We start from the raw sequence: 72,089 nt of genomic DNA, 5'->3' as shown, positions 1-72,089 counted from the left end.
TGTGCTCGTTTTGTAATCAAAGAAAAAAATAAACCTACATGAAGACATTTTTCCCAATATTTTTTTAAAAAAATTTCCGATATATTGTGGAATAGTATTGCTTTTTTTAGTTGAATCTTGAAATTAAAGATATATTTATATACTAACAATATATAATCGGTGTTAAAAAAAGAAACATATTTAGAGAACTGCACTTTGTCTGTTTCGAAATATTAGGGATTGTATATGTGTATTATAATACGTGAATATTATGTATTGCAAATAATTTGTTATCTAAGTTCTTGATTTAATTATAATATGCTACAAATTAAATTAGCAGCTCGAGTTAATTTCTTGATCAAACTACATGTTTTGAGCAACAAAAAAAGTTTTAAAGTGCGAAAACAACTCGACACACTTAGTGAACTAGTTATACATAAAATCCAAAAGTAAGTTAATAGGTAGCAAAAAGTAAAATGAGTCGAGAGTTTGTTTATGAAAGTTCGAAAACAAGTTTTCTATTTCTCTCATTCTTCTATTTCCAGAAGAGTTCTATTAGTATAACAACCTTTTGTACAAAGACAATTCAGCTCGGTTCAACAACCTTATTGATATGAAACTCTTAGCAAATACACATCAAATTTTATCTGTTCATAAATACGTTTATGACAGTTACAAACTTCTCACTACATAAATCAGCTCGAATATACAAAGACTTAGTGAGATTGAAATAGCGCACAAATGATCCTTAATGGATCTGATGGGATTCTAGCTTGTGCAAATCATCTTAATATAATAGCTCTTTTGGATGTTGATAGAACTTCAAGAAATGTTCTTGAGTATGCAGGGATTCAAAAATTTCGATCCTTCACATTCTGATGCATTCTTTCTTTTATAAATAATGACTCTACGTTAATAAATTTGAACGGTACTCACGGTTATACTAGATAGCCAACGAAACCATAGAGAATGTCACGTGTCCTTTTCATCTTTCCAAATATAATACTAAAAAATCAATTTCCTTGCACACTAACTAGATATGGTAACCAACGGTTCTTTATTTCTATCATAGAGAGAAATAGATTTGTCTTTTCTCATCATGTTCAAATTAAACTCTAAGAAGATTGGTTGTTGTACACATAATGTCTTCGTATCAGTCAGTATACAACTCGATTGATCTTGAATAGAAATAATCTAACTGATTTATAAATCTGGATCGAATATCAATACTTTTCTTTAGGCTCATCAGTCCAAACCAAACCAGTTTAGTTGACTTATATAAAATTTTTTAAATGATTTATTAACTCTTTTATCATATCAGTTCAATACTGACGTCGATCTATGTTCCTCAGTTTAGTTTGTTATCATAAAAAAATAAGTCAACTTTTATCTTAACAGGACGACATCGACGGGGCTAAGGTAGTCGGCCACAAAATGTTGGAGAAGTATCCCTTAACTTCTTGCATTTTTTCTAGCAATTTTATTCAGTATTACTTTCAAAATCAATTTCAACAATTGAAGAAAATTAGCTAGATATAATTAAGAACCTTCATTTTTTTTTAAAAAAAATCTCATATATATCATCAACTTCTTTACATTTCTCTATTAGTTTTCTACCACGCCTAAGCTAATTTTGTAAAATAACTTAACTAAATAAAATACTTTAAAATGAATACTCATGGCACATATAAGTTCCATAATGTTTACGTATTATTTTACACATACAATGTTGGAAATTTAAAGTAAATTTAAAGATTGAATAAAAATTATGTCTCATGAATGTGGGAGTGTTTTTGGCTCTCCACATTCTTGAGTTAATTGAAGAGTTTTGACTCTTCATATTCTTGAGTTTATGAGAAGATTAATTGAGTTAATTAATCTTGCATGACTCTTGGCGTGCATTTTGAGGCTTATAAATAGTGGGGTTCATTTCCTCATTTCAAACACATGAAAATCTTTTCTCTTTCAAGCATTATCTTGCATTTAATATTATTAGTTTTTCATTTGGTCTCCGTTAAATCTCGGTGATAAAGTAAAGGTACGTTTTCAGTTCGCCATAGTAGTGTCTTGTGCTAAGTCACTGCTGGTTGTTCCATTGTATCCTGATAAACAGACGTCCAAGACGATCCTTGAAGCACATACAGGAGGGGACGAATCTATTTTAAGGAAACTGTACATGCTACAGGCCTCGGTTTGGTTTTGCTTTCTTTTACACGATAGTCATACTGTAAAAATCACACTTGTTTCGATTATTGATTTATTTCTATAAGTTCGTTTCTACGCTATTGTTGTTAGCAACTTTTCCAACAAACTTAAAACAGATTACTCATTACGTGGTTTGTTTCAGATATGGATACTGAAACCAGCGTGCAAAGGGAAACTGGTTATGTTGTCCCTACCGTGGCTCAAGTTGTCCCTCATGTTACCCCACGTGCTGCTGCGGTTGCAGTCCCAGCCAGTCACGGTGAAAAGCCTGAAAAATTCACTGGTGTGGAATTCAAAAAGTGGCAGCAGAAGATGCTGTTCTACTTGACGATGCTGAACCTGATCAGATTCTTGTCTGAGGATGCTCCTAAACTCACAGAGGGTGAGGGAGATGTTGAGTCTGTTAGTGCAGTGGAGGCATGGAATCATTCTGATTTCTTATGCCGAAACTATGTACTAAACGGATTGGTCGATTCGCTCTACAACTTGTTTTGCGAAAAGAAAACGGCTAAAGAGCTGTGGGAATCCCTTGACAGAAAGTACAAAACCGAGGATGCCGGGGCCAAGAAATTTCTTGTTGGCCGCTTTCTGGACTTTAAAATGGTGGATTCAAAGCTAGTTATCAGCAAAGTTCAAGAACTCCAAGTGATTCTTCACGAGATGCACGGTGAGGGGATGACTTTGAGCGAATCATTCCAAGTGGCTGCTATTGTTGAGAAGCTACCACCAGCTTGGAAGGACTTCAAAAATTATTTGAAGTACAAGCGCAAGGAGATGAATGTTGAAGAGCTCATTGTGCGACTTCGCATCAAGGAAGACAACAAGAGTTCGGAAAGACGATTGTTTTCTCCTATTGCTGCTAAAGCAAATGTTGTCAAGCATGGTCAAAGCTCGAAAACGAGAACTTTTTCCTCCTCCAAAAGGTTGAACCTGGGACCCAAAGGAGGCATTTCAAAGAAAAAGTTTTCTGGAAAATGCTACAACTGTGATGGTATGGGTCACAAGGCCTCTGAGTGTAAGAAGCCGAAGAGAAACCGAGAGGCGAATGTGGTAGAGAACATTTCTCAGGAGGTTTCGAACGTGAATCTATGTGCTGTAATATCAGAAGTTAATCTGGTGGGTTCTAACCCAAGAGAGTGGTGGTTCGGTGGGGAGCAGCTATTCATGGCAAATTCTGCAACTTCTGAAATCAAGGGTCAAGGAAAAGTTGTCCTGAAGATGACATCTGGAAAAGAACTGACGTTGAACAATGTGCTGTATGTACCTGACATCCGCAAGAACTTGGTGTCCGGGACACTTCTTAACAAGCATGGTTTCCGCATTGTCTTCGAGTCAGATAAGGTGGTTTTGTCAAAGAGTGGAATGTTTGTAATGGTTTGTTCAAACTAAATGTAATGGCTATTAAGCTCGTAATGAATAAAGTTAATACTTTTGCTTACTTGATTGAGTCTTCTTGTTTATGGCATGGTAGACTTGGACACGTTAATTATGATACAATTCGTAGATTAATTAACATGAAAAGCATTCCTGCATTCCAAATTGATAAACAACACAAATGTGAAACTTGTGTTGAGGCAAAACTAACGAGATCATCTTTTCGAACTATTGAAAGAAATAGTGAACCACTTGATCTAATTCACAGTGATATATGTGATTTAAAAGGTGTACAAACTCGTGGTGGAAATAAATACTTCATTATTTTTGTTGATGATAGCACAAAATTTTGTTATGTGTATCTCCTCAAAAGTAAGGATGAAGCTATTGACAAATTTGTCCAATATAAGAGTGAAGTTGAAAATCAACTTAGCAAGAAAATTAAGGTGCTAAGAAGTGATCGTGGAGGTGAATATGAATCACCATTTGCTGAGTTTTGTGCTCAACATGGTATCAAACATGAAAGAACTGCATCTTATTCTCCTCAGCAAAATGGTATTGCAGAGAGAAAGAATCGGACCTTGAAAGAAATGATGAATGCGTTGTTATTAAGTTCTGGTTTACCACAGAACATGTGAGGGCAAGCTGTTCTAACAGCAAATTACCTTTTAAATAAGGTGCCCCGAAAGAAGCAAGATAAAAGTCCATATGAGTTATGGAAAGGTAGAAGTCCTTCCTACCAATACTTGCGAGTGTGGGGGTGTCTTGCCAAGGTAGCAGTACCCACTCCAAAGAAAGTAAAAATAGGACCAAAAACTGTTGATTGCATTTTCATTGGATATGCTCAAAACTGTAGCGCATATCGTTTTCTTGTACATGAATCTCAAATACCGGATATTCACAAGAATACGATAATGGAATCAAGAAATGCTTCGTACTTGGAACACATGTTTCCATACAAATCTAAGGAAGAACCAAGTTCATCCAAAAGATTATATGAGACAATTGATGAAGAACAAGAGCTTGATCAATGAACCTAGACGTAGCAAGAGAACTAGGACTGATAAATCCTTTGGTCCGGATTTCATCACTTTCATGATGGAAAGTGAACCTCAAAGCTTCAAGGAAGCAATGAGTTCATCTGAGGGACCTCTATGGAAAGATGCTATCAATTCTGAAATGGAATCCATTTTACAAAACTATACGTGGGAGTTAGTAAATCTTTCTCCGGGAAGCAAACCACTAGGCTGTAAATGAGTTTTCAAAAGGAAAATGAAATCAGATGGAACCATAGATAAGTATAAAGCCAGATTGGTAATTAAAGGTTACCATCAATGTGAAGGAATTGATTACTTTGACACATATTCTCCTGTATCGAGAATAAACTCTATTCGTGTGATACTTGCAATTGCCGCCTTGCGGAATCTTGAAGTACACCAAATGGACGTAAAGACAGCTTTTCTAAATGGAGATTTAGAAGAGAAAATTTATATGGAACAACCTGAAGGATTTTCTGCTACTGGGCAAGAAAATAAGGTTTGTAAACTGGTGAAGTCTCTGTATGGCTTAAAACAAGCACCAAAGCAATGCCACGAAAAATTTGATAAAGCCATGATAGAAAGTGGATTTAAATTCAGTGAATGTGACAAATGTGTATACATAAAGAGCACTGAAATTGGATATGTCATTTTATGTCTTTACGTAGATGACATACTTATCATTGGTAGTAATGATAAGATGATCAAATCCACCAAGAAGTTATTGAACTCAAGATTTGACATGAAAGATTTGGGCTTAGCCGATGTAATCCTTGGAATTAAAATCCATATAACATCAGAAGAACTAGTCCTAAGCCAGTCACATTATGTTGACAAAATACTTGAGAAATTCAATAATGATAACTCTGCGTTGACTAGAACCCCGATAGATACCAGTCAGCATCTATCAAAGAATCGAGGTGAGAGTATGTCTCAATTAGAATACTCTCGAGTCATTGGAAGTCTGATGTACTTAATGAGTTGTACAAGACCAGACATAGCCTATGCAGTAGGAAAATTAAGTAGATTCACGAGTAATCCAGGTGTTGAACACTGGAAAGCAATTACCAGATTGCTAAGATACTTAAGGTACACTCGGGATCATGGGCTGCACTATACCAGGTATCCTGCTGTTATTGAAGGATACAGTGATGCAAATTGGATATCTGATATGAAAGACTCAAAATCTACAAGTGGATTTGTATTCACTTTAAGAGGTGCAGCAATTGCGTGGAAATCTTCTAAACAAACTATAATAGCCATATCCACGATGGAATCTGAGTTTATACCTCTTGAAAAGTGTGCTGAAGAGGCTGAATGGCTGCGTCACTTCTTAGAAGATGTTCCAAGATGGGAAAAACCAGTGCCGGAGATATGTATACATTGTGATAGCCAATCTGCAATTGGAGGGGCACAAAATAAAATGTATAATGGTAAATCTAGGCATATACATCATAGAAATAATACCATTAGACAACTACTCTCGACTGGAGTTATCTCTGTTGACTATGTAAAGTCAAAGGATAATATAACGGATCCGCCGACCAAGGGGTTAAACAGAGAGTTAGTTGCGAAATCGTCAAAGGGAATGGGGCTCAAGCCTATAGAATAAATTGGTGCGAAAGAAAACCCAACCTATGCTGACTGGAGATCCCAAGAACTAGGTTCAATGGGACAACCTAATCGCATTAATTTGGAGAATCACTGTGGGGGTTATCCCTAGTCCATTCCTATTATAAAACAGTGAACGTTGAGGATAAGATTACGGATTTTAATGATTATGATGAGAAGCAATATAGAATCACCTATGTGAGAGAGAAGTGGGGCCGCTTTGAAGGAATTGCAGGGCTCAATTCTAGACCCTCTCGCAGAACCAGAGGTGTGTTTATGGCCAAAACGAACATGATCATGAGAACTGAATAGTATCAGGGAGAGTCTTGTGTGAAGTATATCTTAATTTACATAAACGGCAGAACAGTTCAAGGAAAACATGTCTACTAGTCAGCTAGTAAAGCAAATATATTTCATAAGGGAAGGTTCAAAGCGTAACACCTACCTATCCTATGCAGGATTCAACAGTAGAACTTTGTCACCAAGATTTGTATCAATTTTCATTCATGTGGGGGATTGTTGGAAATTTAAAGTAAATTTAAAGATTGAATAAAAATTATGTCTCATGAATGTGGGAGTGTTTTTTGGCTCTCCACATTCTTGAGTTAATTGAAGAGTTTTGACTCTTCATAATCTTGAGTTAATGAGAAGATTAATTGAGTTAATTAATCTTGCATGACTCTTGGTATGCATTTTGAGGCTTATAAATAGTGGAGTTCATTTCCTCATTTCAAACACATGAAAATCTTTTCTCTTTCAAGCATTCTCTTGCATTTCATATTGTTAGTTTTTCATTTGGCTTCCGTTAAATCTCGGTGATAAAGTAAAGGTACGTTTTCAGTTCGTCGTAGTAGTGTCTCATGCTAAGTCACTGCTAGTCGTTCCGTTGTATCCTGAGAAACAGACATCCAAGACGATCCTCGAAGCACATACAGGAGGGGACGAATCTATTTTAAGGAAACTGTACATGCTACAGGCCTCGGTTTGGTTTTGCTTTCTTTTACACGATAGTCATACTGTAAAAATCACACTTGTTTCTGTTATTGCTTTATCTGTATAAGTTGTTTCTACGCTATTGTTGTTAGCAATTTTTCTAACATACAACACATATATTTGTCCCTAATTGAGATAGATTGTCGCTATATACATATACATATATATATATATATGTGTGTGTGTGTGTGTGTGTGTGTGTGTGTGTGTATTAAAATCGTCCCTAATTAGCGACGATTTATGGTCTATCTCAAAAACCGTCCCTAATTGAGATAGATTGTCGCTAAATATATTATTTTTTAAAAAAATGTAGTTTTATAACTTAATACAAAATATTTAGTTTTATAATTATCTGTACATGTTTTTTAATAATCTCCTCAACTCATCTAAATTAATATTTTCAAATTTGAAAATAATCTATAAAACGATTAAATCTTGCAATAAAATAAGCGAACAACAAAATTAAATAATGTCATAAAAATGAAAAAACAAATCGTTCATAAGTCTTAATAAATATATGTGTAGAATTAATAAAAAAAACTAATGAGACTGAGTTTCATCATCATCATATGCATCGTCGCTATCGCCATCACCGTCGTTGTGACCAAAGTCTTGTGATGGTAGAATGTATTCAGGCGAGTACCTCAGAACCTTGCTCGAACGTCGACGATGTGATGATCCAGCTACGTATGAATCATCAACATGTGATGACTGTAACGTACCGTGTGAGAACCCGGATTTTTCGAAGCAAAGCACCTCAAAAAGCTCGAAAAGTAGCTCAAAAAAAGCCGAGACAATGCAAAACCTTGAGAATTGAGGGTACGTCACTCGGAAGAGGAAACCCTTAGCTCACAAGCTAAAACCCTCAGCTCAAGGAAGCTCCAAGATTCTTGGAAAAGAAACCCTCAGCTCATAAGCTAAAACCCTCAGCTCAAGGAAGCTCATTGATTGTCGAGAATGAAATCCCTAGCTCATGAATTCAATATCCTAGCTCAAAGAAGCTCATCCTTTCTCGTCCTAAAAGAACCAAAATAGAGCTCGGAGAAGAGCTAAAGGATTGGACAAATTTAATGTGCAAGAAATGACCTTTGAGTTAACCAAGAAGAGGAGCTAAAGGTTTGGACAAACTTATTGTGCAAGAGATGACCATTGAGAAAAACAATGAAGGAGCTAAGGGAGGAGCTAAGAGGCTAGGACATATTTATGGTGCAGGAAATGACCATTGAGAAAACCAATGAAGGAGCTAAGGGAGGAGCTAAGAGGCTAGGACACATTTATGGTGCAGGAAATGATCGTTGGTGCTTGATATACCTTGACTACAGTTACTCCCTTGCTTGGGAAACAAAGTGAACGACCAAATGGGTAGGGAAAGGTCACAAATTTTACTATAAATACACACAACATGTTAAAGAAAATGCACTCAGAAATTCAGCAAGAAAATCGGCTCCTTTCCCCTCCAAAATCACCTCTCATCCGTCGCTTGCAAGAAGGAAGAAGGGAAGTTGTTCCTGCGTTTCAATTGCTGTGAAGTGCTGTCTACATTGAAGAGAAGATTCTGCACAGGTTCGGTCATTACTCGACCAAAATTCAGCAGGTTTCGTTCAACCAAGCTCCGCACGTTCGGACTGTAACTTCAAGAACTGTAAGTGGGTTTTTGTTACGTATATCTTTGTATTTTAAACTTTGTATATAAATATTATGACTTGTTGGTATGTGTGTCCTTTTTTTCGAAAAATTCAGTCTGTTCTGTTTAAAATTTCGATCGATTATATGTTTTCTTCTGTTCTTCGAAATTCTTTGATTCCGCTGTATCCGTCTGAAATTCAGTTTAAATGATTGTATCACTTCTCTAAAACTTATTACAACCCATCATAATTTATTTAAAAAAACATTATACAAATAATTTCTCAATTTTTAATTTTTTAATATAATGTCTAAATTTTCAAAAATTACTATGAAAAAAATTACGTATACGCACGCATCACTTGCCAAGAGACTCTAGTGTGTATATAATTATATACATATAAATTCGACAATAATTTCAATGCATTTTTTGAAATATGGGATGATTGAGATTCAACCAACTAGGATATATAATATAATATGACGCAAATAGATTTATCAAATGCAGTGGATCTTACGAGGGTAATAGTAGATGGTTTGACCGATGTGTTGTTTGCATTTTTTGGTCTCTCCATAAAATTTATCGATTAGAAAAGATGCTTGGGATCGAGTCACTAACACCATGTGTAGGAGGAATTGAAACACAGCTTGCTAGGTCGGATGATACGACATCCGTTCGGATCTTTTCGACAAACATACCTCACACAGTTATTCAATTGTAGAGCATCATTTATTAGATTAGGTATCCAACGAGCTAACTTGTGACTTGGATTTTATTGACGTTTATGTAAAAACAATCTTTATTTTAATAATATTTTATGGTTTTATCCAATTATGATATTTGTTTTATCTGTATATCAATGCAAGCTGCAAGGTAAAGTCCTTGAATATACTAAAGGTACCATGATTTCTGCTTCTCAACATAAGATAATGAAACTCATTAGCAATCGTATTGTATATTCTAAACAAGTTATTAGTAGATTTAGCCGCCTAAAATAAGGATAAAGGTCGCTTGAGTTTGATACTAGTATCTGTGATATAAACGTCATGTTTCATTGGTAAGAGCACGAAGATGTTCATTCATACAGATGAGTGATCATTTAATGATGCACTGAACAACTCTTCCTCAAACTTTCCTAGTGGTTATCACTTATCGAGTGGAATAGTCCGCGATTATGGTCATACATCATTAGTGCTTTGACCCGAGACAACCTGGAGACTCTACGTACTAGCATGCACTTTGATCCGTTTACCGCCTCTATTGAGGGTCATCAGGTGACAAGGTTGAGTGTAGTTTTGAAATACGTAGGAGTTAATGCATTATAGTCAGAGATTCACTGCTCGCCTACGGGTGAAGATATCATATGCGATCTGATAAGTTAATAGTGCAAGAAGTCTCTGACCAGAGCAAAACATGTGCTTTAGGAAATTGTGTTTTCCTAGTTTCATATATGATGTCACGGTTGTACTAATGTGGCTACTTTTGAACTTGTGGAGAATTTGGGTTTCCCTACATTAAAGCATTCTCAACTTTATAGATTGCAAATTTTGAATGATTTGTGAAAGTGAAAGTGAATAAGCAAGTTTTGGTTTCATTTTGTATTGAAAAGTTTGTGGACGAGGTGGTGTGTGATGTGGTACCAATGCATGCTTGTCATATTTTATTGGAAAGGCTTTGACAATACGACAGAAAAGTGTTACATGATGGTTTTAAAACTAGGTACTCCTTTACTCTAAAGAAGGAACAACGAACAAGGAACATATAGTACTTCTTCCATTGTCCCCAAAACAAGTGTTGGAGGGCTGATTAAAGAAAAAAATGGCCAAAAAATGAGTGAACAAAAGAGTGAGATGATCATAGAGAGAAAAAAGATGGGAATTAAAAATAGAGGAAAGAGACCAAGAAAAGTACTTTTATTGCTCAAAAGAGTGAGCTGAAACAAATCTTGCGCACATATGATCTATTTGTGTTAATTATTTATAAAGAGGTTCTCCTAAACACAAGTGATATAGTCATATTACTTCCGAAAATTGTTGTGTCTCTTTTGCAGGATTTTGATGATATATTTCTAGAGGAGCTAGTGCAATGACTACAACAGTTGAGACGAATTCATCACCAAAATGATTTGGTCATTGGGAGTGCCTTGCCGAACCGACCAGCATACAGAAGCAACCCAGAAGAAACTAAAGAACTTCAGCAGCAGGTAATTGAACTTTTAAATAGAGGATTATGCATGAATTCATATCTCCATGTGTTATACCTGTTTTATTAGTTCCTAAGAAAGATGGTTTAAGGCGTATGTGTTGAATGTAGAGAAATTAATAACATTACCATATAATATAGGCATTCTCATATCTAGACTAGATGATATGTTAGATGAACTACGTGGGTCGAGAATATTCAACAAGATTGATCTTAAAAGTGGCTATCATCAGATTAGGATTAGAGAGGACGATGAGTGAAAAACTTTTTTTAAAACTAAGTGTAGTTTATATGAGTGGCTTGTCATGTCTTTTGGATTAACTAATGCTCCAAGTTTTTTTATGAGATTCATGAACCATGTTTTTCACGCACATATAGGAAAATTTGTTGTTGTATATTTTGATAGTATCCTAATGTATAGAAAGAACCTGGAAGAGCTTGTTGAGCATTTGAAACTTATGTTAATCACATTTAGAGATGAAAGTTGTACGATAATCTAAAGAAATGTGTATTTTGTACAAACAAACTTGTTTTCTTTGGTTTTATTGTAAGTTCCCACAGTATAAAAGTGGATGAAGAAATATGAGTGTTGTTCGATATTTACCAACACCTACTAACATTTGTCAAGTTCGAAGTTTCATGGTCTTGGAAGCTTCTATAGAAGGTTTGAAATGAATTTAGCACGTTGGCAGTGCCCATTACAGCAGTGATCAATAATAACATCTCATTCCATTGGGACAAGTAGCAAGAGAAATCCAAAATTAATTAATGATCATTTGCTTATTTTACTAATAACTTTTGAAATTGAATACGATGCATCAGATGTAGGTATTGGAGAAATCTTGATGCAAGGAGGACGATTAGTGGCATACTTTAGTGAGAAACTTAATGGAACAACGATGACCTACCCGACCTACAACAAGGAGTTACACGCATTGGTGAGGTCTCTTAGGACTTGGCAGCACTATCTTATACCAAAGGAATTTATCCACACAGATCATGAATCTCTGAAGTATCTGAACGGGCAGAAAAAGCTTAATGAGAAGTAAAATATTATAACTTACACCTAACAAATTGATCATGTCTCTCGATCGTTCTTTTATCATATAAAACAAATATTATATTAAAACCATAATATCATATATTATCATAAAATCATGTTTTTTGTAAATTTATCAAAAGCCGCCATAATTAAAAATAAATGAATAAATTTAATAAACACATTTACTCAATTATCCAATTAATTTATTAATAATTAAATTTTTTTGTAAAACATCTTTTATCATAAATAATTAAGAATCTAATTTTTAATTAGTTATTTTATAAAAAAAAACTATAATTTTATCAAAAATTTATTCCAATGATAAATTAAAATATATTTTCATAAAATATCAATTTATTCTAATTTTTTTAAAAATTAAGAAAATTAAATTGATAATGCATAATATATATTTCATATATATATAATTAAATAACAATTATTTAATTAATTAATTAATCAATTCTAGAGTCTTCTAAAATATTTTATAAAAATCTTATATTTCGTAGTCACTACTACTAATTTATTATTTAATTAATAAATTCTAAATTTACTAAATAAATAATTGTGAATTAATTATAATCATCGATCAACGATCAACCAGCGTCGATGTATCAGTGGTACATATCTTGTTCATATAATGAAAAATGAAAATTTCGAAGGAAATTTTTTTTCACTGATCCATTTTTGGTAATTTTCAGTTTTGTAAAACACTTCGCTAAAACAGTCAGTTCTACTATCCTCACTTAATTAACAATTAAGATAACTTTCACAACTTCTAATATATGAAATCAATTTACAGACTCATTTATAAACAATCGGTTTGATCTCTATCATAGTACAGTCGTCAATTTCAACTCTTTGAACTTGAATATCTCAAGGGAAACTCAAAATTTGATATTTGTGTGATCCTCAATGATTTAGAGATACAACTAGCCGTAAGTTGAGAATTTCTTGTGATTCAGAACAAAATGACTTACCCTAATTGGCTTCATTCTTTTTACAACTAGCCGTGAGTTGGTACGCTTTCTAATGAATTTCATAATCTTACGTTGAGAGAGAGCTCGTGCTACTTTTTACATATTCAAGAACTTTATCTATGCAGCGTGCAAGAGTATACATATAAAGTAAATGTCATAATTGGATAAAACCATAAAATATTATTAAAATAAAGATTGCTTGTACACGAAAGTCAATAAAATCCAAGCCACAAGTTGGCTCGTTGGACATGTACTCTAACAGTCGATTCCAAGATAACAAAACAGACGAGACTCTCGTCCTCTTTTTTGGAGACAATGAATAACTTCACAGACATGACCAGATCAACCATGACAGATCTGACACTTCAGTTTGGATACAAATGAGATATGTTGAAACAATGGACAACATAAATGAAATACAGGAGCTATGGATTTTAGAGATGGTAAACTAATGGAAAATGAATGCTACAGGCAGCTTTCTGAGATATTAACTCAGCCCAGGAAATTCCCATTTACAAGTGGAAAGTAACTTCTCTTGGCCGAGACAAGCTACCAATACTTCGAAAAACAGGGGATTCCAACTACTAATTGCTATTTCAAGTGTTTGATCCATGTAAATAGATCGAAGTTACCATGCACTGAACTAGCTAGAGTACACCAATAACTTATTCCATAAATTGAGCTGTGCTTTCCCTCAACACTTCTTTTGCATTTGCAGATCGTGACGAAGACTGTTACTCGACCTGAAGAAGCAGCCTCTATCATGACATGTCGTCACATATTGAGCATCGCAGTTGGTTTCAAGATTTAGCAAAATTCCTTTTACTAGGGGCATATCCAGTTTATACCTGGCTCGCATACATATTAAACTTGGTGGATGGAGTTTTCAATGGAAGAGCGAATCTGACCAAACTGAGACATCAAATAAGGCCTCCAACAAAATTGTTCTTTCTTCAACTATCCGTAATCTCGCTTATGTTCAAACAGATTGGAATATGATGGAAGTTCTGGCTTCTAGTAAAGTTGGAAATTTAGCAACTTGGCATAAATTATAGAACTACAAAAGTAAAATCACAGATGTCATTATTAAACTCTGCTAACCAAAATTTAGATACATGGAATCTGAAAAGAAAAACAGATTCATGGAAAAAATGCACATCGGTTTCCTTTAAATTTTACCAACGCCCTGCTTGTTTCGAATCCAGGTATGTATTCTTGGAAAATGAGGTGCACCACCATTAAGTAGATTAATTCAGTCATACAACGCCTATCTATTACAAAAGATTCACAAAACAATGGGCGATGAAAAAGATTAAGGAGAATGACAAATGCAAATTATACACTCAGCTCGATAGTGAGAAGAACTATTGAAGTAAAGAGCAAACTTCGCTACAAAGCCCAGACAGATTCCCATATGGAAGACAGTTATCTAGCAGATGGTTAACCATATAAAGCAGCAAAAATTTCATACCGAAAAAATTGAAGAGAAAGGCTGAACATCTATGCGCCTCGCCTCATCCTTTTTATTCTCTCCAAAGCACCAAGATGGGCATCATTATCTTTGCTTTCAGTAATAGTTGAATCAGGAGCTTCCACGTCTTCCTCAGATTCTTCCCTTTTCCGCACCAGACCTCCAAATACGGCTGTTGGAACATCTTTTTGGGCTATCTCAACCTTATCATCTTCAGAATCACTTTCTTCTGGAAGCTCTATATCCTCCCTATTTGATAGGGACTCACCTTCATTTTGCATCCCAGCGCTGACAAATCCTAGTCGTCTACCACTATCTTTCACTTTGGTATCATTGAGAGTAGGGACTAACTGCCTTTCAAGGGCAGCCATTTCATCATCATCTACACCAGCTTTCTTAAGTACATCCTTTGCCTCATCAAGGGTCTGCATCTGATCCTTTTGCATCAAATACTCTGGAAGGATAAAGTGTGTCTGGAATGGGAACTAGGAGAATTAGGGCTAACGCTCGAAAAATGTCAGGAGGCGCAGAGAAACCAAAAAAAAACTGAACAATAATAGCCATGTGACCAAAACAAGCAAAACTTCTACCTGGCTATAGCTTGCAGAAACACTTCTTTTAACTCGGAGCATCTCTCGGAAAGTATCTTCATTCCCAAGCTGCACTTCAAATTCGTGCCATTTATTCCAGAAGTCGGGGTCAGATCTAGGGTCGGCAAACTGTGAAGCGTGTTTATATAATGCACGACTGCGGTCAATTTCTCCAAGGCTTTTCTCAAGTTCTGCATACTTCAAACACATAACCTTGACATCTTTGTCTGGGAGGCCAGATTCTATTGCTTGCTCATAAATCTCTCTCGTTTTTGGTACGCCAAATATTTCAGCAGCACGGGCAATGTATATTTCATACATGCCCATTTTCTCATTAGCAGGGACAGCTTTTGTTGCCTGATTGTATACTCTCATTGCTCTTTTAGCCAGACCAAAGTCTTCTTCTAGCTTTGCATATTGAAGATACAGAGGTTTCACTGCTTCTGCAGGTGCCTGGTTATGTCAATATATTTAGCAAGCATGATTTTATAAAGAAATATGCCAAAAAATAATCCACAAGCAAATGAACACAAACGGTAAGGTTTCTTTGTAGTTAAAAGTTTTCCTGAAAGGGAGTAAACAGACACAGCAACCATATTTAGACGATTTAATTAGGGATACGATCTAGCGTGGCTAGATAGACTAATCACCAAAGATACAGATTTCAACCAAAAAATAGCCGCTGACAAACTCATCAATGAATGTTGTTCCAGCACCCTCAAAATTTTATGATTTTTAACATACTACCAGGTAGAGACACTGCACTCAGCACAAAACCGAATTCCAGATCATTCAAATATATCTTTATATGATACATCAGTTCTTTAATAAAATAAAATGGTTCTAATGCACATTTCAAAAAAATAAAAGAACACCAAATAACCACGAAACTTCACTCTGAATCCTCTGGCTCACATTTTCACTAATTATAGAAGTTCAGTCGACAGAAATGCAAAACACACACACCAATCCACATTAATAAAATTATCATAGTTGAAGAATATAATTAAATGGACAAACCATTTCAACAGCATGCTCAAATAACTCTCGAGCTCGTTCTAGTTTTGATTTCCCATATCTCTTGACGAACTTTGAAAGGTAAGTGACCCAGATATCTTTCACATGGGGGTATTTGAAAATCTTCACACCTCTCTCATAAACCTTAAAAGCATCTTCAAAGTACTTGTTGTCCTGGGAAAATCTCGTGTGAAAATAAATCTGTCAGACAACCATAAATTTGAAGGGAAAACTAGAGAAAAAAGAAAGACCACAAGAGAATTCCCAACTTACTTCTAAGAGCATTGAATAGTTTATAATAATTTGGGGTGTGGCTATTCTCAAATCCAATATTCTTTCGTAAACTGCACGAGTTGACTCCAGGCTGCCCAAGCTTTCCTCCAAATCCACATAGAACGTCCAAAGTTTAAGAGACCTGTGAAGTATAATTTGCACCGGCTTGTTGCCATCAGCAGCCACTGCATAAACGAGAGAACAAATATTCAAGATCGCTATTCGTGGAACAAGTGGGCAACATAGATGGCTCATGGCAGTGCTAATGCGAAAAAGAACACTCTGCATATTTCACTATTCCATTTTTTCGCTAAGAAATGAAATTCGTTAATAAAAATAGAATTTACAACTGAGAGATAGGTCATCCTTTCAACCAATCGAAGAAAAAAAACAGATTAATAATGCAATTTGGATGCCTAGTCTCATTCAAACTATATAAAAACTGAGTGATTTAGGATAGAATAGGCCGCATCTGATAAAAATTACTAAGTAGAGGCTTTTTGAGGTCTTAGTCTAGGTATTACAAATTGCAACCCCATATTTGGTGCTCCCTTACGGTTCAGATACACCGCCTCACGTTCTTAACATAACTGCACATTTTCAGCCGCTTCATAATTTTCTCAATACTCTATCCCTTCTAAATGTAAAATTGAAGTTCACAGGGATGGTACTAGTTCATTGTGATTATTCTCTCAAATTTGGCTACAAGTTGTTGTGGCAAGGTAATTTCCTCGTGCCATAGAAGAACAATCAAATGAGTGCAATTAACTGAAAGAACCTATTGCAGCTTCCCTTGGAAGTTTGAAAATATATGACAGCTAGTTCTGTAACTTCACAGCTCCAACAGAGATTAACCATATTAAAAGAGCAAACAAGAAAAAAGAAAATCGCAAACATTTAGGAGAAATTACCTCTTCTCTTGACCTCAACTGATGGCTCTGCGGTAGCTCGACGCATCAAATCTAGTGCGCCCTTAAAATTTTTGTGCCTAAGCTCCATCTCCGCCCAATCACACCAAACACTGGCCAGATGGTCCACAGCCTTAAAATTGACCTGCACTGCCTTGTCAAAAATCACCCGGGCATTAGCAACATCTCGGTGACTCTCGTACAACTTAGCAAATGCAACCCACAAAGTATGTGGCTTCCCAACAGCCTTCATTGGATCTACTGTCCTCACTGCCTCCGTGTAAGTAAGAATTTGCTTTGTGGGGTTCCCTTCAAAGAGCTTAACTCTCCGGTGCCACTGCTCTACATTATGAGGATTCTGTCTCAAGAGCACACTGTTAGCTAACTCTGGTCTCCTATCCATCAGATGCTCCAACCTTGCCAACCTCAAATCCACATCCTTATCATCTTTCAACCAAAATGTGTCGATTCTCTTCTTCAACTTCTCAAAATCCAACCTGTCATCCTCCTCTTCTTCTTCCTTCTCTTCATTTTCATTCTCCTTGTCATCCTCATCATCACTAAGATCCATATTTTCCATCTTAATGGATAACATACTCTCTTCAAACTGAGAATAAGCATCAAATATAACGCTAAAGTCTCTCACTGTAATCACTGTAGTCATCCCTTCCTCAAAAATATCCCTGGCCTTCTCCAGTAAACCCCTCCTAATATAATAATCCGACAATGATGTCCAAAGTCTTCCAACCTCATCTGTAAACTTCTTAATTCCACCCCTAATTATTGCATCCACATTCAACCCTGACACCTCACTAGCATGTTGTGTCAGCAGATCGCACAATTCCAGCCACAACCTGTGCTTTGTCTTCCCCTTTAAAGAGTAAAACCGATCGTCATTCAAAACCCCTGCCAACCTCTCCGAGGCTTCCTGCCACAACTCTGAATTAACCAAAAACTCAATAAAATCCTCGATATGACTCGGATCATACTTCAAGTACCTCCTGTACACTCTCAGAGAAGTTTCAACAGGTACACCCTTCTGCGAAACAAAGACTAAATAATATTCCCAAATCCTATCATGTTGCGTAACTGGGAGAGCGCACAAAGCTCTATCAAACGTGTGCCGTGTCTTGGTAATCAACTTCTGCCGAGTCAACGACTGCAAATACATCATCCAAATGCGGGGCATCTTATGCATTGTAGCCAGAGCTCGCTCGAACGTGTTGTTCAAGGTTTGGTACTGTGCGTGATTGATAGGCAGATTCCTAACCAGCTCAAGGCGTTCCCGGAGATACGCGTGCCAAAGCTTGTAGCTTCCTGGCAATGCCTTGAGAGCACGCTCATAAATAATGGCACGCTTTCGGAAAGGTGCTTCTCCGCGGGCAATTAAATACCGCCACCACAGCTTGACGTTGTTAGGGTTGCGGAGCACTTCTTCTTCATACAGGTAGTCCTCTTCACTTGGATACAACTCCTGTGATATCACCATGGCACTAGAGGGGGATCTGACAGAAGCACGAAATTCCGATTGTTCGGAAAGGTAGCCGAAGGAACAAGACCGGCACCCTGTGACTCCGACTTCGAAGAATCCTCTGGTTCGACGGGGTAAAGCTCAATCTAGAATACAGGACTAGCGCTTGAACTGCGGAACTGTCGCATTAGGTTAGGTTTTGGGAATGGAATCAAATCTGAGACATTCGTGGGACAGTGGGGTGGAGGGATTCTCAATCAGTCCTGAGTAGATTTTAGGGTGCATTTGGAACAAAGTATTTGAAAAATGAAATATTATACAAGGTAGGATTTTAAGTTTCTCAAAAGAACAAAAAAATTACGTTTAAGATTGTCTTTACATGGATTTAAAATCTATAGATTTCGATTATTATTTTATAATTAAAAATGATTTCATAAATTAAATCTTAAATTCTTACTTTAATTATTTACACAATAGTTACAGAAAGTAAAATGAATTTCAAATATCTTGTTATTATATAAACTCAAAATTCATCATAATTAATATGAAACATTATATAAAATAGATGAATTTGAAGTTTATAATTTTACTTCTCTAAAACAACAAAAATATATTTGGAACAAATGGATTTGAAATTCATCCATTCATATACAACATAAATATATTTGAAATCCATAAATTTGAAATATGTACATTCAAATACAACCTCTTAGTGTTTTGGAAATTGAGGATATCTCATTGTTAACATATTAAGACGGTTGTCAGACCTAATTAATATTAGATGATAAGAAAAATATTAACCATCATAATATTAATAATTACAAGTATTAATTATTATTATTATAAATTCAATAATGAAAACAACAGTAATAATTGTTGGAATAATTTTGTTACCTTAAATTTTGATAAATGTATGTATTTTAAGGTTTCTAGCCGTTGGACAAATAAGACCTCTCAACATAGTATCACGAGCTCAAGCTATAAACAGGAGATCATCACTTGTATATATTTCCAATCGTACTGCTCTATCTTACATGCACTTAAAGTCTGATAATTCAATTCTAATCGGTCAGACATTAAAAAATTATAATGTATATTCCAAGTCAAACCGTTCAATGACAATCAGATAAATGATAAGCATACTATCGTACAAACTCTCGATGGACATGAATATTTCCAAAAATGTCAACATTCAATCAACTTATCATAAGCTAAGAGCCGAAGTCGTAAAGAGCAAAGAAACATTAAATGAAAACATTAAATGAGCATTTAATGCGGCTTATGGTTAAGAGAAGTTGACAATCTCATTATGTTGAAATTTAGTACAAACGAGCGTTAAAATTTTTCCGACTATTTTAGCTTTTCAAGTATAAATATGTAGATTCAGAAGATAGAAAAACAACCAAGAGACAACGATTCTATTAACAAGATTCAAGTTTTCAATCTGGAACTCTTAAAGCACACTTATTCTTTCAATACCAAGTTATTCACTTAGCACACGCATATCAATTTATATCAATTCTTTTAAGGATCACTTTGTGCTACCTGCCAACTCCAACTGTCAAAGCTAATAGTTGGTGGTTGTATTATTTTTTAGTGAACCGAAGGTTCTTAAACAACCAGAGTTTATGTTGAGATGTCACTAAGAGTTTTGATTTAGTTAATGATAAGTCAAAGTAGGTTGTTGTCGTATATGCTTGCTTAATTCCAACTTCCTTGTTAATTGTTGATTGCGTTGAATATATACTTTATCACTAAGTCTAATTGGACCGTTTTCTGTTCTCAAAATCATTTGAAGTTGTCCAATTAAACCTAACTGTTCAAGAAAAGATTTTGACTACTAATAATTATTATAACCAGCTTATTTTTAAAGAGTTCATTCATACCCCTTCTAAACTCTTTTTTATTAGAGCGATTTTTCTTAAACTCTGCTAATCATATATTGTAAATGACATCTTTTAACAAGATTCTTATGTTCTCAAAAGAAGATAATGATGATATAAAGATATGTGTGCAGTAAAATTTAGAAGAACAAGAAGATGACGTGGTATGTCATCACTGAGGGTCCAATGAAGATTCTCAAATCTAATACAACAATATCCATATAAGAGGGCGCGCCACATATGATCGAAAACAACAGTCAGAATGGACCTCATAGGATAAGAAGAAAGCAAACTTTGACAACTTGGCAAAGGACATCCTCTACAAGACCCTCAACAAAAAAAAATGTTTAGCAAGATCAAGACATGTTCATCCACTTAAGAGATATGAAAAAAGTTCATAATGATTAAATGAGAAAACTGTTCCAGTAAAGCTCGAAAATCAGTCCACGTAGACCGCATGCATGAAAATTATTAAATTGCTAAAATATTTTAATGATTTTGGATACATGAATGATATATTTGGAGTAAATAAATAATTAATTGTGTAATTTTGTTTGATTTCATGATTTAAATATTTTCAAACGAATATCGGTGGTTGTCCGGAACGGAGGACCGGAGACGATTAAAGTGTTAAAGATTTAAAAGCTAAATTTTTATTTTTGGTTAAGAAAATATTTATTTTAAATATTTTAAGAACTATTGTATTTTTAAGGTCAAGTTTAAATTAATTAGTGAGATCAAAGAATTTTATGTAATTTATAAGAGATTTTAGGAAATAGGAGTTTTTAAATCTTTTAAATTGAGGCTTGATGATTTTATTAATCTTAATTGGCTTAATTAATTATTTAAAAACTAGGTTTGATTAAGCACATTAATTAAGTAATTAAAAAGCCTTTTGTTTTTTTTAAATAACTAACCCTAAACAGACACACACCCCTAAACACCTACACACACACCCCACGAAACACATACAAGAATTCACGAAAAGGAAAAAGCGGCCAAATGGTATGGAGAAGGAACAATGGCTATTTTCTTTTGCAAGCCAAGGGAAATTTGATTTTTTTCTCTTTCGTTATTCGCTTTTCTTCCTCGTTCTTCCTTCCAACAACGAGCACTCGACTCCTTTGCATCCCAAGGTGGGTTTTTGGTAGAGTTTTGACAAGAAAAAAGGGTAGAAAAAATAGAAATCGTCCTCCGTTCGTCACCGACGTTCCACCGCTACGGTATTCGTATTTCGAGCATTTTAAACGCAAAAGCACATTTTTAAACCTTCTTTTTGCACCATTCAAATCATATTATATGTGTTTAATCATGTTTATATGTGTTTAATCATGTTTTCATGGAAAATATGATACATTTTGTATATTTTCGTTTTTATGGCATAACATGAACAAAACTTAAGTTTTTGTGTTTCTAAATTCATGGTTATGATGCGCAAAGGGGCTTTGGCTTTCATGGTAGGGCTATAGGGAGGGACGTTTTTTCACATGTTTAAGGGTACATAGATGCATGTATAAGGGTTGAAAAAGATAGGACAATAATATGAACGAAAATTAGAGTTTTATGGGACTAGAGTTTTTAACTTGGGTTCTAGGACGGCGCGGCTGTGTGCTACTATAGGCTCACATCCAAGGATCCTAATAAGGTCTAGTCATGGTCCTAGATGGCTTGAAGAAAGGCTGGTGCAAGGAGGAAGGGCTGTAGGGTGAAGGTTGGATGCGTGGGTCCAAGGTTGCAGGTGCAAGGAGAAAGGTTTAATTGTTGATTGCGTTGAATATGTACTTTATCACTAAGTCTAACTGGACCGTTTTCCGTATTCAAAATCATTTTGAAGTTGTCCAATTAAACCTAACTATTCAAGAAAAGATTTTAACAGCTAATAATTATTATAACCAGCTTATTTTTAAAGAATTCATTCACACCCTTTCTAAACTCTTTTTTATTAGAGCGATTTTTCTTAAACTCTGATAATCATATATTGTAAATGACATCTTTTAACAAGATTCTTATGTTCTCAAAAGAAGATAATGATGATAGAAAGATATGTGTGCAAGTAAGATTTAGAAGAACAAGAAGATGACGTGATATGTCATCACAGAAGGTCCAATGAAGATTCTCAAATCTAACACAACAATATCCATACCAGAGGGTGCGCCACATATGGTTGAAAAACAACGGTTAGAATGGACCACATAGGATAAGAAGAAAGCAAACTTTGACAACGTGGCAAAGGACATCCTCTACAAGACCCTCAACAAAAAATAATTTAGCAAGATCAAGACATGTTAATCCACTAAAGATATATGAAAAAAGTTCATAATGATGACATGCTAAGACTGTTCCAACCAACTATCAATGAGAATAAATGATTGATGTTGCTAGTCAATTATTGGAACAAGACTTCTGCTTCCATTGAAAAGATGTGCGATTTGCAGAAACCAATTAGAGACAGAACTGGCTTAGGGTTTGGAAACAATGAATGTAGTTCTTCTGAGGCAGGTACTCATTTGTGCATAGACAAAGGTAAATCTAATATAATAAACTTTGTTCGGTCTAGCACGATATATAAAAATGATCAGCTAGCAGTTCAATCTATCCAGAATGTGTCTTATGAGAAAAAGGCTAATCATATAGGTTTAGGCTATATTCAACCGGAGAGTTCAAAGTCCAGCCGAACATGGCTAAAATTCAAACAAAGTCAAGTTTGTCATAGAAGCTGGAATTGATCTCGCAAGAAGCCAAATACAACTAGACATTTCTCTATAAAAGGAAAACCTAGCCGTTACCAAACTTTCAGGCCGTTTCAAAATAAATACAAACTAAATGTGAAATTTGAACGACTTTAACAACGTGTGGTGAGAGAGAGAGAGAAAACACCACACAACATCACATGATTTTGCACAGGTACACACTCGTTTGGATACACGCACCAGTAAGCATGTTAGGCTAATTCAAGTGCGGATCTCGAAAGGGTTATCTCATATGAATCTTCTTAAGCATGAAAAATAAACATTAACTCTAGATGGAATCACGCCCTCAATTCAATAACAAGGATGATTCTTATAAAAAAATCTTAATCATTGAAACAATCAATTTTGTGGTATTCACCCCTAAATTTTATTGCTTAGTAATAAATAATATGAGTAACAATCGTTCTCAAGAAAAACTTCAATGAACTCATCTTTGAAAATCTGTATGAAGAAAAATTGAAAAACGCTACAAAGTATTGAACTTAGATAAGTTTGTTTTGAGAAACACATAACGTGTAGCAAAACCAAAGCTTTTGGAAGATAGAAAATCTCTTAATTATATTCAATAATATCATAAAAGCTATGTTATTTTGTTCATAATACATCCATATATGTAAAACAAATTCCCCCAAAAATAAAACAAACTCGAAAACTAGGTTTCTGAAATATTTATGCGTCGCAGAGCGCTGAGGCGCTGATTGCTAGGAGCTGAAGCGTCGATGCCACGACGTTGGATTTAATTCGTGCTTAAATCGAGCGTGAGGTGACGCTCTGCTTCTTCACATGTGCTTAGGTATTGTCATCTCGGCGCTAAGACGCCACCCTTATGGTGATTCTATTGGAACATTTTATGTTCGCAATCTTAATTTTTATTTTAATAAAACGTGTTATTGTATTTCCAACATATTTACTCACGTGTGAAGTTGCAAACATAAGAAGAAAACTGAAACTGAATTTAGTCAAACTGAATTTCTGGTGAGCTTTGGTTTTTTGATTATATCTCTCAACTGGATGATTCAAATGACAATCTGCCTACTTGATTTATCAGAAAACTTAATTTGAAACAAGTCGTATTTCACATCAATTGAGAAAAACCGGATGTTATCTAGGTCAAACTGATCGCTGAATGACCAATCTGATTGCACGAAAATAACATTTAGTTGGGTATGAGCAATTGCAGTATTTGGTCATATCTCTTAGCTCATTATTGGAATGAAGCGATTCAGTATGCGTTGGAAAGATAAGACGATGATCTACAAATCATGTTCAGAAGCAAAGGCTGATTCAATACACCAGCTGAAATTGAACCGGTTGAGCAGTTAACCAATTGAATTGAACCAGTTAAACTGAACTAGTTGAGAAGCTGACCAGCTGAAACTGAATCGGTTGAGCAGTTGACCAGTTGAACTGAACCGATTGAGCTGCTGACCAGTTGAACTGAACCAGTTGACTAGCTGCCAAAGTTGACTAGTTTAGGCTCAGGAAAATTTCCAGCAAGGCGAATTTGACCGTTGCAATTTCAGAAACAGTACAAAAAATTTTCAAATTGTCATATTCTTGTGTCTAACATATATATCAGTGTTGGAGCCTATAAATACATCATCTTGAAGATCAAACAAAAGCTTTTGAAGATTATTCAAAACATGGACTGTTAGCATGAAGAAATCACCTAGTTGATAGCACAAGCCCTTGTGTGAGGATACATTTGAGATGTACACTGTGAAGGATAATCCTCACACACAATCACTCACAAATATACATGAGAGTTGAACTTCAAATTTTGGTTGAGTGAGTCTTCACACAAAGACATTAAAGATTGTGTTTGTAATCTTGACATAAGAGACGTTAAACATTATGCGGATTGTGAGGTTGCGGCATATAATCGAGAGTGTGTTATGGGTTTCAATTAAGTAAGAGATAAGTCCTAAGTTGAAATGAGTTTGTACAAGGTGTTGTATAAATCAAAGTCTTCTAGTGGATCCTTCCCAATGGGAAAAAAGGGTGACGTAGGAGTATTTGAAGTCTCCGAACATCCATAAACAAACTTGCGTTTATTTATTTATTGTATTTTGTAACGCCAAGAAAAATTTAAAGGTCCACGCAAACCACACGCATGCAATTATTAAATTCTCTTGTATTTTAATTAAATATTTTAATTGTATTAATTAATTATGTGATGCATATTGACATTTTTAAAATATATATTTCTACATTATTGCATTAAAATGTATTTTTAAAAGGTTATTCGAATTGCGATCAAATAACAGAGACCGAGTGCTGAAAAATAGAAATTTTTTTTATTAAATAATTGTTTTTAATTATTTAAATTAAGGGTGATGCTTTTTCACATTTTTGGAAAATAAGGGATTTTTGAGGTGATTTATACACCGAGACGTAAATTTTATCGGTGTTGGTTTTTTAACAAAAATACGAACGTTTTGGCAACCCGGCTAATAAATTCACAAACTTATTTTAACAAAACCATTTTAATATTTTAATTAAATCTTAATCTAGTACTAATGGACCTAAAATTGTTAGCTTAATAAGCCTAAGCCTTATTTAAGAAATTAATTAGTATTTAAATAAGTTAATCACCCCAAACCCTTCACACAATCACACGCCAACTTTCTGAATTTTTCTCTCCCAAATCACTCAAAGTACACGGCACACAACACACACAATAAATTGAAAAAAAAATCGAGAAAAGCTCAAGGAAAAGTTCAAGCCAAGGTTCTTGCCCTGTTCTTCGCGATCGTCAACGAGAATTCGTGCGTTAAAAACGCAAAGGCATGCCTTAATCTCCTTTTTCTCATCTTTCACACCATATTATGTGTTTGATACATGATTGCATGAAAAACATGATGCAACTTTTATATTTTCGTTTTTATGGCTATACATGCACAAAACTAGTGTTTTCATCTTTTAAAACTCCTCATAATGATGCACAAAGGGGCTGCTATGGTAAGGGTACTTGAAGGGATGCTTTTTCACATGTTTAAGGGTCCCTAGGTGTATGTTTAAAGGCTGAAAAAATAGAGAAGGAATAAAAACGAAAATAGACTCCTTAAGGGAAAGGACTCTTCGACTAAGAGTCTTTGAGGGTCACGGTTGCTAGCTGCGGTTAGGGAGGGTCCACTAGACTTACGTGGGCTGCATAGGAAGGATGGGTAGAGGCTGGACATGGTGGTTAAGGGCTGGAGGTGAAGCTAGCCTAGGTTCGAATCATATTAGGACTAGGACTCTTGTGCAGAAAAATTCAGTAGCTTCCTAGGCATGTTCAAGGGATTTAATGGGCTGGAATTTTGTTGTATATGGTTAGTTAGGTGTTATTAATCTTTGGTCCAAGTTTGGTTAAGTTTCGAGTCCATACGAATCAAAACCAGGGTGTACGTCTAAGTTTAAAAACGAATCGATGAATTTAACGAAAAAACTAGTTTTAGGCTTTATAAAATTATGAAAAATTAGGTTTAAGCTTAAATAATTATTAAAAGTCTAAGTTTTTAATTTGAGAATTTTATATGAAGGTTTGGTTTAATTCGGAATTAAAACACAGTAATACGTCTATTTAAAGATTAATTTAAAAGTCATCGATTTAAGCCAAATAAAAATTGAAAAAATTCATGTAGGCTTAAATAATTATTTGGGACATGTTAGAGTCAATGGAATTAAGAAAAATTCAAAAACGTGAAATTTTACGTCTAGGGGTAAAACGATCTTTTCACACCTAAAAATTAGTAAACGTCAAGGCAGTGTCCTGAATGCTGTTATATATGTTAATATGATTATTCTAAACGTTTATTTTAAATACGTATGATTTAAATGTTTACTTTAAAAGTTTATGATGTTAAAATGTTTATTTTAAAAGGTTTATGGCTTGTTAAGGATTTTTATATGTTAAAATGTTTATGGATTTTGGGTATGTTAAAATATTTATTTTAAAGTGTTTATGGATTTTATATGTAAAAATGTTGGTTTTAAATGTTTATGAATTTTTATATGTTAAATTATGATGTTTAAATGATTATGGATTTTTATGATTTAATATGGAAATTAAAAGACATGTTGCATGCTTGGTTTCGAAAAATCAAAATGATACGTATATGCATGATTTTTATTAAGTGATGATAACATGTTGAAGGACGTGAAGAGATTGTGACTAATACGATGATAAGTTGGAGATATAGTGAGGGTTATGGTCCCAGTGAGAGCCCGACGATCGTATTTCCTTGGATACGGATATGTATATGTATATGATGATATGTTTTAGGATAACGTGAGGGGAAAAGGCCCCAGAGGGAGCCCATTTTCGGGAGAAGGCCCCTAAGGGAGCCCATGCGTGGGAAAAGGCCCCAGAGGGAGCCCGTCTATGGGAGAAGGCCCCCGAGGGAGCCCCGACGATCGTATTTACATATTATGAGGATATGCCAAGGCCCAGTTGACTGATGAGAGTGTTGCTGGTGTCCCTGCCGCCCAGTACTGTGGTTACATGTAGATGGATCCATCGCCCAACACGTATATGAACACGAAAGTCACAATCAATGATCTTAATTCAACAAAACACGTATATGAACATGAATATGAATATGTATATGTTGATGATGATATGGATATGTTTATGATAATATGAAAAGGTTTATGATTCTACATGTTTATGAAAATGTTTATGTTTAAATTTTATGCATCATTATGAAAATGTTTTTATTTAAAGTTTATGCATTTTCATGAAAATGATATTTTAAGTATAAGTATTTTTCATTGTTGTATGTGATCTGTATACGTATTATGTTGTTATCAAGATTATGGTGTGTTGAATCTTTAGACTCACTAGGTGTGATTCATGCAGGTGATTATGATAATATGTTAATGGAGGTCTTGATGGTTGACTTTACTGGACTGAAGGTGTACATAACCCGAGGACCGACGCTAGTTTTCCGCACTAGTTATGATTTATGATTTTAAGTAATGTTAAAGATATTTTAACTGACTTTTATTTATGTTATGAGAGATTTTTGAGAGGAGATTTTTGAGAGGTTATAATATGAGCTATACTTTTCAAATAATGTTTTTAAGTTTGGTAAACGTTTGACGATTTAAACTATTTTCCTTTGGATTTTTAAATATTAGGTGGTTGTTTGTTTTAAAATGTTGCAAGGTATTTTTAAAGTAATTATATATATGTATAATTTTAATTATGGAGATTAAGGAGGAAAAAAAAAATTTCTAGCACGATTTAAGAAAACGAGTAGCAGACGTTTCATTGTTTTAAAGATCCATTGTTGAAGCATTTTATGTATTCTTAAAATACCAAAATATGTCATACTAATTGTTTGATAAAATGCTTCAACCAAAATATTTTTATTCATTTAACTTGCATATATTTTAAATGATTTACAAAATGTTTAATCAGTTTCTACGAAAGATTATTTTGAGTGTCTTCCGCTTGGTTTGAAAACCAAACTCAATTTAATTCATCGGTGTTCAATATTTTAAGAACCGAACTATTGTAGCTCAACGATTTTCTCTCAAACAGATCCTATCACATCCTCTTGTTTTTTATCAATACATGGCACCTAGGCTCTACTTTCTATGTGTTGGGGTGTTGTTCCACGGTCATCTTGCATTTGGATCATGTTGAGTTACTCTCCAACTTGATTTCCATGCGTTCCGAACCCTTCAAGCCTTGGCGTTATGCTTGTAAGAATTTCTTGGTGGCTCACCATGATTCCACGAAGACCTTCTTTTAAATTCTTGCTTTTTCCTCTCGTAATTGGTCCTTCCGGCAACTCTAACGGATCTCACGCCTTCTTAGGAGCTTGAATCATACAGTGATGCATACTACTTTCAAGGAGCTCATGACTACAGGCATGCAACATAAGGCCTCAGTCCATGAGCGTGGTGTACATATGATTCAGCTTATTAAGACAGTAGTGGGCCCGGAATCGATGATTCCCAATGAGTTCTATGATGACATCATCTTGTTATCACACATTCCTCGTTTGACGGTATCTTCATTTGGAACGAAAAAGATGCCTCAAAATAGGGGAAATAATCGTTCTGCTCGTTTGAAGAATAAAAACCGCAATAAGAAGCGTGATCCGAGGACTACTTAAAAGGCCCAGAAAGCTCCATAATTCAGAACATGTTTGTTTTACTACAAGAAATCTTGATAAGAAAGTATTTGGGTCAAAATTTTTTTGAAAATGATAAGTGAATGTCCAAACTATTTCAACAACAAACAGAAGAAAACAAGATATTCTAAATCACACACACTTATGAAATGTTATGCTAAGACATATTTCTCAGAGAATGATGCACAAGCTAGTGAAAGAAGGCATGTTTGACTTGTAATACATAACTCTCTTAATACAAGTGATTATTGTCTGAAAGGAAAGATGACCAAATCTATTTTCATAGGGAAAGTAGAACGTGCACTTGATCTATTAGATTTAATCCATACATATGAGTGCAGTCCACTGAGTGTTAGCACAAGACATGAGCATTCTTACTTCATTACCTTTACGGATAACTTCTTAATGTATGGGTTTTGGTATTTTATGAAATACAAGTTCGAAGCATTTGAAATGTTCAATGAATTCAGAGTTGCATTAGAGAAAAATTTAGGAAAGATTATTAAAACAGTTCGATTTGATCGAGATAGAGAATACTTAAGTACTGAATTTCAAGACTACCATAAGAAGATGAGATTCTCTCACAGTGGACCACACCTGTCACACCCAGTTGAATGTGTGTCGGAACGTCGTAATCGGGTATTGATGGAAATGGTTTGATCTATGATGAGATTCACTGAATTACCGCCATATTTTTAGGGATTTTCATTTGAGATCATGGCAATCTTGTTGAACCAAGTCCATACTAATGCAGTGGATAAAACATCATATGAAATATGGATGAAAAAATCTCACAAATATTCTTTTTTAAAAATATGACGATGTCCTGCTTATGTGGAGTAGGCAGTGAGAGACAAATTTGATAGTAAAGTCAATTTGTATTAGTTTGTAGGTTATCCAAATAATTATGTTGGGCATTATTTCTATGATCCCAATGAAACAAAGTTGTATGGTTCATGAAATGTCACCTTCTTGGAGAAGAAGTTTCTATTTAATAGAAAAATTGGGATGATAGAATCCGAGAAGATATGAGAAACACCCACTCCTGAAATAGTAGAACTCACACCCCAACAGCTAGTTGAAGAGACAAGCTCAAAGAAGATCCGAAAGGGTCTCAATGTCAACTAAGAGGATGATTCTGGTTTTTTAAGAAGGACAAGATGAGCCAATTCCTGGATGTGATCCAAGAACAAAAAAGTATTATCAGATGTCGATTCATCTAAATGGCTTGAAGCCATGTAGTCTGAGATGGACTTCATATATTCAAACCAAGTATGGTCCTTAGTAGATCCACATGAGTGAATTTTTCCTATAGGATGCAAATTGATTTACAAAAAGAAACTTGTGGCGAATTGGAAGGTAATGATCTTCAAAACATGATTGATAGCAAAAAAAATACACTCAAAAGCAAGGTATTGAATATGAGGGAACCATTTCTCCATTCGTGATGTTCAAGTCCATTAGGATACTGCATTGCAGCATGATATGATTATGAAATATGACCGATGAATGTAAAGAAATCATTCATTAATAGTTACATTAAGGAAGAGGTTTATATATCTCAACCTAAAATATTCACATCAGTAGAAAGCGAACATACAATATGCAAACTTTAGAGATCCATTTATGGACTCAAACAAGCATCAAGGAGTTGGAACCTTATATTTGGCAACACTATAAAAGAGTTTGACTTTGTTAAAAATCCTAATGAATCTTTTGTATACAAGAAGGTTAGCGGTAACATTCCTAGTATTTTATGTCGATGACAACTACTCATAAGGAATGATGTAGAGATGTTGCAATCAAATAAAATGTGGTTATCTAGTAAATTCTCTATGAATGATATGGGCAAAGCATCGTATGTATTAGGAATACAGATCTATAAGGATACGTCAAAGAGGATGTTAGGACTCACCCAATCCAATTATATTGATACCATACTAAGGAGATTCTATATGGAGGAGTTTAAGAGAGTATATCTCCAAATGTGTCATGGTGTGATTCTATTAAAGTCTATCTACCCTAAGACTGACGAAAAGATAGAAACCATTAGCCGCATCCCATAAGCGTATGCCATTGGCAGCATTAGGTATGGAATGATATTTAGTCGACCTGATATTGCCTTTGCACTGAGTGTTGCAATAAGATATCAGTCAAATCTCAGTCCATTTCATTGAAAAGTCGTGAAAGTTCTTCTTAAGTACTTAAGAAGAACTAAGAATTTGTTAATGGTTAAATTGGAAGGCTATACTGATTCTAGCTTCTAATCAGATGTTGATGATTTGGAATCGACCTCTGGTTTTGTATTCAAGTTTAATGATGGTATTGTCTCTTGGAAAAGTTCCAAGTAAGACACCAAAAGGGATTCAACTACTTGGGCTGAATACATAGATGCATCAGCTGCAACAAATGAAGCTATTTGTATGAGAAATTTTGTCGAAGAGTTGGGTATCATTCATAATGGAGTTGATTCGGCCCCATTGTAACGAAAAACCGAAGTTGTTGCTCAAGAAAAGGAGTCGAGGTCTTATCAGCGACCCAAACATATACCGAGGAAGTTCCACATAATCCAGAAGATTGTGGGAATATGAGATATATAAGTAAAGATACTCGTCTCTACAGATAACGTTGTTGATCTATTGAGGAAGCCTCAGTCAACACCATTGTTAGAGGAGTCTCGTGAAGCAATAGGTTTGAGATCTATGGGTAATTGGCTATAGGGCAACTGGAAGATTGTTAGAGTAGGTGTCCATCGAGTTAACTTGTGGCTTGTGCTTTATTGATTATATATAAAAACAATCTTTATTTAATAATAGTTATGGTTTTATCCAATTTTATATTTACTTTATCTGTATAGAAATGCAAACTGCATAGATAAAGCCTTGAATATACAAAAGATACAATGAGGTTTGCCTCTCAACGTAAAATCATGAAACTCATTAGGAAGTTTACTGTATATTTTAAACTGGTTCCTAGTCGATTCAGCCACATAAAATATGGATAAAGGTCACTCAAGCTCGATACTAGTATATATGATGTAAACATCATGTTTCATTAGTAAGGGTATAGAGATGTTCATTCATACATAATGATGATCATTTGATGAGGCTCTGAAAAAGTTTCCATCTGACTGTCCAAGTGGTTATCACTTACTGAATGGAATATTCTGCGGTTATGATTGTACATCATTAGTCCTTTGACCTGGGAAAATATAAACGCTCTACGTACTAGCATGTACTTTGATCCGTTTACCGACTCTATTGAGAGTCATCAAGTGACGAGATTTAGTGTATTTTCAAAATATGTAGGAGCTAATACATTGAAGTTGGTGATTCACTGCTCGCATACAGGTGAAGATATCATATGTGGTCTGATGAGTTAATAGTGCAAAGAGTCTCTAGCCAAAGCAAAAAATATGCTTTAAGAAAATGTGTTTCCTCAATTGCACTTACGATGTCAATATTGTTAATCAAAGATAAATAATATCATTATCGAATTCATTTGAAACTCTCTATATACCAATGATTGCATATTGGATCGGGATATATGAGTTGAAGGGACTGTATTGTACGCTAATAATAACTTAAGGTTCTTGCAGGCACTATCACTAACTCCTACGGGATCATGGGGCGACACTAATAGACTATTTTACCATGATCTGATGGGTGCAATCATACATGAGTTATGATGTTCTTGGTCAAGGGGTTGATGAAAAAAATGTGGCTAATTAGGTAATCCCGAATAAAAACAAATGTTGTTCTGAATCACTTGAAGTTGTGATCTCACGACTAGCTATATCCCTAAACCATTGATGGTCACATAAGTATCAGATTATGTGTTCCCGTTGAGATCGTCAAGTTCAAGGAGTTGAATTTAGCGATTGTAGTTTGATGAAGTTCAAACAGATTGCTGAAAAAGGAGTTTTTAAGTCGATTCTATATATTGAAAATTGTGTGAGTTAGCTTAACTACTAATAAAGTGAAAAGAGTGGAACTGTCTGTTTTAGTGAAAGAGTTCACAAAATTGACAGCTGCCAAAAATGGATCTGTGGAAAAATTGTCCTTCGAAATTTTCATTTTTTATTATATGAACGAGATTTGTACCATCGATACATCGACGCTGTCTAATCGTCTATTAGAGTTATTAGTTCACAATTATTTATTTAGTAAATTTAAAATATAAAAATTAAATAATAAATTATTAGTAGTGACTACTAAATATAATATCTCATTGAATATTTTTGAAGAATTTAGAATTGATTAAAGTAACAGAAGTATAGATCTTGATTCAAGGAGAATCTTGGTTGGATGAAAATACAATGTTTATTAAATACATGTTATCAAAAGTTGATGACACAAAAGTCTAGATAAGTTGATGACACACACATATCTAGATTTTCTCCCTCCCTCTCCACTTTGGGAAAAAATTTCGGCCCCACCCTTCTTGGAAAATTTCAGACGAACTCCTTCCTCTGACGCATCTCTGTCGGATTTTGATATTCTGCCGATCTAATATCGATACAAATTTTGCATGGATTTCTAGCGTAATATACACGAGGAACAAAGCATCTCATCGTGGACCTGATTTAGGAGATTGAAGAAGGTGGTTAATTACAGTAGATCATTCGTAAAGATTTACAAGATAAATCAACTCTGCTAATCCCGGACTCGTTTAGTGTCCAACTTTCTTAAATACAAAGATAAATCAAATCTAAACACCCTTTGAATGATTTAAATAATACGAAACCTACAGAGTTTTGATTGTCAAAAGAAAAATTTTTTAAACATCTTCTGCTCCTTGGGTGCGAGAAAACGGTACTCAAAAAACGACTTCTCACCAAAAGATTCATTTAGCCCAATAAGACTTGTTGCAGATAGCGATTCACCAAGCTCAGTGGAATCAACTACATTGTTCCCAAGTCAGACATCTTTTTTCAGGAATGTTATCTTCTCCCAGCTTAAAGACATTATGAACACAATATGACCAATATGATAATAAATGCACAATATGATGTAACATATATGAACAGATGGGTAATTTATGAAATTTTAATATAAATTTCAGTCTTAATGTCAAAAAGGTCATAATTAAAGAAAAACAGGTAATAAACATGATGGTACAAATCATACGGTAGAAATCTCACATCGGTAGCTTACCTTTCGTCTCGATTTTAGTCCGAAACTAAGATAATTTCTTATAAATATAATTTGAGTTATTTTACAATGGTTAGGATCGGTGGTATGTGCTAGAATATTTAAAAAATCATTTTTATACAAAACTTGTACCGGATAGCTTTGAATAAAGCTTTAAAAATTCATATTAATTAAATACATGTCCAAAAATTACCAAACCTCACGAGATGACCGGAAATAATGTCGAAAATTGATCGGATCTATCTGTAGTGCGGCGGCGTGTGTGGTTGCTCCAGTGACCATGCGCAGCTGCAATTTTCCAGACAGCTGCAATTTTCCAGACCAATGTATTTTTTGACGATCTATAACTTTTATATTTAACACTTTTTGAAATTTGGAACTGATTAGTAGCAGTTTTTGAAAAACAAGAATGATTGTTAAGCTCATTTCAGACGACCAAAAACAGTACTTATGGCGATTGTGGGGATGATCGGCTGACATATGTGTGAACTAAAAAATATTTTGAACAAATTATAGTTCGAAACCAAGGTGAAAATCTTTCAAACAGAAGGACAAAAATTTGATGGAAGTAGCTATCTGAAACACAATTTTTGGAATTTTTCCAGAAACTACTCTTTGTGGATCTTTATTTTCTGGGTAAAATCGATTAACAATTTTGTTACACCGCCTATACACAATGATTTCCGGGTAGAAGAGAATTGTTGTGTAAATTTTTTGGAGTTTTTGGATATGGTTTGCTAATATCTCCTATTTTTTCTTTTTTCTGCATTTTCCCTACTTTAATTCACGTATCTTTTTTCTCTAAAGTCAAGAATTTCAGAGGATTTTTTGTTGGAGATTTAATAAAATAAATCTATAAATCATGTGATTAAATCCATATATCACAACACGCCAAGAATTCATGTCGAATTATCAGAAAATATGAATAACAGTAAACACGTACCAGAATCCATTGATAGATCGAGCGTCAGAGTTATGGATCTTCCAAGACAACAGAGAATCGACCACCTTATTCTTGCCTTTGATGGGAGAAGGAGAGAGATCTAGAATACGTGTACCGTATGTATTTTGCGTTATATTCTCTGTGCCTTGGGGACCATAACCTTATATAAACTTAGCAGTCTTCAACCCATCATAGAAGACCTAATTGGGCTGGGTTTCTACACATAAGGTGGACCATACCAATTTATTTAATAATTTGAAAACCCATAATTAATTAGATCACTTTATTGGGTCCTTTATTAGATAGCTTGTCCATGTACAATTAATTAAATTATGTGAGCCCACAAAATAATTCCAACAATCTCCCACTTGGGCCACATAAGTTATCCGGATATTGTACATGAAAAAAAAAACTGGATTGAGCTCTTGCTATCTAAACCAAAATATTCCTTAACAATCTGGTCTATCAATTATACTAATATTGAACCAAAGCAGTCATCGCTACATTTAAAATCACTAGACCCATCAATGATCACAATACTAACATAATCAATAACATAGATCAAGTATGGATGTGTAGCATGGAAATACATAAATGTGATCCAAGAATAAAACCTGTATTTCCAACTGGTCCTCTAATAACTCAAAGAGTCCAATAACAAACTTTCAACCAAATGCTAAACCGCAATGAAAGTCATCACTTTATTTCAGAGTAATTCAAATAAACCTTAGTCTGTACAGAAACTTAAATCATGTCAAATGAGTCAACGCTTAAACCGAATACAAACTCCCACTGTACAGGCATATTAACTATATGGACAACACCAATGTGTGTCACATGCCCAAAAAATCTTGGGTGGCCAACCCATGACAAACGCATCCGCAATATAGAGTTTGCAATAACATGCTCAATTGACACACAACCACTCTGAATTATTTCCTTCCAACTAGAAACTTTATGTCAATATCTTTTGACTTTGACAAGTTTCAGTTGTTCTTTAAATATAATATAGCAGCTTTATTATCACAATTGATCTTCAATGGTTTCTTAAACCAATGATCATTACCGGTGATAAAATTCCGCAACTTTATTCGGAGTCCAAATATCCAACTATTTCCAAATGTCAGATTTCCGATGTGTGAGCATAAAATCTTTAGTTCACTTCATGTACCGCATAACTCGATTAATGATCCAGTGTCGGGTTTCTTAATTATCTGCCCAACATTCCAATGATGTACACAATATCCAAACAGTGTTCTCTATAAATCCAAATGAGATTACCACTTGAAAAATTTATATCACCACATATGTGGACATAAACATCAATATATTCTTCTCAATGTTGACTTTCCAATTTACTCACTCCCACTAAAGTCAACATACGAAATTAATTTGCATTTAATTTCAAAATTTCATGCATGCATAATGTCATTGTCATTTAAAATATTGATGTTCAATTTATCAAGCTTATCAATCAAGGAACTCATACCAAACATATTTGAATTTCGAAAAATTGAAAATACCACATGGATAAAGTAAAAACTCGATTTGTCCAAACATGAAACTAAAATCAAATTTCGTCTTTAAAAAAAAATGTGCAAAAAGTAATTTTCAAATTCAAATACCAAAAAAAAACTCAGTTCCTAAATAAAGCTTTTTAAAAAAAACACCAACAATCTTATTGTCATTTTCCATATGATGTATCTTTCACCATCAGTTGACAACTGGCTCCTTAGGCAACCCTTTCTTTTCACGCCAATTGACATATTTGGGACAATCCTTCTTCACATGCCCATCAGTCTTTTTGCAAAAGAAACAAGTGATCACTTTATCTTGTTTCTGTTGCTCCATATGCTGTGAAGTCCCAGAGTTTCCTTCCTTATTGCTCCATTTCCTTTTCTTATTGATGCAAGTACCTTGATAGTTAGATGCCAAGTGAGCACTTTCAATCATATCTTGTTTCAATCTCTCCTCCTCCTGAACGCACTGCGCAATAAGCTCATTCAAAGTCCACTTTTCCTTCTGGGTATTATAACTTATTTTGAATTGATTAAATTGCGCAGGCAGAGAGATCAAGACTAAATGCACGACTATGTCTTCCGATAATTCCAACTTGAATGCTTTTAGTCGAGTTACAAGATTTGACATTTCCATTATGTACTCCCTTATGTTCCCTTTCTCTTTGTACCGCATTGAGACAAGTTTAGTCAGAATAGTACTTGCCTCGACCTTTTCGTTTGCAGCGAAACGATCTGCTATTTGAGTAAGGAACCTTTTGGCATCATTTTCTTCAGGAATTGCACCCCTTATAGTATCTGGAATGGAATGTTTCATAATCATCAGACTCATGCGATTTGATCGCTCCCACTTTTCCAAAGACCCCTTTTGATCAGCAGTTCCTGAACTGGTCAAAAGTGCGGGACGATCTTCCCTTAGCGCATAGTCCAAATCCATGCAGCCGAGCACTATCATAACATGCTCTTTCCATTTCTTGAAGTTTGAGCCATTAAGTACTGGAATGTTGTTTAGATTGGCAGATATAGAAGATGCTATAACAAAATGGAACAAAAAACTCACAATAAAATATAGTCCATGTATATATTTAAATTAAATGAATAACAAAACATAAGCATGCTGGTGGTGGGCCCATAAAAAAAATACCTAGCACAACATTGATATTTAGTCTTTTAACAAAAATAACAATTTGTAAGTGGTACCCTCAAATATCATGGTTATTAAATATTGATAATAAATCCGGCCAAAAATATGCCTTTCTTTGGACCGACAATTGCATGCATGGATAAATCCAAAATTATCACATATTTATTACCACATATTGTGCTAAAATTTGGCCAGAAAATGACCTTCCTTTGGGCCGATCATTTTTCGCATAAATTTAACACAATTTAATATCATATAATGTGTCTACAATCTGGCAAGAAAATAATCTTCCTTTGGGCCGATTAATTTCTGCATAGTTTTGACACACTTTAAGAGCATATAATTATGTACTTATAATCTGGCCAAAAAATAACCTTCCTTTGGGTCGATTATTTTCTGCATAGATATAAACACATTTTTTTTTATTAAGTCTGCAATCTGGCCAAAAAATAGTCTTCCTTTGGGCCGACTATTTTTCGCATAGATATAAATGCACTTGAAGAAGATATATTGAATCTAAAATCTGGCCAGAAAATAATCTTCCTTTGGGCCGATTATTTTCTGCATAGATCTAGATACACTTTAAGATCATCTATTGTGTTTGTAATTTGGCCAAAAAATAATCTTCCTTTGGGCCGACTATTTTTCGCATAAATTGAAACACAATTTATTTTGAACTTTAACAATATCTACATATCTCAAAATCACTTTATAAACATGAACTTTAAATTTAACACCAAATTTGAAATACAAGATATCAATTTAACTTAAAATTTTCACAAGAAAATTTAATTTATCTTAATTGGGCCAAATAAAGCATAAGACCAAATATGCAAGAAATAAAATATTTGCACCTCATAATTATTCATCCACAAATATTTTATCGAAATAAACAAAGGCGATAAAATAATGAATAATTCCATATTAATTTTATTTCATACAATTAAATTTTGAAATTGTCGAATATAATTTTCACAAATCAGAATTCCATGTAGAAGTCAAAAAATTAATAAAAGGTCAAAATTCTGGATTTCAAAATTTGGACAACCAAACAAGGCCTTAAAATAACCCAAAAAAAAATCTCAAATTCGAAAACCCCTAACCCTAAACGCAGTAACGCCGCCGCCGCCGCCGTAATAGTTGATGGCGACCATGACCCATAATCTCCTTACAACGGCCGACCACTACCCTACCATCTCCGGTCCGTATTAGGCCGGGAATCGGCCGGAATATGGCCAGAAAAAAAAATTATTATCGCAGATCGCGATTCATGTTGAAACTCGACGAAATTCGATCGATACAGAAACGTTTACGGCTAATTCACTGAGGGTGTTGGAGCGAAAAAGTGTGAAGAACAAAACGCCTAAGGATTCGCCGCCGGAAAGTTGCCGGAGAACGGCCGATTTCGATAAAATCCGGCGACCCATACCCAAAAGCGAAAATCGGATTTCGAATTTTAAATTTTTTTTTATTTCGAAAATAAATTTGAATTTTTGGGTGTAAAATTCGAAAATACTATATCCTAATAGCATGAATTTATTCAGATTCAAATTCAGAAAATTTTTAAGAAAAAATCAGATCTGAATCCAAAAAATTTCTAGACTAGAAGATCGCCTCAGATCTGGGAAAACATAATTTTCTGTTTCGATTCATCAATAAAAAAAATCTCATAATTCAACATGAATGTGGCTCTGATACCACTTGTTGGAGATTTAATAAAATAAATCTATAAATCATGTGATTAAATCAATATATCACAACACGCCAAGAATTCATGTCGAATTATCAGAAAATATGAATAACAGTAGACACGTACCAGAATCCATTGATAGATCGAGCGTCAGAGTTATGGATCTTCCAAGACAACAGAGAACCGACCACCTTATTCTTGCCTTTGATGGGAGAAAGAGAGAGATCTAGAATACGTGTGCCGTATGTATTCTGCGTGATATTCTCTGTGCCTTGGGGACCATAACCTTATATAACCTTAGCAGTCTTCAACCCATCATAGAAGACCTAATTGGGCTGGGTTTCTACACATAAGGTGGACCATACCAATTTATTTAATAATTTGGAAACCCATAATTAATTAGATCACTTTATTGGGTCCTTTATTAGATAGCTTGTCCATGTACAATTAATTAAATTATGTCTATTATTTGACATTCATTTACCAAAATCAAAAAAGTTTGAGAACACGTGAAATTATGATTTTGATTTTTTCAAAAATATAATAATTAATATATAATTAAAGAATATAAAAATATCACGCCCACTAGAGTTGGAACAAAATAAAAATTACTTTATATTCAGAATCGTTTAACTCTTGATTTTAAAATAGGCGAACATTAAAATTTTTGAAGTCATCAAATTTTAAAGATCGATCACATTTGTTAATAATTTTTTTTATATAAAAACCCACCCACATTCAACGAATAAAACGAATCATTTTAAAATAATTAAAATATCTAATAAAATTCACAAATTTGATCTATGATGATGTAGACACCCAAAATTGGTGCCTTTTTTACACGCGTTACTCTTTTCTGGTGTTTCATCCTGATTGGATGTCTTTAATTTGGGTCGGGCGGAGTCACACGGGAGAAATGTGATACGCATGATTGTCAACACGTGGCCTACAAATAAACCTGGCTCCGTGTGGTCGCTGACAGAGTTTTTTTTTTTTTTTTTTTAATAAAAAAATAGATTATTTAAGAAACTCAAAATAGAAAATAAAATTTCATAAATAATTCAAGCAATTTTAGTTGTTTGTAATGAAAGAAATTTGACGGTCTAAGGGTGAAAGTCAATAAGTTAGCGGTTGAAAATGATGATATGAGAAGAGTGTTTAAAAAAAATATTAATAAGAATAAACGATTGACGCTTCTAATCAATTTTTGGAACAAATCATCCGTTTCCGTTGAGAAGATATATAGATTGCAAAAACCGACCGAAGACATAAATGGATTATGGTTTGACAACAATAAATGTGGTTCTTGAGACATGTACTCAATCGTGTCTGAATAATGGCTAATATAAAATGATGAATTTGGTCAGTTCCATCTTGATATATGAATAGGATCAGTAAGAAGATCAAACCAAAGGAAAATAAATTTTGATAATCAAGTCAAACATATGTGTATAGACTATATTGAACCAGAAAGTTATAAATTCCAACTGGACATGGATTAAATGCAGACAAAGTCAAGATGGTTCCACCAACTCGAATTGGTCTCGCAGAAATCCAAGTCCAACCAGAAATTACTATGTGAAAGGGAAATCTATTTGTTACCACAATTGTACAATTGTTCAAAAGTGATATATACTAAATGAGAAGGATGTTCGACCTAAAAACATTATGTAAGAGAGAAAACACATTACAAAACTTCACTTGGTTGTGCACAAGCTTGTACTCTTTTGGATGCACACGAGTAGGCCTGTTAGGCTAATTCAAATGTGAGTTCCGAATGGGTTAATCTGTTCAGGACCCAACTAAATTTGGCTACCAAAAGTTTATTTGATTGATTACAGGATTCAAAGAAGAATATTATCAAAGAATCAATCTGGTTTTTGAGCCGTGGTTGCTCGAGAAATATGATCGGTAATGTAATGTCCGGTCTTCCATAAGAATGATTTACATGTATTATTACACGTATGGTTTTATTAAGTAAATCAAGTGATTTGATATATTAATATAAGATATGTTTTATGACTTAGTTTCCTTAAGTATTATGATATTGATGCTTTATGATTTTATGTCATAGTTTCAGTATGGATTGTCATATGAATAAGGATTTATGGGCATAAAATATTTGAATGTACATATCATTAAATCAGTAAGGAACTTGGCTTTTATGTAACATGAAAGAAGAGATTTGTAGAGTTGCATTGTCCGTATACATAAATATAGCATTTATATCCTTCATGAATATGATATTAGATATGATATTGACATGAATTACGTTTTAACTCGGTCCATATTTTGATGATATGGTACATGAACATGAAGTATACGAACATGAATCATGTAAATGAGTAGTATGTAAGAAGTAGGTGAATATGTTTACGATTTATGATAGATAAGTGCTCAAGATTATTAGCAATACGGACGTGAGAATGAAATATATCTATTTAATGTATTGCACTTGGATATAGAAATGTTAGTTTATTCATGGTGATGCTAAGATACAAATATGTCGAGGTTGAAACATTATAATATGGAGATGATGATGTTGAAAAGTAGGAGAATGACAATACTGTGTATGGAAATGAGATGGTGTTGAAGGGGAGAAATATCAAGGACTAAAGGGAATGAATAGGTGTATGGCATGAAAAAAATGGAATGAATTATGTTGGACAAAATATGGATAATGAACAAGTTTTGTACCAAAGTATGATGTTGTAATGAAGGTAAGGATTAGTATTTGATTTTATAATTGAAACGTGTGTTTGGACTGTGTTGGATAAACGATATCGGTTAAAAATTTTAACATACTAATTTGGATATTAGTTTAAATGAAGATGAAACCACTTTCATTAGAAAACCAATATATAGGACTGTAACTTTTATGTTTTTGGAGTTTTTTCCAAATCCAATAAGAGAAAAGAAGGACCTAAATCGCCTAGAAACGTGTCGTGTGTATTATGCTTTCCTGTACTGACATATTTTAATATAGTGAGCATAAGTTTCTAGTCCGACTTTCAAATTGCATGATATCAATTATAAATGAAATCCAAGACATAGAGCTACAAATTTTATGTTTACAACTCTTTCTAACTCAGAAGGAAAAATGATGATAAAAATTCGTGAAAGAGAGGCGCCTCTTGCTGTACAGGAAGAGGCGCCTAAGTGACTGTATGTAGGAGGTGCCTCGATGCCTCCCACCATGCCAATTGCGCAGGCAGGTGCCTCAGCGCCTAGGTTCAGTGTTGCAGCGCCTGTTGCACAAAAGTGCGATTCTAAAAAACAATTTTAGTTGTTTAAAGGTAAGGGGATCAAATTATTAGCTCGTTTTCTTCCTCTCAAACATCCTCCAACCCAGAAAATCGAAGTAAAGCCTATGGTTTTTCATCTCTTCCATTTATTCTTCCCAAATCAACCAAGTACAATTTGAAGCAAGATTCATATTCCCCCAAGAAACCCTCTTCCTAGGTATGTAAATATATAAGGGATTCACGTATTTTCTGGTTTAGATGAAGCTTTAGGCGAGAGTTCTGAATTTGGGTTAAATAATTGGATATTGACCAAGTTTATCATATATTTCACAGCTTAGAAGCCAGGAAATCATTCCATACGTTGTTCTTCAGCTTGTACAGTAAGTGGGGTTCTTTCTTTGATGCCTCACACGGACATAATATGTTTTTATCAAGAATTTGAAGAGAAATTATATGAATTATGAAAAATGTATCTTAAATATGAAGTTTCTTCCATGAATTTTTGTTTGTGAACAAGAATATGGAACTATATTACATGAGTGAAAGAAAATCTATTATGAATAGCTAAGTATAGATTAAAATCTGAGTTTTATACAAATATCTACTTATGAATTGAGGTTCTTATAAAGGATATGAATTATATGGCATACAGTGACAGTTTTGTTATAACACAGCAATATGGCGACGGTCATGTTACAACATAGTAACTAAGGTGACGTTTATGTCACAACACACAGACCACAGTGACAATAGTGTCACGAAGACAATGAATACGTTATTGGCTAATATAAAATATGAACATGAACTACAAAATTCTTGCTAAGGTCATATACCTTATATTTATGATATACAGTTATTGATTTCCAAATGTCTTAAGTATATTGCATCATGAATTTGTTAACTACGATTAGCCTATGCATATTGTTAATATTGAACCCTCACTTTCTGAGTCGTAAACTCATATAACTCATGTGTTTCAGGTCCAGATACTAAGAATGATAAGGATGTTGAGCCTCCGGTGGATATCTGCCATGTGTTTAGCCTTACAACAACCTGGATATGGAAATATGACTTCTTCCTACCTATTAACGAACATATTTACGAGCTCACGAGCCGAATATCTTTAAAGTTGAGCTTGATTTGATTAAATTGTCGAGCTCGAAATCAAGCTCGAGCTTGACTTGATATGATTAATAAACGAACTCAAAAAAACTTTTTATCGAACCGAACTCCAAATAACTCACAAACAATTTGATTCGTTTACTTGTCTTTTCAGTATTTTGTTTCTCCCTTTTGGCCACAATGCATGGACTGATGTGAAAACTAAAACCGCATAAATAAATAGATTTACTTTGTCAAAATGTCAAAACATCTGAGGATCTAATCCACCGCACATTACACGTTGGCGAGTTTGACAAAGGGCATTCCCGTCAATTCTCCCCTTCCCTGATACGCGTTCTACGTGGCCAATATTCTGTCGCCATTATCGACCTCTAATCCATCCGCTATATCATCTCTCCATTCCGGAAATCTCATCCATATTCCCCAATTTTCTGTTTTGCAGTTCTTACGAGGATTGTTTTGCAGATTTTATGGCGCAAAAAACCGAGAAGGAAGATGCTGAATTCAAGGTCGTACCTGAAACAATCGTTTTATGCGCGAAATGCGGTGTCGCTTATAACTCCGCCGCCGGTAATTCGTGCCAGAAATGTTTCGGCACAAGCTCCGCAGTCGCGCCTGTGAAGTCACCGGTTGTAGAGAGGCTGATCAATCACGTATACGAAGAGAAATCATTCAGATCTACCTCTTCTTTAAAATCTCCCCCGGAGACGGATTCGAATCCGGCGGAGAGGAGCATAGCTCCGAAGGGAGAGGCGTCGGAGGAGTCTCAGCCGCCACCTGTGAAGAGAGAAGTGAACCGCTGCTCCGGTTGCCGCATTAAGGTAGGCCTGACCGGGTTTAGATGCCGCTGTGGCGAACTTTTCTGCGCCGATCATAGATACTCCGATCGCCACGACTGCAGCTACGATTACAAAGCCAGCGGAAGAGAGGCGATCGCGAGGGAGAATCCGGTGATAAAAGCCCCGAAAATTGTGAAGATTTGATGCGGAAGATGAATGTAATACCGCTCGATCGATCAGTTATTGCTCGAGAACCGATTAAATTTCATTAGAAATTGTGTTTATAGATATTGATTGATATGATAGTTTTTCAAGCGTTGTGCGTTTATGGGAATATAATATAATTTTATTTTTCTCGATGTTTATTTAGATTCTTAGATCGAATTTTTTTTTTTTTGGTGCTCTTCTGTTGAGTATGCCTATGATACTCTTAAATCTAATCATATTAACTATAGTACAATTTTGATTCACGGATAAATCAAAACACAATATAAAACATAGCAAGATAGCATTCAATCAGAACCAACAAACCGGGGTCGGACGTCGAGACGTGGACGACGTGCTATGCTATGTCGTATCAGGAGAGAAACACTATCGATATAACATAAAACCACATCTAGTGTGGCTCATCTTTATCAGAGGTGGAAATTGGACCAGCAATATCTCTCCCATGAAGCCATCTCATGGTATAACATTTGTATTCAAGAATTTTTAAATAGAAACATTCGATGCTTCCTTCGATATCTCGACATGATCTTCCCCTCGAGTTTAATTTCTAATTGTTCAAACAAGAAAAGTTCCTAACCTCACTTTCTATTCATATAGTAATGTAATAAAACATGTTTTTTTTTTTTTTTTTTTTTTTTTTTTTTTTTNCAGTGAATAGTTTAGATAATCAACCAAATACATTCAAATTCGCTAATCAAAATTTACGTACCAAGTTGTTGAAACATCTCTAATAATTCTCACGAAGGAAACGTCTGCCTCAGAACATCAACCAAAAGAACACCTTCATTTTGGCTCTGACCGGTTTTCCAAACCTCAAACCCCGAATGGAAATAATTATATTCGCTCCATAGCTTCAATATGTTCAACGAAAAGGGACCCTGAATTTCCCCTTGGGGATCCAAATAGTGCCATACAGCATTGTCGGAGGATTCGCTGACTGTTTCATTTGTCTCTGGCTCTGATTCATCGTCGCTCAACTCAATTACCTCAGTTGGAGCTGCTGCTTTTTCAGAATTTTGTTGAGATTATATACAGTCAGCCTTCATTATATATATATATATTATATGAAAATCATACAAATTATTAAGAAATCCACTGGTTGGAGATAATGCTATCTAGTCTTATCCATCGAAGTTAAACCATTGTTGAATGTGCCTACTTTTACTAACATTTAGAGATCCAATAATTAAAAAGAGACTATTTCAATTACATCAAGTCCAACAAATAAAAACATATGAAAAGGTGTATGATTAATTTCAATTCATCAGCTATGCATGATGTTACATGTCATGTTTACCATTGTTTATCATATTCCGGTACACCTTTTAAATAAAGCTCCTTAAGTAAAAGCATGACAAAGATATAAAAGTATCCCAAAGAAAATGCAGGGGACTGTCTGTACCCACACAAGATATCAACCTCGATGCTATCAAAGAAGGTTTCCTAAACTGCAAAATAATTTAGATGTAGTGTTCTAAAAAGAGAGACTAAGTGGGGATTAAGCAAGATCAAGTGTGAAGGACGAGCAAAAAACAATTATTCGACTAAGAGCGAGAAAAACGGTCAAAGTATTAGTTGACCAGATACGCGGGCTTAATGCATAAGAGAAAAGGTAAACGTTTATGCCATCAGTATTAAAATATTATAAAATTTAAAATTTCTCCATAAAAATAAATTATTTAAAAAATTTAGATCATTTTTTGCAATCTGAAATTCTTCCCACAGAAAAACCTTGAGCTCGGTGCTTCGCGCTTTAGAATCGAGCATATGTTAGTTGACATTTAAAAATCCCCAGCATGGTTATCCTCGAACACAGAATAGAATTTGAAGAGAGTTTTGCAAGAAAACTGGCACTTACTTGTTTCCTCCACTTGTTTGAAAGTCTCACAAAAACTTTTGTCTCCTGCATCCATCAGCAAGTACATGATTAAATACTGGATAGCAAAACTTTTGAACCTGAATCCATTTAATCAAGAAAACAAGTACTAAAATTCGCATTGTTAATCTCGCCATTTTCAAAAAATTAATATTAAAACCACGGCATTACGGTTCAGAGCCTCAAATGGTATGGCGCAATTGACACCAATCCCATCCTTGTCTGCGGCAACATTCAGGTCCTTCAAAGTAACTTCAGACGGGGTTGCAAGATCTTCAAAGCCTGGACAGAGATGCTGTTGCGGTCACAATTTAGGAACTGAAAATAATATTGCCAATAGAATAGGAAATTCCCAGAGATAAACTCTGTACACAAACCCTAGATAATGCTATATTTCCCTAGCCTAAGCAAGTGACAGCACCCAAGCAAAAACTAACAGAATTCCTAGCTACCCCACTCCCTATACATTTTTATTTACTTTCCTTCTTCTACACACTTGTAAGCTTGTGATTCCTGGACCGTTTGGATCTAGGCCCACTGATAATTGGGACCGGAAAAGATGCAAATAGGGAATGAAATGGGGTGATGGGATCGCAAAGTAATGGCTGCCAATATTCCCATTTAAAAGCAGCACTCTCAAGGCTCAGTTGTCTCATCATAATAACAATTAATGAAGTCACCATGCAGGATCATCAAAAAACTGGGATAGATGAACGACATCGAATATCTAGAGATCCAAGGGCTAGAAAATGACTTGGACCAGCACTTTTCGGTCCCATATCACAAGTCTGCTGATACAGTTAGTGCTACAACTTATACAACACTATTTGTATGTTTGCTATACGTCCATTAGCAAGCCTTTTGACTAAAACCTTTTATACCATGAGGTAAGAGATGGATATCTAGTTAATGTAGAAGGAGATGTAACACCAAATGTGGCCGGAAATTAAATAAGATAATCACCACCACACATGATAGAAAATGCATGGGTTGCGGTTAGTCTGGTATCTACACGTTAATAACGTCCAGGAATATCTCATGGAAATAAAAATCGACACTTACAACCCTCAAATATATATTACAACGGATTGTACTGAAGATAAGCTCAAATTTCAACTGTAACCTCATGTGACCAAATATGATTTGTTTTTAGACAAGTTCTGCAAGAAAACTGATACTTACTCGTTTCCTCCGCCTTTTTGAACGCCCCTTGAGCATTTGTATCTCCTGCAATTCATTGATGATTAAATGATTAGGTACTCGGTTATAACAAAGAATTTAAAATAAGGAAACCATTTATGTATAATTGAATCTCAAAACTTTGATGCGCAAAGTGTTAGTGATTCCATTTCAATTCCAATAATTAACCAACAATCTCAAAAGTTTGTGATTGATGATGATGCATTCGGTTTACCAATTCCCGACTTTCAGCATTCTGAGCTTACAATGTCTCGCGCATTGTAGGCTTTGAGGAATTATGTGACTGCCCTCCCTATCGGTTGACCCGATAAGTATCTCTATTTTTTATAAAGGTTGTGATTACTAACTTCAGGTTATATGTTTGGTTATATTTTATTTACTTCCATGTTCATAGGACTAGAATTATGGAGAGTCACCCACCTGCGATGTCCTCGTACTCTATTTAATTTCCCATATTCTTTGACAGAAATAAGACGAACTTTACATCTCAAATTACAGGTTTCTTTGGTGACACATTATCAAAAAAGCATAAACTTTCCAATACAAGCCAAACGTTATTATGAAAAAATATTATCCAAAACATGGAGTTACCATTTGGAGCCTCAACAGGTATGATGTCGAAAGCTCTCACGTCCTTTTCTCTGATAGCAGTTGAATCATTGAGTATAACTTGAGAACGGTTAATGAGATTCACAAATCCTGGAAAAGAATGACAAAGATGAAATGAAATGGGAGATAAGATTGCAGAGTAAATAGCTGCTAATATTTCCCAATTAAAAGAGAGTAACTAAGCACAAGATGTTTCACTAAAGTAAAACAAGTAAAGGACGCCAAGCATAACCATCCAAACATTGGGAAAGACGAACAAATAGCAGCATGCAGAATATCAGAAAACAATTGACCAATTACACCCCCTCCATCCCCAACACTAGTATCAGAACACTAGGGCTGACAAAATAAGACAAAGGCATGTGGAGTCAATACATTAATGGAACAGGTAAAACAAAGGCGGAATATGCCAACAAAAAAACTGGGTAAGAACTAATTACCATCCTTATATAAAATATCACCATTTAGATCCACGGACATCGAGCCAAAAAATGAATCATTAAATATTAGAAAATAGACAAAAGTTTATTTCCCTTTCCTTCTGCTAGTTGCAACCCGATGATTCCCAAACAGCAGCAAAAATATTGCGCAGTCAGGAGCTCAATCATCGTGAAGCAGTTGGGAACTTGGGTAAACCAAGCATGGCAATTTCGCTCATTGAGCAATAGGGAAGTAAGCTACCGGACGAGAGTTGTAGTGGTCGAGAAATCCTCCCGTTGAGGAGAATCATGATTTGAATATCTATTTTAAACAGGCCGACGGTGAAATTGAGCGATTTAACTCACACTGAAATTCAACAGCCTTCTCAAAGCAAGGCATAATATTCTCCAGACATTGTTATCTGGACATTGTTGGTAATACATACGTAGATTTGACGAATCTAGATTGGATAGGAAGTTTACGTCATGACATATAACATTTGTTGTGGGCAATCTGATGACTTGGAGGAGCAAGAAACAATATATAGTTCCATTATCTAGTGCAGAAGCTGACTATGGGCTCTTCATCATGTAACTATGGAGCTTTGCTGGCTAAAAATTATCCTAAGCGAACTCAGTTCTGGTTCAGAAAAACCTATGACACTCTTCTACTATAATAAGGCAGCAAATAAGATCGTAAATAATCCAGTGTAACATGATGGAACAAAGCATGTTGAGCTTGACATGAGCTAAATAAAAGATAACCAAGAGTCTGGCAAAGTAAATCAGATAGCTGATAATTGACTGGTGCTATTCCTTGTGGAACATTTTATACAGCAAGCATATATGATATTAATACACTAACTTGAGGGTGAGAGTTAACCTGTGCAGCTTGCATAATATCATATATTATTATATTTTCATTTTAAATATGATTTGATGTATTATCATCAGTATATTAGTCGCCTAATTAATTCTATAGTATACTGCCCTATAATAGGTTTTCTATACTTTGTATAAAGGCCCCTTTAAGAAATATGGATTTATTCAGCCAATTTATTAATTAAAACAAATGCAATAAACAGAAAAATAGACACAGGAAAGAAACTGAAACATGCAGATAAGGGTGGTAAAGCAAACAAATAAAGGTCATAGCCACAGCTCTTAGCCAGTCAGGATGACGCAGAATGAATTTCGTGACTGAGAAGACATGGCAAAAAGAATTTGATAAGGATTTCAGAAATTGAAAAGAACATCAAGTGCAAGTAAAGAAGACCAAGATGTTAAAAGCCAAATAAATTGGCCGGTCAAGAGAAAACTTGTTAGAAAATATTTGAGCATATATCGTATAATGGTATGCGTTTCTTGTAAAGGATCAGCTAAGAAATTAAAATAGAGATTCAGAGCATGAATATCGAGAGAAATAGTTTGAAATCACAAGCACTACAAGCCAGAAAAATCACGTGAAGTGAGCAAGGTGGGAAATACCTACAGGAAGTTGTAATACGGAAAAGTCAAAATGCACCAAAAAACTGAAGCACGGGGAAAACAAAATGACGCTGGATTATTTAGGAAAGTATTTGGAGGAATGCAACTAAAGTCACATGGTCTTTAGGATACTTCAAGTAAGGATTGGAGAGAAGGCAACACACCTGAGGCATCTGCGCTGGATACATCTGAAACCCCAAGAGCTGAATTTGGTGAACAGCTATTTCTTTCTGCTTTTTCAGAAGACACTACCACAGTCTCATCAGGCACTAATTCTTCAGCAATAACTTCTGGAATGGTAGCCAATAATTTTTCCTGTTCTGATGGTTTCTGAAGCTGCTTCCTTCTTTCTAGGAGCTCAAATAACGTAAAATCTATAAAATTAAGGAAACAATGTGGCCAAAATCTAAATAACAAATAAGAGTCATGGGATAGTAGTCGTTTCCCTCACTTTTGCCATCAAAGTTGTCCAATTCCAAAAAAAATATACATATATAGGACTGACATGCACGAGTTCCTGGTATATAGTCTTCATATGAGTAAATATATAGCTATAATAACCACGTCTTCATAAAAAAGATCAATGAAATGCTACCAACATTTTTCAGGCACAAAATCATCATGTTTAAACTGGTGCTTTGAACCCAATAATGGTAATAGGGCTCTTAAATTGGTATACTGGAAAACCTTTATAAGCAGCAATATTATTAATTAGGAATAAAAAAAGTTGATGGCATAAAGGGAGACAATTAACCCATTGAAAAAACGACAGCAAGACCATGAAAAAACCTAACAAGGCTCAATGGAGAGCGTGAACTTCCACCAAAGTAACTAATATGACAGGAAGATAAGTCTGACTAGAAAACCAGGAAAACAAATTCCAGGCAAAACAGGTTCAAAAAAGGCTAAAAGCCTAAAACAAAAGTCTATTGAGAGAAAAAAAAAAAAGGCTAAAACAAACATATGATACATGAATTGTCTACCCCACTAGAAAAAATAGTAGAACTGCACGAGACACGTAAAATGGCGAAATTAAAATAATGATTTTATCACTCTTTTTTTTCCTTCAAGTTCTAATTTGTGTCTGTAACTCAAAAGAATGATTCAGTTTTGTTCCAAGATTACACATATATAATTAAGGCATTTAGTCAATATTACACACTAGAATACACATATGAGTTTCACTATGTAAAAATTAGGCACATCAAAGGATATTCTCTCCGCCGCCCTTTTTCATTGGCATGATCAATGAGTTTTTGCAACAAAGATATTTCTTTCGCAATCCACTACAACCCAAAAAAGGATTAAGTGAAATGTTTAGAACCACAACAGAGGTTAACAAAAATCAGAGAAAGAACCATCGAAATCATGAATAGCTAATTTGATAATCTGAAATAATTTGTATACATAAATGTGGATATCTTTAAAATACCAGTTTACAGATGCATTCATTAATAATTTGGCCATGGACCTCGTGATGGAATTGCAATGTATTCATTCACAAGCCATTTGATTTGAATGTAAGAGAATCTCTTTTCCTAGCATTGTAAAGTAAGGGAGTGTTTGCAACCTTTAAAAAAATGTGTATTCGCATATTGCAAAACACTCAAGGCAGTCTCTGAAAATAAGAACCACATATTGGAAATTGCTGCCTTTCTTAAGGTTCAAAACAATGTGATATCATCCAAAATTGTCTTCCACCAAAATGATATTCCGTATTTCGACGGGGATGGGATAAATGTCAAAATTCTTGCACAAGGATCACTTGCTTGGTAATTTAAATGTGCCTACACTTACAAGAGTGAACATGCTTATTTAGGCACATAGTAGATAGGGCCACTTGTAAAATGGAATTGCAACGTAATTGAACACATATAGGCTTTCTCAAGACTGTACCAAGTCAAGCTCTAAAACCGCATCAAGCAGACAACAGAAAGAGAGATAATGACAAGAAAGATGACTAAACTACTTGGTTTTTCAGTCACATTATGAAGACAGCCACAGTTTCGCCAGTACAGTTATTTATAATAAAACTTACAAGTGACTTTCAAAATCATCTCTATTTTAGAATCAGAATTGAAATTACTAATATTATTACGTGTCGATAGAAGTGCCTAAAATCATAACCAAGGCATGCAATTCATCCACATTATGTCTAGCACTTTTTTTTACAGAGTAATGAGGTGGAAAGCTCAAATACTATAAATTTCTCATATCTAGGGCATGTAGGTCAGTTACTATGATCTAGATATACCATGAGATACAAGTTACAACCCTAGTTACACAAAACATTCATCTCAATTTTCATTATTATTCAGATCCTCGCAAGCAATCATCTGCTGCATTATACTTCTACACATACATATTAGCAGCACGACACACGCGGACAAATGTAAGTAATTCCTTGTGGACACTAACAAATCAAATGTTAAGAGAATAATTAAAATTTTAGGAGTAACTTATGCAAACTGAAATAGTGAGATAATCTTAGATCACAAAATGACGAGTGAGAGCGATGGGGGTACCTACATGTTTCGTTATATCTTCGTGCAACATTTTGGCCTTCAAATTGAACTCCGCCTGTTTATTATAGAACTCCATCAAAAGAATAAAACTGAAAGCAATAGTCGAAAAAAACAAAAGACTACTTCAATCCTTGTGAGAAATCCATCGAAAATATAGAATCGTTGTTTCCAAAACACGTATTAGAAAATGTGAAACATAAATAAAGGCTAATACAAAAGGAAAGAAGTGCTCAAATTGACCAAAATCATCACTTTCATAGTGCTTTAGGATAATCAAACTATGTCAAGAGCTATTGCTTATAACTTGTTTTGAAGTTAAAAATAATAATTTTATGACAACAGTTACAACAGCAAAAATGATAAAAGCAAATTACAGGGAAAGAGCTGGATTCTAATATGAGAAATCCAACCAAAGCAGCAGCCCTGAACTTCTTCCTTGGACTCAATTGCATTTATCACTTGAATATTTACATTCAAAACATTTATGTTGTGCTTGGATCGATATATTTGAGATGAAGTATTTCAAATTCCTTAACTTGTTTGGAAATGAATTTTAAATTCACTCTATATCTAGTTAAACAAATTTAATAGTAATTGTAGTAGATTTCAAATACACCCAAGATGAGCGTCATTTGAAATTCAATAGCTGAAGGGGAGATGGTTGTCCAAGTTCATATATACAAATTCCAAATACTTAATCCAACTGATGTGAGATATTTTACACACACTCTCATACTCAGGAATGAATATATGGAACGTGAAGATTACAAGACATTATCGGGTGGCATATAGGGCAGTCCAACATATAACGGTGGGCCCGGGCCAGGATCGGAACATTTCTCTGCTACCACGATAAAATTGGGACTTTGACGTAACTCAACCCCAAAAACTAGCTCAAGGGAAGATGATTGTCCAAGTTTATACATACAACTCCCAATTAATTACACCAGCAGATGAAGGACATTTAACAAAGTCAAATACCAAATTTTCTTAACGTAGATTATGACCAAATAAACATCTAACACGAGAAAATTAAGCCATCTCTATTAACATGAAAATTTTGTTGGCTTGTTTGAGGAAATAAAGCTTTTCAAAAATTCAAGTCTTGTTATTTAATTGAAGTACATATGCCTCTCTTAATCTTGTTGCATAATAACTATACTCAAAACAGGTCTTTACAGGTTGAAATTAAAATTCAAATGTTCAATGAGAGCTGATGTCTTAGTCAAATTATCTCTGTCCTGGACTCAAGAATCGTAATTTCACAATTCCGATTTCAAAGAGCCAGGTAACTATGTGATCTGATAGAAATCTCTCATGAGAAGAGCTAAAAAAGTCATAGTAATTAAAGAAGTAGAAGACTCGATTTGCTCTAAAGAATTCTTACGACAGTCATCTTTTTGAACAAATCAGCTTTAATCCTGTCTCGTAAATCCTCCATATCTTCCTGCACCAAACAAGAATAGAATTATATCACAATACAAATGCTTCGAAAATGGTTACAATGTGAAGCCAGTGGCCATTTAGACCAAGTGAAAATTGAACCTTTATTAATTCAGTTAAAGTAAAACAACAAATTTTATAATCACGTCAAATGTTGAATTAAACATGAAGAGCCAAGCTACTTTGAAGAGTAACATAACATAGAGACCAATCGCCAAACCAATAAAGTAGGAGAGACTAACTATGAGAACCTCCAACTATAGAATACCTCAACTTTGTCCAATGGTGAGGATCTCCACAATTACCAAAAGTTATTAACACCACATGTGATGACCCTTCACAACAAACTTTCATGAAAAAGCTGTGTGCTTCGTAACTCTTAGAATGAAAAGATATCAGCAGAATATATATTGCAACTTTAAGAAATTAATTCCAAATTAAAAAGCAAACCCAGTGGCCTTCAACTTTGAAAGTAACATTTCGCATTTTGCTCTATATGTTAAAGAATGGCAAAGCAGTGGCATATGTTAAATTATATGAATTACCCATAAAAAACAGAAACTTGGTTCACTGAGCAATTTGTCATCAAAATTCAGGAGGTAATTGAAATAAAGTAAACATAATATAAGCAACATTTGCAGTTCAGATTACCAGGTGCAAAATGGCAAAGAAAAAGAACATTTTATTTTCATTAAAGGCATGGGGAACCGGTCATCATATTCAAGTTTTTTTTATTCAGAATTAATTGGCAGATGATGACCAAATATTAGAGTTGTTTTGATAAAAAAATATATATCAAAATTATGATTTTTCATAATTTCATTGTGGGACATTTTTTTACATGCCCGGTTGTTAGGCAAGATTGTGGAATCACTGGAAATTTTGGAAAAATCAGGAGAGATTTTTCTCATAGCAAACATTGTTTTTTTTATTTTTCATGAAGTTGTTAACAATTAGGCAGGAGATTAATTCACTTTCTTATAGAGGATTCATAATGCCAGACAATTAATCAACCAAATAGCATTGCAAGTGTTTGTTTTCCAGATGTTTTGGAACAGTCCATCCTTCCTCTAGCTTGTTATGTATTGTAATTAGGTTATGCTTTCACCATCATATGGATAAGATGATCAAAGGATTTCTATGAGTTAGAAATGAAGTTTGGATAGAGTATTGCATTTGTTGCAATCTGATTTACTAAGTGGGATTACAGATTTGTCAACCATCCTCTTTTTCTTTTTAAATATGTATTAATTTTTTATCCCTCGGGAACCTGCGAGTGATTTATAAGCATTTTCTCCTTCATTCAAGATTGACTAATTTTACACAACTCAAAATATGCCCACGAAAAATGTCATTGGGTGCCGCACAACACATAGTGTCGTGCTCTTAAAGCTAATCCTCATCTGGCCAACAGAACTGAAACATTGACTGGCTCAGATGAATATTTACCTCAGAAAAGTTATCGTCTGACAGCATACAGATAGGAACATCTTTAAAATGATTTGAAACTTGTAGACAAGTTTCTATACCAGCATCACTAGTTCCAGAAAGCATTTTGACACCTTCAGAACATGATAAAAAAATCAATTGGCAAACTACAATAAGGAGAAAATTTATGGTGAACTGGAACAAATGTAAACAATCTCAACACTTTTAGAATCTTAGATAGCACCCTCCCCTATTTCATAAACTCAGAAATCATGGTTTCCCAACAACTAAACCAATTTAATGAGAAAGCAATCACAAAAAATTTCGTAATTGAACAAAGAATTGTTTCACCTAGTAAATAGAAAATCTTCAGTAAAAATCGCCAAATAATATATTGATTTACTATAAATACCTTCTCACACTTCAACATCCTACCTGATTTACTTGCCGTCCCATTGGAAAGCCGTTGACGTTTTATACCCAACAGGATAATATAGTACTTGATCTACAATTGGCCGTTAATTAAATTTCACTTCTCCTTATTTATTACTCATGATAAAAGAAAGATGATGGATCAAAGGCATTAACAACAGAGTCATAGAAAGAAATATATGATTCCAATTTCGAAGGAATATTTCCAAAAGTCTCACATTCATTTTGTGTTGTTCTAGTAGGGTCTGTGGGTTATAACACAACTGTGGGACGAGATGTGAAAACGGCCTCTATGGAAAAGAAAACTAAAAAGAGACTGACGCAGTAGGTTAACATCAATGCAGCATCCATTAGGATAATGAGACATATATAATCTACAGTCAGTCACCTGTAACTTGTTGAAGCTGAAAGCGGTTCTTTTGGTAAATGTAATTAGGGTCAGATTTCATCCTAATGAAACTCCCCACTATTTTACACTCAAAGCTTTCAGGAACCTTGAGAAACTCCTGAACTAATGTCCTCTTTAAATAAATTAGTTTGATGTTCTCAGGGATTATAGCTGCAAAGCAACTTTTTGGAGACTCAAAATCCTTCTTTTTGTGACCATTAAAATTACTTTTTGAGCTTTTTTCTTTATAATTTTCCTCTTCCGAACTGCATAGTAGATCATCGTCTGACTCATCAAGGTTTTCAGCGAAGTGCTCCTCTAGCAAATCATATATTTTTGTTCGAGATACAGATGGCCTCCCAAAAAGGGCTCGAAGGATCTCATCACATTCAACTCTCTTATTCTTCTTTACAAGACTTTTATCATGTACATACTTGGTAACGAACTCGGACACCTCACGTTGGGAAAACTTTTTCACCGTATCCTCACCAATTGTTCCAAGAAATTCAAGAAGAGGTCTTGATCCCCACCCAATAAATTCTATTCTTTTTTTCCCAACTCTTCTCTTCCTTTTCAAAGAAAGAAGCGGTTTCCCACTGTATTCCTCCAACCAAAATGTGTCTTTCATATCGTCAAGTTTATACAACACTTGAGCTTCTTAGCAGTAAAGAGTTAACAAGAGCTTTTATAGCTTTCCATGTGTCCTTGTCTGAGCATTATAACTTTATGCCTTACAAATCCACAGGAGATTGATGAGGAACATCAACAAATTGTTGCTACCACACTAAGCATTTCCAGTCCATCTAAGACAAACAAAAAGAGCAAAACTATCAATGAAGTATGTAAGTTTCGTAGATTCTGCTTCATGTACTTGAAAATATAGAGTTTTGAAGATTTCACAACCTTTTAGCATGATATAAATGCACAGAAGACAATATGCAGAACGAGAGGCTTTTCCAAAGCAAGTCAATAATTAACTTAATCCAGAACAAGAATCTTACAGGTGAATACCACTGTTGATACAGAAAAAATTTGACATCAACACCTAGCTCCTCGAGCTCGGTTTTAAACTTAGGGATCATCATGCATGCAAGTCTTTGTCCCAACTCGGCCTGGTCGCACTTTGTTTACATTAAATCTCATCATCGATAAGTACTTTACGTATTTATATTATCATTTATCATAATGCCGTTAGCTCTTTAATTCATAAAATAAGGGTGGTATCTTTAACTTTTCAAAAAATCTGTTTAGCCCCAAACATTGTCTTTTCAACTCATAATCTTCAAAAATTTTAAACAAAAATTCCAGAATAGCTTTTAAGCACAGCACTCCAACAAGCTGTCTTGATGCATTTGCATCATACTCAAGGTATCATCTAGGAGAATTCTGGAAACATAAAGCACAGGAAGCTTCTGCATTGTTAAAAGTTTCTATACTCATGCTTAAGCAGTTGACTTCTCTAACGCGAGTTCATTTAAATTTAAAAAATTAAAACCAACTCCATTCTTATATTTTCACATGGCATTCACTATAATGGTACACAGCAAGGGACGGGCAACGCATCGCCCTCATTTGGGGAAAAAAAGAGTCAAACTTTCAAATATGTGAAAATGCAAGTTGAAAAAAAAAACATATTAAACGGACCTCAACTAAACTTTTAGGCTGGCCCTTGGTCAGGCTTGAATACTGCATGCACGGGCAGGGCGGGGAGAATCAAGAAAGAATTGCATCAAAAAAATGAAACGCCCAAAATTTACTCACTAAGCATTAGAAGACCATGAGCAAACGCCATTCACAGAATCCAAAAGAAGACATGCATTACATAGAAACATCATATCATATAAATAACATAGTGCAACAACAACAAAATCCAAATTTGCTTAAACAAATCAGAATCGAGAAAGAGGGAGAAAACTGCAATCTCCTTTAAATAAAATACTGCAACAACAACAAAATCCAAATTTGCTTACCCAAATAGGAGTCGAGAAGAGGGAGAAAACTCCAATCTCCTTTAAACAAATTCAGGCGAGTAATAAGCAACGAGCACAAGGAATTACAGAAGCTCTCAAAATGCAAAAAATTCAAATGGGTTTTCGCACAACACTATAAAAATTAAATTGCTGACCGCAAAAATATATAAAAAAAAAAAATTTGCAGATTCTTACGGTGCTTCAATGAAAAGCTTGGAGAAAGCATAGTGTTCTTGAGGAACAGAAGGAAATTTATGTATAAAAAAGCTAACTTCTTTTGGGGGCTGACGTATTCAGCTGGAGCTGAGTTGTCGGAGTTCAGCTTGGCTTTGCCAAATGGTAATAATAATAATAATAATAATAATAATAATAAATAATAAATAATCCAATTTAATTTTTTTTTACATCTTGAGCTTGGAATTTAAATTGAATATCATACGTGGTATCATTAGACTTATCGAGCATGTTCTTCAAGACATATAGCTTAAAGACATACAGCTACGCAAGGTTTTCAGCCGATATACCATTTTCAAAACAAACTGAACTAAGAAAAAGAAACATTTAAATTTTAGAATAATGATTAATATAAGGTTCTTCTATGGAACTTTTACAAAATATAAAGGAATTAACAAAGATATATCAAAAAAATTAAACAACAGAGGATTTTACCGAGATTCACTTTAGAAACATAAATTCATAAAAATACCCATAAAAGCATTAAACGACATTTCTCTGCTAAGCACGCTAAACGGTTACAACATTAATTTATTATTTCCTGGTTAAACTCGAACCTTATGTTCATCATTTCTTGGTTCATCTTTTACCTTATGTTTTAACCAAAAACTCTTATACCGAGCACGCTAAACGGCTACAACATGAATTAATTATTTCCTGGTTAAACTCGAACCTTATGTTCATCATTTCTTGGTTCATCTTTTACCTTATGTTTTAACCAAAAACTCTTATATTACATCAAATTCCAAAACTTAAATAAATCTTTTTATTATCTCAATCTAATTCCAAATTACAAATAAATATAGATCATGTCATAGTAAGGTATTGATTTAGCACGAATGATTTAGGCTGTCATTCAGGCTAATTTATGAATTATAAAAATTATAAACAACAAATAAAATCAGAAAACAAACAAGAAAATAAAGTAAACTTACGAAGTTGTAATCCGAACTTGAAGCTTTTATTTAAATTTGTAAGAAGGGTTGTTTACATAGAGATAATAGAGGAGAACAAACTCGATCGTGTCCTCCTAAGAACACAATACAATCTATATATAAATGGAAGAGTCGGACATCAAACCCCCGATTCCAACTAAAAATATAAATAGTATCATGCTTTATAAAAGCCAATAGTAACATGGTTACTAAAGTCAAAAAGTCTACAGTGTTATTTCACCAACATGATTCGAGTGCTATTCCGCCAACTTTATTCCAACTTTATTTGATGAATATCCTATTTATCTTTAATGTTATCCTTTATCGAATTTTTTAAAATTTCAAAAATATCACTGATATGAGAGAAATGATGAATATCTTTATTTGAGTCTTGAGCATCTTGCATTTGCATTATTATTTTGATTTCCATATCCAGTATAAGATATTGGATAATATTATTGGCACAAATAATTATAAATAATTAAATTGAATAATATTTTGACAAAAATAGATTTATTTTTATTTATTTCAAAATATTGAATGAAAATAATATATTTTAATTTTAAACTTATCTCAATCGTTGTATTATATTAAGAAATTAATAGAATGAGTGAAGAGGATGAAAAAAAATATCCAATATATATTATATTTTGTTATAAATATATTTTTATTGTTGATGATTACTTATTTAGTTAGATTTGAAAGATTTGTAATCAAGATAATATATGTAAAGATTTTTATGTTGTTGATACCCCATAAAGATCCGGGTCATGAATGATCCGGGAGGATAATTGGATAGCCCAGATCAAAGCCAAATATGCGGGGTAGTTTCTACATTAGCCGGACATTACTTCTCTTCCCGGACAGTCAAGAGCCCGAGCACTCATACAAGCACCCAAGCTACCTCGAGAATCGCACCACACTCGAGTGTGATTGATACAGACTGTCTAATCTGTCAGAGCAACATGGATTTGGGGTATCCTAGAAGTCATCAGAGATAGGGTGGCTTGACAGGACGTCAACATCAAAGGCTATAAGTGGTAGGTATGCACGCAAATCGAGGTAATCCTAGATTTTTCTTTATATAAATAACATGTATTAATGTCATGTACAAATTTTGAAATTCTTTACTCTCAAGCACACATATATTGCTTGTTTTCTTCCTCTACAAACCTGCTGACTTTAGCATCGGAGTGGCTATGCCGGACACCCCTCCGGCGCCCATTCATGAGTTCCTTTCTTGTTTGCAGGTGTTATTGAAGCCATTTCTACACTCAAATTCCCTAAACACTAAAACATTTTCTCTATCCGGTGGATTGCCCACACAAGCTGTACCCGATTCACTCGGATAACATCAGTTGTAATCTTCCCTATAAATAGGGTGATTGTGATTTATAAAAATTGTACCTGAGTATTGACTCATTCTCTGTTTTCTTTTGTGAATTCTCTCTACTCATATCTCTTTCTTTTATGGTTTATAACACGTTATCAGCACGATACTGTAAACAACTGAGGATAAAAATATTTATCGTTCTCTTGATGTTATTGGAATAGCACAACGTGTTGTCAATACTCAATTTTAAGAGATATTTGTTAGTGTTCTAGAAGTAACACAATTATAATTATTTATATATTGCTCCCATGAAATATCATGATGTTGATGGCTCTAAAGTATGACAACATGATTTTATATTGAGAGAAATTCATGATTAAGATATGATATAAGATTAATATTGAGAATCTAAAGATATTCATGATTGAGATTTGATATCAGATCCAAGATCTATAAATTTTATTGAAAGATAGATCTATATCAAAGTATATCAATATTTGTAAAGAAATATTGACCAAAATATCAAAGATTTGTTGATATTTATGAAGAATATTTATATAAGATCCAAGACTTGACAATATTCTTGAGTAATACTAATTTAATGCTATTTTGATTGAATGTTTTTTGAGGATCTTATGAAGCGAGAAATTTATTACAATTTCTCAATATCGATATAAAGTCTAAAAATATTCTTAAGAATCTAATTAAATATATAAGATCTGTCAAAAAATATTGACTTGATATCGATTCAAAACATATATTTGTTAATAATGCTCTAGAAGAAGCATGATCTATTATTTGTCACTTTTTTCTGTTAATAGTGACTTGATGTTCAATGGTGAACTACAAAGCTATATAAGCTATTGAATAAAAATTATGAATGAGTGATAGTTAGACCGAAACGTCATCAACCGAAAAAAAAAAATAAACCCAATGAATTTATATCATCGTCTATATTGAGAAACGATCATGAAGGTAACATATGCATGATGATGACAAGTGGTTGATTTATGAAGATTTTGAATCATTTTATTTATTTAATTATTAAACTAATTTATTTTGGTTTGTTTCTTGATTTTCATATTACTCCCTAACATGCCTTGAATTTTTATAATGAATTAATAGATTCAACTAAATTTTGAAAAATTCTAGCATGTATTTATTTTGATTTACATAAATTATTTTGTGACATAAATACTTTATAAAATTTGTGAATTTATTCTATCAATATATTGCATGGGATATTACATTAATTTATTATGCAATTTTGTGATAATTTTTCTGATTTGGGATTTTTTTATTTAAGAACATGTTGGGTTGTTATTTCCTAAATTTTGATTACTTTTGAGTGTGGATATAATTTTGACTAGTCTCGAAATTATTTGATTAAAAAATTATCTTTATTTTAAAGAGATAATGAATGATAAAATATTATATTATATATTGTTGTTTTATATGTTATGAAAATGTAGGAACAAAAAATCTAATGTGGAATGGCATTCATGAGAGACCAAATGTCGTTATTTAAGGTAAAAGATCTACTTGGTACATGTAAGAATTTGAAAAGATATGTAGAATTTGAAAAAGTACGTTCAATTTCTCAAGTTGATTTTCTCAATTTCAATATCTTAGTTATACTATTTTGTTTATTCAAAGAGAAATAAAGAAAGACAATTATTCAAAGTTATCTAATTAATGTGATCCATTCTATAAAATGAATGTGACAGTGCCAATGAATATACTTGATATCAAAGAAGAATATATTATCTCAAATGAGATATGAATTATAAAATTGTCATAAAATATTGAGATAAACATCAAGTCCGATATAAAGTTTGTGGAGACTGATGATGTCTACCCAAATTATATTTTCATTGTATGTTGATATGAATGTATTAAAGATCTAGAACATTTGATTGACGATGAAAAGAAAAAGATGATATGCTTGATACAATAAAATAGTGACAAACATTTACGTATATGGATTTGAGAATCCAATGCCAATATTGATTTGATATAAATAGTATATTACAAATCAATAGTTCTAGAAGAGCTAATATTCTACAAAAATATCATCGATACAAATATTTTCAGAGTTTAACATAATCGATAGGGTTGAGCATTCAACCTATATAAATAGTTAACAAACTATTGATAGTGCACAAAGATGTTAATGATGAAGCCAAAAGTTCCTGGAGCGATAAATATGAAGATTTTTTAATCAAATATCTATGAAATTTTATGAATTTTTATTTATGGCTTATCAAATTTGATACCACTATCATAAGCTCAAGTTGGAAGAAATCCCCGAATTATCTGGAACGAATAAATAATGTGGGCCCATGATTCGCAACTTGATGTTTGCGAAAATACGTTTTGAGAAAAATTTCCAGAATAAATAATCAAGACAAGCTTGATTAAAAGAATGAATATGAATATCAATTTTATGATTATAAATATATTGGTTTACTTGATTTATTTTGCCTTCAATCAACTATTGAAACCATTAATTTTGATAATGAATGCATCATATTTTAGGGATATCTGAAATATATGTTGTATATATTATGCCAACTAATAATGTGATACGTACAAACGCACCAGAGAAAATCTCTTGAAGAGATTATAGATATGTTGGAAATAATTTGAATCTTATGATCAAATATTTTGAGCAATGAGATAATAAGATTTTTATGACACAATTTTTCATTTGTTATTCTTGTAAAACAATATTTCGAACATTCAGAGGGAGGAAATAGAAGCTAAAAGAATATTTTTGAGATCGTTCCCAATGTAAGATAATGTGAACATGAATTTCCAAGTTTAAATCTCAAAATATTTTATTTGATCTTGTGTATAAGATCGATTATACTATTTAACTTTATTAATGTTCTAGTTGGACAATGTATACAACTCGTCTGAAGCGACGAAGAACTCCTTTAAAGAAAATAAGTGAATATCTCAATGTCAAAAGAATAATGGAGGCTAGCCGTTATGAAAAAAATTGATGCCATACGGGACATATCTTATATTACTTGCAACTTACAAGTAAACATAAAATACCCCAAAAGTGTGATCGATCAAATATTTTGATGAATCCAACTTGGATGGTGATATTCTTGAAGAATAACAAATATATTAAAATATGATATTTCACATATTATTTGGGATCAAAATGATATAATTATTAATGTTTTTTGCTATAATGTAAAATGATGATTATTTTGAAATACAATTTGTAGTGATTGTCAATAAAAATTATTAACAAATGACATGTGAGGTAACACTACTAAATTTTTTTTTTTAAAAAAGGCTAAATTTATAAATAAACATTTACAAGCATGCATGCAATATCTGCTTTAAAACACAAATTTTAAAATAAGGGGATTCCAATACTGGTAAAAAATATTGCAGTTAAAAAAATATCACAAAACGTCAAACCCTAGACGGTCTATCATCGTGATTCAAAAATCAAACATGCAAAAACCCTGACAACCATCAACATATAAAAATGACAGAGTATGAAAATCTCCACAATGTCTCCTAATTCGTAAACATGATGTGTGGAAGTAATAAGGTCCTCGGGTTAGTGTGCGCACATCCAACCCCGCCTACTCAGTCTTCGGTAGGCATGCTTAACGGACCGGTTCGGGCCAGAACTGGTCCGTTAAGCCCGAAACAGGATCCGATATGGAATAACCGGACCCGAAACCATGTACAATCCGTTGATTGGTGGGTTGAACTGGTTCAGCATGTTCTGAACCGGTTCAACCTGGTCCGGATCCGATTTCGAACTAGTTCCGGACAGTATCCGGAACCGACCCAGAACCGGACCCAGAAACTGGAATCCGAAATTTAAAAAATAAAAAATAAAAAAAGGCCTTTGGGGCAGCCGTTGGCACAAAGGCTGCACTATTGCAGATTTCAACGGCTACTGAAAGCTGCATTTTTTTTTTGAAATTTATATATATTACCCCCAAAAATCACCTATAAATACAAGTCATTTTTTATATTTCACATATCAATTTTCTCTCAACTTTTCATTTCTCTACAATCAATATCTTTCTTTGCTATCATTTCTCCAAATATATTCAATAATTGTGTTATAATTTTATTTATAATCAATATTATTTTTATTGTTATTTATTTACTATTTCGTAATTTACTCATATAAATAATTCGAATTTCAATGGCATCATCTTCAAACCGTCGTGGTGGTGACGGCGAATACGCTCCCGACTTTGGTGAACATTTTGGCTTCATCCCCAACTTTGATGAAGTCGAACATGGAGACGAGGATGAAGAAGCCTTAGAACTCCCCAACAAAGATGTAGGGACGCCATCGTCTATTCGAGCAAGCAACACAATGTCAACGAGCACGACGACAGCCCGTGCAAAGCGAAGCAAAGTTTGGGATCACTTTGATATTGAACAACAATGTACGAATAACTCTTTTGCCGTTTGTAAAATTTGCAAAACGATATATTCTTACAAAACGGGTGGTAGTTCCGGTGGTACCGGCACTTTGAAAAAACACTTAGTTAAGGTACATAAACTTGACCCTGATACGCTACAACCATTCGGTAGGGAACCAACACAACAACAAATTAATCCTTCAAGTGGTAAAGCTTTCACAATTTCAAAAGAAATTTCTCGGAAAGCCATCGTAAAGTTTGTTACCAAATGTTGTTAACCTTTTATAATAACTGAACAAGAAGGTTTTGTTGAATTTACTAGTACTATTTAACTTGGTTTTCACAATATTTCTAGGCACACACTTAAGAAATATTGTTTTGATATTTATAAAGAATATAAAGAAACACTAAAATCGCATCTTTCAAATATTTCTTGTACAATTAGTTTGACAACTGATATTTGGACTAATTTAAAATATGAATCATATCTTGTTGTTACATGTCATTGGATTGACGAAACTTGGACTATGCAAAAAATAATTTTAGCGCTAGATCATTTAGAATCGTCTTACAACGCATACACTATAGCTAGATATATTTTAAATGTTGTTAAAATTTATGGCATACAAAATAAAATAATGTCGACAATGTTAGATAATGGGAGTGTCAATACTCTTGCAATTAAATATCTTAAAGATTCACTAAAACCAATTTTAGATGGTAATTTGCTTCATGTTAGATGTGCGTGTCATATTATCAGCTTATGTGTTAAATGTGCATGTGATGAGCAAATGTCCACTGTAATAGAAAAATTCAAATTATGTGAGAAATTATTACATGAAAGAAGATATGGACGTGATTGGAAAACACTAGTCGAATCAAACGGAATTAAATTTAAAAAATTTCCTCTTCCTGTTGAAACTAGATGGAATTCTTTATATCACTTGCTTCATACTTTATTACGTTTTCAAGATTTAGTTACTCCATATTATAATAATATTGCGATACAATATTTAATGCTAACTGACGATGATTGAAATATTTTGAGTAAATGTGTTTCTTTGTTAGAAATTTTTAAAGAAGCAACCGAAATTTTTTTTGACATTAACTACCCTACTTCAATGATGTTTCTACCTTTGCTTTTCAATATGTTTTATAAATTTATTGAATATCGCGATGATTCTGTTATGCGTGATTTTGTTTCAAATATGGAAAATAAAATTTTAAAATATTGGGAAACTATACCAATTGTGCATGGTTTAGCAACATTACTTAATTCTACTCAAAATCAAGGAGGATTAGACATTTTTTTTGAATATTATGCTAAATTTCTTCGGAAGAATGTTGACGATCAAAAGAAGTCAATCATGCATTCTCTCCAAAAATTGTTTGATTTGTATGCTAATGAACAATGTGATGAACCGAGTGCGCAGCCGGAGGGGATGCCGACATATAAAATCAAAAGTGGAGCACCGAACTTCTTTCAAAGTTTGAAACGACAAAAGTTCAAAGGAAAATCAGTGACAATAACCAATTACAATGAGATTCAAATTTATCTAAGCCAATATATTGAGACAACGGAGAATTTCTATGTTCTTGATTGGTGGAAAGTAATTTCTAAACTTTATCCAGTGTTGGCTGCAATTGCAATAGATGTCCTACCAATTCAAAGTTCAAGTGTTGCTTCCGAATCTACATTTTCAGTATGTGGAAGGATCATTGGTGAACAAAGAACTAATTTAAAGCCAGAAATACTTTCCATGCTAACATGCCTACAAGATTGGTTTGCAGCCGAAAAAAAGAATAGGACCTCTGGCGCAATATATGAATTTCAAAGCTCAAGTTCTGATGAAGATCCAGAATATTCAAAATATATTTTAATAAATCGTGATGAATTTTAGATTTTCAATTGTAAAATAATCTTTCAATTATTTTATTTTTATGATTGTTCAGTATTGTTTCCATTCGAAATACTAAATAAAAAAATTTTCATTAATAAAATTAATTATATATTAAAAATAATAATATTCGGTCAAGGAACTCAAAACCGGTCCAAACCGAACCCTAACCGGTCTAAAAGTCGTCGAACCGGTCCAAGATTGGATTGGTTCCAAGATTCGGTCTGGAACCGGAACCCTAGACCAGCTAAGCATGCCTAGTTTTTGGCGCCTCCAGTCTTCTCATCGATATGCTCATCTGCATCATTCACGCCTAGTGAGTTTAAATACTCAACACACCAAAATCGTTATAACAAGTACATATACATAACATGCAACAGTGAAAAGTACCGTAATAAAAATACATTTCATTATCTTAAAAAGCTTGAACTTAAACATATCGTAATAAAGCATAATGTGTCAAAATATGTCTCAACAAATCATCATATACATGTCCATTTTCTTTAATTGAATTCCGTTCATTATTTGTGACTTTCGTATTAGTTCTATCGTATCAGCTCTATTCGATGGATCCATCTACGTATAACCGTGGTACCTGACGGCGGGGACATCAGCGACAATATTACCCATCCGCTGAGACTTGGTCTTACATATCATCGTATTCGTATTTATATTAGTCACAACCAACTCCCATATTTCAAAACATGTCATCATATTCATCACTTATAAAAAGCATGCATATACGTAAATTTTCCTTAAAATCAAGCAAACAACGAATTTTTCATATTAGCATAAAAAGTCATGTTAGTGATAACATAAACATTTAAAACATGTCAAATCGTGTTTAGGACGCTGTCAGGACTGCTAACTCAATCCGGGTGCAAAATGACCAATTTGCCCCTGGAAACCCTAATTGACCATTTTACTTTTGGACCTCAAAATTTCGACCCAAAGCCAACTAAACTCCTTAAAACACCTAAAAAATAATTTTAAGTATTTCCCAAGGGTAACCTCGAGCCCGTTCCGTAATTTATACTATTCGTTTTAAAACTTGGACCGGGGTCCCGATTAACTCGAATCAACTCGAAACTTAACCAAACTTTTCCCAACTTAAACTGTGACTCGAACCTAGAGCCCCTAAATCACTTGTTCCATACCCCTTAGGACCTATGAACCATGATGAAACTTAAAATTAATAATTTATTATATGTTAAAACCTATATTTTAAAATTTAAGTTTCATTAAAATTATAAAATTATGTTATTTTAGTATTGTGTGTTTATATTTAAATGTCTACTAAATATGTTTTATTTCAGGTTTTCTACGTGTTAGTAAAATAATGATGACTCAAGCTAGAAAACCCAAATGGAGGTGATTCAAACATGTTTGGAATCCTTGAGAAATTATCTACAACTTTGCAGAAGACATGATTGCTTAAAAAGTTGGTTAAGATGATCAAATTGTGAAAATATCAAAAGGAGGACACATTTACTTTCACCATGACCAGCATATAGTAAAAAAAATCATAACTATTTCAATATTTAACCAAATGAGGTGAACCAAGTGACAAAATGCATCTACAGACAATTTCCCACATGTTTGCTGTTTTGAGCAGAGTCAAATTCGGTGATTAAAGTCGTGGAACAAAGCATTGAAAGAAGAGACATGAAATTGAAGTTGGAGGAGACAAAGACTACTATTACAACTACATTGCATTAATAGAATTTTTGACCCTTTCTCTCATTTGGCCTATAAATAGAGGCCTTGTGCTAGCTTGAGAATCATTATATCTCATTGTAAAATATAGTGTGAGTGTGTATAAAAGATCTAAATTCCAATATATTTTTCATTTTCCAAATTATGAGTGATGTTTTTAGTGTTGATCAAAAGTAAGTTTATGAAAAGCTAAATCTATTATGTCAAGGTGAAGAGGATGAATTCTTGGTGAAGTAAGATTGTTTATATTTTGTATATTTTTTCTTATTTTCTTTTCATTTTGCTAATTTTTTTTTATTGTAGGTATAAAAATGAATTATTTGTTGTTATCAATTTACGTCAAATGCTTGATACCATTGAAGTGGTTATCTTGATTTGTTGTTTAATTTTGATACAATAAATATTTCATCAATTATTATTGTTATATTATACATACACATATATATATATATATATATTTATATAATTATCTCATATATTTCATTTAGACGATAGCGTGGTTCTGCCGGTTGTTCTAAATGAAATATTATGATATCTAACAATCTAACATTTATCTTATTACAACTAACTTTTAATTTCCGCATCTAACATTTACTTTATCGCAACTAACTTTTATCTTTCCGCAACTAACATTTACTTTATCACAACTAACTTTTAATTTCCGCATCTAACTTTTAATTTCCCGCAACTAACTTATTAAATCATATATTTCATTTAGGCAATAGCGTGGCTCTGCCGGTTGTTCTAAATGAAATATAATGATTTAATTTAACATTTATTTTATGCAGTTATATATTTATATAGTTATATATATAATCATAGGTACCATATATAAAATATCGGTGAATTCGGTATTTTCTATAGTGGGAACTATATTATATTAGGTGTGTGTTTAAATATTTAATTTTCTTGGAACCATTATTTATGGTGGTTTCCTTTGTTTTACTTTTAGTTAAACAATATTGCATAAACCAAGAATAAATCCTCGATCCTTGACAAAATTTATAATTTGTAAACTTCGTTCTTGCATTTGGTAATCTATAAATTAATAAATTTAAACTTAAAATAACTTCTCTGTGGATCGATCTCGTACTTATGAAATATATTACTTGCAGACAACCTACACTTGGGTGAACTATAATTTAAGTAGTAGCAAACCACGCCTGTAAGTTGCTGGAATTTCCAGCGCGACAAACCGTAAAATTAGTTGCACCAAACCCCATTTATTCGATCCTGGACCTAACATCGAGGACCAGACCTGAACCAACTCTCTCTAGCCCACCTCTGGATCCTACTGGACCGACCTAACCCAAACCCTCAGCCCCATGCACGCTGTGGAGCGCAACAACCCGATAGCCCCTCGCACGAGCCAACCGAGCCACCTCTAAACCAAACCACTTCGATCGGCTTCAAGATCACGACCAGCTGTTCACGGCCCTTTTCGGGCCCTATCACGGACCCAAAAAGGTCAGCTTCCTGGCTGGAATCGAGCCATGCACGGCTACATCACCTTAATCTCCCAATCTAGCCACATGGACGCTAGGTTCCTCAACACAAAGCCGATCGGCCCTCCCGTAAACCAACCAAGCCTCGACTCCAGTACTTAATCCCCTTCATTCTCGACATGTACGGCCCCCTTGACACCTAGACATGGCAGCCCCTTACACAAAATCCAAGGAGAACTTGAGTTATGTATGAAACAATGCACATTTCATGACAAAACTTTGCAAAAAGGATACTACATGATAGTTCAAATAAATTCTCATGCAAACACACACACACACCAACATTAACATAGCGTGAATGATGATAAAAATGGATACATGGCTTGCCTTAATGTTTATACGCTCGAAAACTTGAAGACCCTTGCGAAAAACATGCACCAGAGGGGCGGGGGATGATTTTCTTGAAAGCTTTGAGAGGATTTTCGAGAGGGCTGCTGGTTTTCCGAAAAAAAGGAGCTGCTGAATGAGGGAGGGGGCGGCCACCTTGAATAGATTAGGTTTAGGGTTGATGAATTAGGTTTAGGTTAAGATAATAACACACTAATGGGCCTTCAATAATAATTTAAAGAAATTAAAAGGGTTTTGGGCCCATCAAGAAANTTTAATAATAATTTAAAGAAATTAAAAGGGTTTTGGGCCCATCAAGAAATAAAATTAAACCCATCGAGCCCAATAACACTCCCGAAAAATATTTTATTTTGATATATTTTAGAAAATATTGCCCGAACCCTCAAAAAGTCCCCGACTCGCTAAATTTTGCGTACCGATTTAAAATATGACCCGGCGAGTAAAAAATATCCAACCAAATCTCATTTTCGAAAATCAAACTTAAATACACCTTATATTAAATAATTAAAATTAACTATTTAATAAAAATATTTTTCCAAAATATCCACGGTCTCCGTTCCTTGTTCGAGCG

General features: G+C 34.0%; 3 protein-coding genes across 6 annotated transcripts; 1 reads left to right on the top strand and 2 right to left on the bottom strand.

Moving 5' to 3' along the window:
* Positions 1-13,298: 13,298 nt before the first annotated feature.
* Positions 13,299-19,041, bottom strand: LOC140956944 (uncharacterized). Of its 3 annotated transcripts, none has more exons than XM_073413922.1 (6): positions 17,307-19,041; positions 16,396-16,580; positions 16,126-16,296; positions 15,106-15,558; positions 14,516-14,988; positions 13,299-13,787 (listed from the first exon to the last, which is right to left on the bottom strand). In XM_073413922.1, the coding sequence occupies exons 1-5, from the start codon at positions 18,790-18,792 to the stop codon at positions 14,545-14,547; spliced, it is 2,739 nt and encodes a 912-aa protein (XP_073270023.1). In that variant the 5' UTR covers positions 18,793-19,041; the 3' UTR covers positions 13,299-13,787; positions 14,516-14,544. The 3 variants fall into 3 exon arrangements, with proteins under 3 accessions (XP_073270023.1, XP_073270022.1, XP_073270021.1); XM_073413921.1 differs by lacking the exon at positions 13,299-13,787 and adding an exon at positions 13,827-14,101; XM_073413920.1 differs by lacking the exon at positions 13,299-13,787 and having other exon boundaries at positions 14,235-14,988.
* A 25,526-nt stretch (positions 19,042-44,567) lies between these two features.
* On the top strand, positions 44,568-45,493 carry LOC140956631 (zinc finger A20 and AN1 domain-containing stress-associated protein 5-like). Its single transcript, XM_073413458.1, has one exon. It carries the CDS (start codon positions 44,820-44,822, stop codon positions 45,330-45,332), a length of 513 nt encoding a protein of 170 aa, XP_073269559.1. The 5' UTR covers positions 44,568-44,819; the 3' UTR covers positions 45,333-45,493.
* A 319-nt stretch (positions 45,494-45,812) lies between these two features.
* Positions 45,813-59,323, bottom strand: LOC140957020 (uncharacterized protein At5g08430). Of its 2 annotated transcripts, XM_073414059.1 has the most exons (13): positions 59,135-59,320; positions 58,809-58,850; positions 57,165-57,967; positions 56,366-56,478; positions 54,861-54,920; positions 53,478-53,528; positions 52,164-52,234; positions 51,113-51,315; positions 49,024-49,131; positions 48,415-48,459; positions 47,404-47,514; positions 47,215-47,259; positions 45,813-46,356 (listed from the first exon to the last, which is right to left on the bottom strand). In XM_073414059.1, the coding sequence occupies exons 3-13, from the start codon at positions 57,790-57,792 to the stop codon at positions 46,094-46,096; spliced, it is 1,698 nt and encodes a 565-aa protein (XP_073270160.1). In that variant the 5' UTR covers positions 57,793-57,967; positions 58,809-58,850; positions 59,135-59,320; the 3' UTR covers positions 45,813-46,093. The 2 variants fall into 2 exon arrangements, with proteins under 2 accessions (XP_073270160.1, XP_073270159.1); XM_073414058.1 differs by lacking the exon at positions 58,809-58,850 and having other exon boundaries at positions 59,135-59,323.
* Between the last annotated feature and the right edge of the window lie 12,766 nt (positions 59,324-72,089).

This window comes from Primulina huaijiensis, chromosome 14, assembly GCF_012295235.1.
Source record: "Primulina huaijiensis isolate GDHJ02 chromosome 14, ASM1229523v2, whole genome shotgun sequence".
NCBI classification, from domain to species: Eukaryota; Viridiplantae; Streptophyta; class Magnoliopsida; order Lamiales; family Gesneriaceae; genus Primulina; species Primulina huaijiensis.
This window is presented reverse-complemented; position numbering and strand designations above follow the sequence as displayed.

Excerpts from the sequence above, each read along its gene's own strand:
- LOC140956944 (XM_073413922.1), bottom strand. The coding sequence starts at position 18,792 with ATGGTGATATCACAGGAGTTGTATCCAAGTGAAGAGGACTACCTGTAT. Across the intron at positions 16,297-16,395 it reads ACTATTCAATGCTCTTAGAA|GACAACAAGTACTTTGAAGA; the intron begins GTAAGTTGGGAA and ends AGATTTTCCCAG. Across the intron at positions 15,559-16,125 it reads TTGAGCATGCTGTTGAAATG|GCACCTGCAGAAGCAGTGAA; the intron begins GTTTGTCCATTT and ends TGACATAACCAG.
- LOC140956631 (XM_073413458.1), top strand. The coding sequence starts at position 44,820 with ATGGCGCAAAAAACCGAGAAGGAAGATGCTGAATTCAAGGTCGTACCT.
- LOC140957020 (XM_073414058.1), bottom strand. The coding sequence starts at position 57,792 with ATGAAAGACACATTTTGGTTGGAGGAATACAGTGGGAAACCGCTTCTT. Across the intron at positions 47,260-47,403 it reads ACCATTTGAGGCTCTGAACC|GAGACAAAAGTTTTTGTGAG; the intron begins GTAATGCCGTGG and ends TGATGGATGCAG. Across the intron at positions 46,357-47,214 it reads CAAACAAGTGGAGGAAACAA|CAGCTCCAACTGAGGTAATT; the intron begins GTAAGTGCCAGT and ends CTGAAAAAGCAG.